Source organism: Solanum tuberosum, unplaced genomic scaffold, assembly GCF_000226075.1.
Source record: "Solanum tuberosum cultivar DM 1-3 516 R44 unplaced genomic scaffold, SolTub_3.0 scf00835, whole genome shotgun sequence".
Taxonomy (NCBI): Eukaryota; Viridiplantae; Streptophyta; class Magnoliopsida; order Solanales; family Solanaceae; genus Solanum; species Solanum tuberosum.
Window position 1 is genome coordinate 11741 of NW_006239748.1, and position 61663 is coordinate 73403.

Below are 61663 nucleotides of genomic sequence, written 5' to 3' on the forward strand. Positions count from 1 at the left end.
TGTGACTGCCTGAGAGAGTGGACTGGTGGGGGTGGAATAAGTGGTGCTGCTGGTGTGGGAGGTGTAGGAATGATTGTAGGCATTTGAACTGGGAGAGAATTATCCGCTAAAACATCATTAAAGTCCATGACAGGGAATATGGGATCTGTACTAGCAGTCATATGTTTGAAGGAAGAAATGGATTCATGAAATATGACATCCCTGCTAAATAGAACTCTTTTGGAATGCAAATCATAAAGTTTATACCTTTTCTTAGTGGCAGAATAACCCAAGAATACAGCAGGTATAGCTCTGGCTGCAAATATATCCTTCCCATCAACATTAACTGCATAGGCTAGGCAACCAAAGACTCTAAGATGATCTAAGGAAGGAGATGTGTTAAAAAACATCTCAGAAGGAGATTTGTTTCCTAGGACAGAGGATGGGATTCTATTGATGATATGTACAGCTGTAAGAACACAATCACCCCAAAAAGATATAGGAATGGCAGCCTCAAACCTCAAGGCCCTAGCTATCTCCAGTATGTATCTATGTCTCCTCTCCACCACACCATTTTGTTGTGGTGTGTAAACACATGTGGTTTGATGAATGATCCCCTGAGCATTAAGGAACTCATGGACAGTGGAGTTAATGAATTCTGACCCATTATCAGAATTAAGAACTTTAACTTTAGCATCAAATTGAGTATGAATCATAGAAACAAAACACTTGAACAGATAACAAGTTTCTTCTTTAGAATTCATAAGAAACAACCAAGTCAATCTTGAGAAATCATCAACAATAGTCAGGAAATATCTCTTTCCATCAATGGTTGGTACCCTATAAGGTCCCCATACATCAGCGTGTAAAAGTTCAAAAACAGCATGTGAATGAGTATTGCTATGAGGGAAAGGTAGTTTGGTTTGCCTAGCTAAAGGACACACAGGGCACAAACTACATGATTTATCTACTGTGCAATGTAAAAATTTATCCATCTTCAATATAGCTCCAATGGGCATATGTCCAAGTCTTCTATGCCAGGTACTAAGTGTTGCAGTATCCTTGACAGCAGACAAAACATTAGGAGGAGCAGGAGGAGAATGAGAGTTTGACTGAGCTAAATCACTTAGAAGATATAAACCACCTGATTCTCTACCAATCCCCAATACCTTGCCACTAAAAAGGGCCTGAAACACACAGTAATCAGGATAAAAAGATACCAAACATTGTAATTCTTTAGTTAGTTTAGAGATGGACAACAAGTTGAACTTGAACTGGGGAATGTAGAGAACATCTGGAGTTTGTGTGAGGTCAATATTTTTACACTACCTTTGTGTGTAATGGTGGATTGCTCACCATTAGGTAGGCAAACTAGACTAGTTTTGGGCAATAGTTGAGGCTCAGTCAAGATATCTAATGCTGAAACCATGTGGTTAGTAGCTCCTGTATCTACAACCCACTGAACTTGCTCTAAATGAGAGAGGAAGGACAGAGGAGTACCTGAGCTAGATACAGTGTTAGAAGGACTAGGAGGAATGACAGTAGTTGTATTAGCCATGGCAGCAGTATTGAGCTCCATGGATCCTTTTTGAATCATCTGCTGAATTTGGAAATACTGCTCAGGTGAAAAGAGAGGTGCTGCAGTATCCTGTGTGGGCTGCTGAGATGATTCCTCAATCACAGAATTAACTGCAGGCTTTGGATAAAATTGATGTGGCACTTGTGGTTTGTGAGCTTGATAAGTCCTGTCAGGTTGATAATCTCTCTTTTCAGACTGATAACCTCTGGAAGATTGAAGGTTTCTATCATTAGAATGAGCAAGCAATCTTCTACAAACTGCTCTAGTATGTCCAGGTTTTTTGCAATAGTCACAAAACATGTCAGATTTTCTGGATCTGTTATTGGATGCAGACCTGTTACTCATCAGAGCAGTGGTTTCAGTGATTTCCAAAGATGGCATGACATTAGTAAGAGACCGTTGGCTCTCTTCTTGCACGACTAAAGCATAGATCTGATTCAGACTAGGTAGAGGTTGCATCATAAAAATCTGACTCTTTACCCTAGAGTATGAATCATTCAAGCCTGTGAGAAATTGAAAAACTCTGTGTTTTTGAATATGCTCTGTAAATGTTTTCGAGGTTTCACAGTTGCATGTTGGTGGAGGAATCAAGGAATCAAACTCATCCCACAGATCGCAGAGCCTTGAAAAGTAAACTAAAACTGTAGAACTACCTTGAGCAAGGAATGCAATTTCCTTGTGTAAATGAAAAGACCTCACACTGTTTTCTTTGTTGAATTTCTCCTTTAGATTTTCCCAAACTCTCCGAGCATCTGATGCGTATGCAACTCCAGTCATCAACTCCTTCGAAACCACATTCATGATCCAAGATAGAACAATTGCATTACACCGTTCCCATCGATTGAGTAATGCTCCAGTATATGAAGCTTTTACACAGCTTCCATCAACGAACCCTAACTTGTTTTTACCAAGGAGAGCAATCTTCATGTATCTGCTCCACAAAGCGTAATTTTCAGTCCCAGTCAGTTGGAGTGCAATCAGAGTGATACCTGGAGTATCTGTAGGTTGCAGAAACAATGGATCATTGTGATCAATAGCCAAATCGACTCGAACTGGAGTTGTATCAGCTTGAGTTTGAGGCATCTTCGATCGTTGTACTCAAAACGAAAAGAAGAGCAGAAGAAGGAAGAGAGAAAAAAAAATTATGCGGAAGAATAGATCAGTTGCTCTGATACCATGTAAAATCAGCTACCATGGATTACACCATGGATTTAGAGCTGAGTTATTGAAACAGTTTGTATAGTTTCAGTGAAGGGAGAAGAAAGCATTACATTCATCATTGTTATCTACATCAATGAAGTACAAGCTACTTATATACAAGTGCCAAAAATAAACTGCTAAATGTATATTCTAACTAACTCTAATCAACATGCTTTTAACACTGTTCACTAAGTAACAATAAGTTAGTTACAATTATCTAACTAACTTCCACGTCACTAGACTCAATAGTATTTCCCCAAAACACTAGCTTTTGATTCACAAATGTTTTGTGCCATCTTGTGTCCATAACACCTAGGACAAGAAAGTCAATATACTTCTAATGTCGAATCACGGTCAATTCGGATAATCAGTTCATTATTGTGTGCAATATAATTTCATAAGTGAGGTTTATGAAAGGTTGGTTGTGTGTGGACCTTATCTTTACCTTTGTGAGATTTGTATTTTGTAGACCCTTGACTCAAAAAAAGTGCAATCAAAACAGGACAGAAAGAAAAATAGGATAATATATAGGAAAATCAGTCCATTACAGTGGCAAAAAAAAGACAAGATGACTATGAATGTTAAAGGGACGTTAATGTTAGGATCGAAAATAAGCAGGTGTATTGCAGAAGCTAGCAAAACAAACCTCGAAAGACCACGAGTAAGAAGACAAACGAGAAATATACCAAAAGACACAAAGATTTAACGTGGTTCGGTCAATCGACCTACGTCCACAAAAGAGATGAGCAATCCACTATATAAATATGAGAGTGCAAAATATAGAGAGAAACAACCTCAACCAATTAACTCGGAATACAAGTAGGTTCACAATTCTCTCCCATAACCAAAACTCTCAAAACCCTAGGACTACATTGTGAATGCTGAATAAGTTAGAATGAACAAATCTCTATTTATAGAGTCCTAAACCTTTTCCTACCAGAAAAGGACTAGCCAATCCTAAACCTTTTCCTAAAAGGAAAATCCATTTATGGTAAGAAACTCAGGGAAAATAAAACTCAACAATTAAGACTCAGCTAAGGTATGAAAAGACTCCTGGTAACAGGAATATCTGCGAGAACTCTTACCCATATTTTATCATTTCTTTGAAATTGTCCTCTCATGACACGATGACATTATAGCACGACGTACTGCTTCAATGACTCGATATGAAAGAGGATCGACTCTACCAGTCGAAATCTCTCGATAGCTGAAAAAATTTGATAAAAGGTGTGAAAATCTATTTCACAAAGAAGAGAAGATCATTTAGGTGCCAATTATTCTCTGTCTTAACTTTTTTTTTTGACATAAAGGTTTTTAGTTGAGGATTAAAATAGAAAATATAATGTCATGACTTTTTTTGTTTGTTAAATATTTCAAAAGTCAACTTGAGATGTATTTTATATATATACTATTAACAAAAATACAAAGCAAATACCTGCCCTTCTTTGTTTGGAAAAATAACTATGTCAAATAATTTGTGAATTCTTATACTAGTAAATTATTAAATGAGTAATATAAGAAATCAGTTTACACTTACATAACTGGAAATATAGTTAAGTTAATAATTAATATACCAAAATTTCAACATCTTCTATCCAAGGACATAGTATATATATTAAGGATCCTAGAAAAAGTTTTGTAAATTTAATTGACCAATTTTCAAAATGGCAAAACTCATACCTCTATTTGACGTTTTAGATTGGTTACCATAAAGATTTTCCATCTTTTCTTTATGATTTGGGGATTATTTTCTTGTTTCTTAATCAGTACTTTATATTTTTATTAATGTTCGGACTAATTTGAAAGACTTTCTCTTTAGACGGATATCTCAGTAATACAAAATGAGAATTCGCTCATTATAAGACTATTCGCGCCTATAAGGTGGAAATACTTCCTAATGATCACCCCCTTCTCGTTCAAATCTAAAACTTTGATTAATTAAGAATAAAGAAATCCTGATTTCTATTCATTTCACCATAATCCGTTGATATAACATTTTTAGCTAATTGGTTGAAAAAAGAATTACCCGCTTAGCCATAACATATACTAGTAGTTATTGCTGATGTATACTCAATCTATAACAAGTAGTACATAATAAATGCATACTTAAAATGTACATTGACTGTACATTAAATATATTGGTTTAAATTGATTTTTTTAAAAAAAGATTTAATAAATTATTTATTGTTATGGTTTTTGTTGGGCTGTTGTATAGTGTAAATGTAGATTTTTACGTGAATAGTCGTTAAAATATTAATAGATATTAGATCTAATTAGCCTGTAATTTTAAAAATATAATTATAAATTTAGTGCTATTTTCTTAAAAAACCAAACATTTCAAGTTAAAATTTTAGATACGCCACTCTTAATAGTTCCCTCTAACTATTATTGAAAACCCAAATGGTTACCTTTCTATACTTTACATTTTAGAATTGAATAATCATATTCATAATTATATCTGATTAAATACGTTAAATCTTCTACTAGTTAAAGAGAGTGTGTGTGTGTGTTATATCTAATTACTACTAAGATATAATTATGAAACTTGTTTTCTCTAATTGAGGATTAGGGCGGAAGATAGGCGATCATCGTAGATTGTGATTTGTGAAACTAGTTTTCTTTAATCTAACTAAAGAAGTTGTTTTCTTAATTTTTAAAGAAGGATAAAAATGAAAGCACATGATTAGTATCATTTTGTAATATTTAATCTAATCTTTCAAGAATAGAATTATTTTTTGTTTATTATTTATTAAACTTGTTGAGACATAATATAATTAAAGTCGTTAAAAATGTTAGTTTTTTTTCTTAATAAAATTAAAGTGTTGCAAATGACTTTTCTGAACAATAGTATTTTCCATATTTACCAATCAAGTCTCTATTCACGTGGGCCTTATTACAGCTCATGCAGGAGTACATAGGACAATTAAATTATGTGGAAACGAAGCATGACAGCGTTACTGAAGTATTGTGATAATCTTATCTAAAAATATATTTTTTATTTAAGAGAAAATTATGTATTATAACAAATTATTAATTCAAAATAAATGGCATAGTTACAGTTTCATTTAGTTTTAATTCGTAGAAAATACATTGTCATTTTCGTCTCTCTCCCCTGAATCTCGCTCGCCACTCTCAATTCTCTCTCTCGCCACTCTCAATTCTCTCTCTCGCCTCACTCACTTTTATACAAACACAAATGTATAGATTGTGTTTGTGTTTGTATAAAGTGAGAGAGATATAAAGTGAGAGAGACTGTATATACAAATACATATCTCTCCGTCCTATACACTTATAATTATACTAATACAAATCTTTCCCTGCCCAGTTTATTTTTGCCTTTCTCTCTCTCTCGCTTTATACAACACAATTATACAAATACAATGTACAATTTATGTTTGTATAAACTGAGAGAGAGATTTGATATACAAATTCAAATGTTTTAACTCGATTCAATTGTATACAAATTCAAATTTTATGCAGATATACAAACACAACCATTGATACATATACATAGTAGTTACATATATACAATTATCTAACCGATATACATATATAGTTCACCTCTCTCCACTCTCTGCCCTCTCTCACTCGCCTCTCTCCTAATCTCGCTCTCCAAATATGATCTCTATGTTTGCTATTCCTAAAATTTATTCTTTATTTAACTATATGTTTCATCGCAATTAGTCTCTTACATGTGAAAAAATATTTTTATCTTTTGGCTAGTTTGTGAATTTGAAATTCAGGACTCGATCGGCCTGCTATGATATCACGTGGAAATGTATGACTATTTTATTTAAAAGTTTAAATCGTTAAGAATACAACATATTTTTATTCTGCTAGTAACCTCATAAATGTTCGAAAATTTGGAGAAATGAAAGCTTATGCAAAGGTTTTGCTAGCAGGAAATAGTGAGCGTACAGAACCGGATCTTGTGAAAAACATAAATCCTGAGTGGAACAAGTTGTTTAGATTCATCGTGCCATAAATACTAGTCAATCGATTGTCGACCGCGTGTATTGATTTTTCATATTGACTCGATCAACATATCATCGACCGCGTGGATTGATTTTTCATATTGACTGGATCAACATATCATCACTAATTCCGTTTTCTATAAGGTAACTCCGCCCCTGCTTGTGGCCCTTGGGATTTGTAAATAAGGGTCTATAAATTGATGACTTAGGTCAAGCATTTTTTTCATAAAAAGAATAGTTTTTCGAAACTCATTATAATAATATGGAGGCAAGGTACTTTTATTTTACCGTCCATTCTGCAAGAGACCTTATAGATGTTAGACACTCTGGGGAAATGAAAGTTTACGCCAAGGTTTCAATAGCAGGAAAGAGCAAGTACACTAAAGTTGATCTTGTGAACAAGACGAATCCTGAGTGGAATACTAGGTTTTGCTTCTTCGTCCCCGAGGAAAATAGATATACATGCTGTTATTGAGTTGTTTTGCAAAAGGAGTTCTTCATATGACAAGTATGTTGGCCAGTTAAACCTCACTCTAAGACCTTTTTATCAAGGAGAGTGTAATTTTTCAGTGCATAGGAATGATTCAAATCGAAATGAAAGTTTTGGGACTTTGAAGTTTTCACATGAATTAGGAGATAAAATACTTGTAGTTCAAGACGAATCATCATCATCACCTTAATTGATATACTCAAGTTTGTATTGGAATGGAAGTAGCGAAAATAATGACTACATGAGCGTTCAAGAATTGACTTTTTCATCATCAAATGGATTTTATTATTATGTCTTATCTATATGTTTCACTTGAGTCGAGGATCTATCGGAAACAATCTCTCTATACCTTCACAAAATAAAGATAAGGTTACAAACTCTTCCATACTATAGTACTTGTGGGATTACACTGGATGTTTTTGAAGCACAAAATTTGTTGTTACACCAATATAATTAACTCTTTCCAAGTATTAGACGACCTAAGTCTTACTCTCTTCTCCTGCAAGTACTATTTTCTTTGGATTTTCATTTTAGCATTTGATATTCATAAGAAATTTGGATTAATTTGGCTTTGTGTTGCGTATTGGAGATGGAATAGATAAAGTTATTCTATGAACTGAGATATCCAATGAGATTTGCTATCTTTATATATATATATATGGGATAACATATTTCATCATTTTAGTATAAATGGTGGGAATTAACTAATACCTTTAACCAATCGTATGCTATTTTACATTTTATTTCAAGATTATTATCTCTTACCCTACCAAACAATCTCTTAAGAGTACTATTTTCTTTGGATTTCTCGTTCAGTGTCTGATATTTGCATTAGAGTGCAAATTCATGTTGCATAAGTCTAATTTAAAAGAGAAGCACTTCCTAATAGGATATTTTCATACTCAAAACTTAAACTTAAAACCTCTAATTAAAAATATTTGAAATCATATATTCATCTCACCACAATCCTGATTGATCGTTTTACTAAATCTTTTGAAGAATTATGTTTAGATTCAAATTCAATTAACACACACTTGCTTTAGTCAAGTCTCTATTCATGTGGACCTTACAACACACATTGAGTCAGAAGAGGACTCGTACTAGACTTTACAATATGCTTTTAAATATAATTGACTTCTTTTTTTCATAATATTGTCTATCGTACTAGTTAATGCATATTTTTTCAACACTTGCTTGCCAACTTGTCGATCTTCGTCCGCGTGAATTAATTTTTCATATTGACTCGATCAATATATTATCATTAATTCTACTTTCTCTAAGCTAGCTCTGCCCCTGCTTGTAATCCTCATCTTGGGATTTGTAAAAAAAGAAAAGAAATATAAATAATTCGGTTAAATAATTGATACTATTATAATTTTATTTGATTGACAAAAAATGTAATTTTCACATAAGGAAAAAAACAACAAAAATGCGTTAGAGTGTGGGGAGAACACAATTGTGATTTAAAATGCGATTTGTGGAACTTGTTTTTCTATTTTCACCAGGAAAGTAATTTTCATCAAAGCTTTTTTTAACTCCGCTTAAACTTAATCAAACAACAATAACATACTCATTGTAATCTCATAAATGAAGTCTGAAGAGGGTTGTGTGTACATTATCATGCTTCTACTGGTTTGGATCGGTTATTGGTTTGGTTTTGGTTTTGACCAATAACCGATCCAATCCAAACCAAACCAACTTAATCGGTTTTAAAATTATCAAAACCAAACCAAACCAAATATAATATACATTTATCGTTTTGGTTGTTTTCGGTTTTGGTTTGGTTTGGTTTGGTTATTCGGTTATTAACCATACATAAAAATAAAATAAACAATTCATCCAAAACGTGAAAAAAGTGACAACAATCCATTCAAAAAAAATAGTTAGAATGACTGGCATTACAGAACTTTCGATCATTGAATTTACTGAATAAAACTTCAAAATTCACTATTTTGGTACAGAAGGAAGAGACAAAGACATTTTTAGTCCCACAAAGAATTTTCATAGACACTCATATACATGAAACCAATAAGAAAAATGTTCTCATCTTGGACATTTTTTCTTTCATAAGTCAATTATAAAAATAAATTTTGATAAAACATATATAAAATCTTTAAAAATTGTTTATTAATATAATATATTATGTATGTATAATAATAAAATTTATGTATATAACTTGTTGGTTTGTTCGGTTATTTCTTCGATTTTTTTCAAACAAAAACCATAACCAAACCAAATACTATCGGTTCTTAACAATCTAAAACCAAACCAAACCAAACCAAAACCCAAATTAAATCGGTTCATTTATTCGGTTTGGTTTGGTTTTTCAGTTTGGATCGGTTTTTATCCAAACCATGAACACCCCTAGCGCTAATCATGTGATCAAGTCTCTTTACAAGGTCTCATAGTTTATTAAATCATCAAGACTTGAATATAACACGTTTTCGATAAATCATCAATTCAAGTAAAACATAAAAAAATCTATATATATGTAAAATAAAAATAGTAGTGAATAGTTCATTTAAAAATGTTCACTTTTGTACAACAAAGAGTATCAAAATAACAAACAAGACAAAAAAAAATTATAGTATAAATAAAATTAACTTTTTTTTAAATATAGTTAATTCACTTTTGACTTCTCTGCAGCAACTTCTCTTGCCTTTTGTTCAAAAAGGGTTCCATCATAAACATCTCTTACTGCTTCTTTAGTCAATATACCATCCTTGTTTTTTCCCACATCAAATAGGATCCTCCAATCTGTTATAGCATTAAGCCTACACCAAAAAATATAATAATAAATAAATTATAACAACAACAATAAATTCACTAAAATTACGCAAACTTTATCACTATCTCATAGAGATAGAGAAGCTCTTTCCAAAAAACTTTCGTCTCGTGAAAAATAATAATAATATTTAATCATGAATTATTTTTTTCCTTTAAAAGGAAATTAAGTGACATAATTCATTCAAATATTTAAACTGCAGTATGTTCCAATCGAACAATTGAACACATGATAAAATTATCACCTTGCAACACATCAAATTTTGAAAAAGCTTATGCACATATTTTCAAAGCACTCATTATATATAGATAAATTAATCACAGAAAATTTATACCTTTCTCTTTAATATAATCTACACACATGATCAACCTCAAATAGAATAGTCGTACGGTTTTACCGCTTATTATTGAGTTTAATGTATACAATTAAGGAAGGTGACATATTTTAAGTGATTAAAATATCTATTATTTAACGGACGCTTGAAAACACGTGTATGTTACTTTTCTTAAATTTAGACCGAAAGAGTCTAATAAGAACACTAGTTTATCATGTATTCAGATACAACTAAAATAAATCTTAACACAAATATCTAAATAAAATTTATAGCCAAGTTTAAAACTTAAAACACAAAAATGAAAAGAAGTATAAATATTACCATCCAAAGTAGTCCTTAGGTTCTCTATTTTTCTTGAGCAATTCATTCACTTCTTCTGATGTTAAAGACTCTGAATTTTTATGTGCATATTTCTTGAAAATCTCCTCAAATTTCTCTGGCACAAACCTTCACAAGTGGAAAAACATTCAAATTTTGTTTGGTACGAAAGAAAAATATTTTTCAAATTTATTTTTTTAAAATAAAGTAAGATAAAAAAAATTGAAACAGATAAATATATTATGTAAGCCAATTTTTACCTTCCTTCAGAATCGTAGGCATCAGAATCACTGCCATGTTTGCCAAATTTTATATTTTTAATCACAATTGGAAATAGTGGAGATGGCCATTTTCCCTAAGAACAAACCAAATAAATGAGTATTTAGCCAAAAATAATTCCAAAAAAAAAACTTACTCTTTAATTTTCGTATATAATCAAACTAAGATATATAAAATAAAATAAAATGAACGAAATATTTATTTATATGTATATGATGAACAGTCATATTGAGACCGAGACGCGATCCAAACTCCTATAACAAAAAAATGACAATGAATAATTTTTTGTATAATTTAAATTTACGTGATATATAAAGCGATAAAAATATTCTCTCTACTAAAACATTTTCTATTTTCAAAGTTTAAGCTCAAAACTACTAATAACGATATTATTCATCCTATCATAATCATTAGTCATAATAAAAAAGAAACAACTAGCATGATTTAGGTTAGGTCTACACCTTTGCTTTGACAATAATTAATCAACTAATTTGTTGACATTTTAACTCTTTTAATAATTTAGAAGACAAAACACTCTTAAAATATCTCATCGCATACTTATCTTCCCAAATATTAAAAAAAAATATTTAAAAATTATTTTAATTTAAAAACATCCAAAATTAAGTTAATTTAAACCAACTCTAAAGAGAAGAGAGAGTGACAAAATACTATTTTTTCTATTTCATTTTACGTGATCTCTATTGATCTGACGCGCTTCTTAAAGAGATTTTAATTTAAAATGTATTTTGCCGAATTAACCTTATTAATAACACTTCTAAACACTAAATTTAATTATTATTATTATTTTATGTAATTATTTAATATTATAAATATTATAAAAATCTCTTAATTTCATAAATTATAATTATTTTTTGCATGGAGGCCAATTAATATGAAATAAAGAGTACTATTCAATTAATTAATGTGACATGTCTAGTGGCCAGTAGGCATTAATAGTTTCTGCTATATAATAATATACTACCGACAAGAAATTAAAACATTATTCGTCGTCATTACAAATATTTTATTTTTATTAACAAAAGACAAAGTTTGAAAAAAAAACAAAATTAATTTATTCTCTTTTAACGGTGTAAGTTTAAATAACCACATAATATACCTAAATTCTCGATCCAAATCTCTCTGATTAACGATATAAATAAATAAAATAAAAATTTATATAACTAAATAAATAAACATATATAATTCGAAATTCAACTTACTGGTCGAGTCTTGCCACTTGTAACAATATGGATGAGAACAGCAGCTAAAAGTGAACGAAAAACATTACGTCCCAATTTTCTAAAACCTATAAATGATAAACCAAAAATAAGAAGAATATTAAATAATTTAAGTAGCATAAAATTAGATGAAAATATCAAATTTAACACAAATAATTAAATTTAAGAAAAATGCAAACCTTGATATGTTTCCCAAGGATATATAATTCCATCTTTGTTAATATCAAAAAACATTACATGCTTTTGTAAAGGAGTCAATTCATCATTATTTCCAATTCCTGCATCCAAATAATATATTTATTAATTTTCTCAATACATATAACTCCTTTTTTTGTATGTTTTATTTGTGTTGATGAACATATATAAGTATAAATTTCAAGAAATGAGAAATTAAAATACTTCAGATTAAGGCGTAAATATCTCACTTTCTTAGAACACACAAGCACGAAGTCATGATGATTTTGTTTATGATTCAACTGAACTAAATAACTTTAATTTAAAGATATTTTACATATATTAAAGATCTACTTAATATGTCTAAATAATTTATCCAAATTCCATAAATTAAACTTATTAAAATCCTAACCTTGGTGAATAATTCAGTGAAGTAAATTATTAGCTAGATAAAACATGGGACAATAATAGAAATTATGACCACTTTCTCACTAAAAAAAATAATTAGTTACGAAATTTATTATTAATCTATAACTAAATAAATCATAGCAAATAAAATGCTAATCTCCAATAATATGTGTGAAATTAGCTACAAAAGAAAAAAAAAGAATTAGCTATGACTCCTCTATTGCTAAATAATTCATAACTAATAAGATCTTTTTTCATATTATTATATCGTCAAATAAGATCTCTATTATTTAACAACATAAGTTGTCTGGAGCTAAAAAAATTTTTAATTAACGATGTGTATGAAAGAGAGAGAAGAATAGAGAGAGAAAACATGAGTACCAGTTGAAGAAGCCATTGAATCAAACTGATTTCTTTTTTGCCTTTGTGGATTAATAAGAATTAGAAAAAATGAAAGAGATATCTTATTAATAAGAAGAAAGAAGAAAAAAGAGAAAGAAGAGAGATTTCAATAATATTTGATTGAACTTTGGAGGGAGTATATATAGTGGAATATATAATAAAAAAATATGGACTTCTTTTTGTTCACGTTTGATTTGATATATTTTTTATGAAATACTTTCTTCAATGGTGAAAGTTAATTTTAACTAATTTTTAAAGTTAAATTAGATAAGATAAATTTAATATTTTAAAAATTATATAAAAAATACTGTATTTTTTATCATTCATTTTTTTAATGAGCTGATTTGATAGAAAGTGAGATGAGAAATTATATTTGATAACACAAATTTCTATTGTTTTCCGGTACGAATATCAAATGCCAAACAAAGATTTAAAAAAAAAGTCGGCAATAGAGAGATTTTTCATCCTAATTTTCGTCCACCAAACAAGGAAAAATATTAAGACTTTTATGTACTATTTCTCTTACTTTCCAAATTTAGAAATTAAAACAAGGAAAAAAATTATATAATACTTTCCTTCATTTCTTTTTATTTCTTGTTAAACTATATGATTTTGATGAATATTTTTTTATTTTTTTATTATATTAATATAAAAATTTTATAATTTATGTTATTTTTTATATAATTTTTTAAATATAATTTAATTTAATATGATTTAAAAATTAATCAAATTATTTTTTTATAAAATAAAATATAACAAATAAAAAAGAACGAGAAATACTTATTTGAGGCCAAAATTATTAAGTAATCAATGAACTCATCTCTCTAACCTATCATGTCGGGTAGTGTGAAAATTAAATGTGTGGTTGTTGTAGAGTCAACAAAAGATATTACAAGTTATTAAAATAATAAAATGCCCATCCCCTTTTTGGTAAAAAAACAAAAATGTTAGTAGTTATGTGAACATAAATATTATGGCAATTGGTATCGACAGATGTGGCAACGAAATCTCAATCAAAAGTCTTAGATTTGAACTTTAAATATGGAGGAGCATTTTTTCCGAATGAGACCCGATGCATAGGGATGGCATTTGGTATTTGATTCAGATTTCTCAAATTTCAAATTTGATAATATGGTAATTGATAGTTAAAAGTAAATATCAAATATTAAATTTTTAAATTTCAATTTGATAATTTGGGAAATGGTAAATTAAACTTCGATTTGGTACTACATTCAATAATACCGTATTAAAGTTATTGTCAATTGTATTACAAAGTTAATATTATTTCTCTATTCATTTCTATTTTTTATGTGGACGCACTATATAATAGAAGATCAACAAATAAGAAAACATCAAGAAAAACAAATGGATATAACTAAAAGACATGTATTTAGATTATTCATGCTTATTTTTTAACTTTCTCTTTGGACTTGTACTAATGAGTAATAGATATGTTGATATATGACTTTCATTAAGTAAATAATTTGGTTTTTGGGAATACCAAATACCAAATGGTACTAAAGTCTCGTACCAAACCCAAATCCGAATACCATAATTCTAAAATCTTACTCCTGAATACCATATCAAATATCGAATTACCAAATACCAAATATCAAATAACCAAAATTTTTGGTTCGATAATTCAGTTCTTGGTATTTTATGCCCAACCTTACCTATGCATCATAAATTCAAAATAATCGAGCTTTACTGTGTGTATCGGACACTAATATATTACTCCCTCTGTCCCAATTTATGTGATTTACTTTTCGTTTTAGTCAGTCCAAAAAAAATGACACATTTCCATATTAAGTAACAATTTAACTATAAAATGTCTATTTTACCCTTAATGAAATAATTTACAGTCACACAAATTTTTATCGTTCATTTTGGACCACAAATTTTAAATTTTTTTTTTTTCTTAAACTTTATGTCGAGTTAAATTATATCACATAAAATGTGACGGAGGGTATATGACAATTGGCACACAACGCAACATTACAATTATTGGGGATTTGTGAAATCTTATCAATTGGACCAAAAAAGTCAAAAATCTTGAAAGATGTGGCAAGAAATCATCACCCATCATTTTAAGGCACGTTCATTTTTGGTACGTGTACTTCAAGTTAATTATCATAAAATAAAAATAAAATAAAACAATATACCATAATATTCTAGAAAATGATAAATATAAAATAGACTAGTGATGTCGAAATTAATATCTTAGTATTATTTAATTTATTATATTAAAAATAACATGCATTATATAATATTTAGAAAGTTATTTGTTTACAAAAATAGCTTGAAGTATAATTAGTACAAAATGAATTTGAGGGACCTTGGAAATATATTTTTTTATCATTTTTACTATCTTGTTCTCAAAATAACTAATCCAAATACTATGAATCTACCTTTTAACAAAAATAATTTATTATTATAATAACTATTAATCATAATATAATTTATTCCAAATTAATAACCAAATAAGAAACAAGTTTTTGTTTATCTATAAGCATTATGGGTGGCATAAAAGTTTTAGTGATGCGTAACGATTCTTCTAATTTCAAAAATGTAATGAGTTAAAATATAAAGACATAAAAATTGAATCGATTAAATTTATATTTTAAATTCATTTTTTATAATTGCATAGTCATCTTCTTAAAATCAAGAATTTACCGCAGATTGCCAATTGTTGCTTCTATTGTTTTATTAGACTTTCCTATTGCAAAATTATTGGGTGCACCCTACATAAAATTTCTTAATAAAACTAATTCTTTATTTTTTTTCTTTTATAATTATTGACACTGGTGATAATAATTGTTTATATAGTTATAACTTTATTATTACAATAAAATTTTATAGTATCACATCACCATGGACAAGGAATATGTGTATCACATTATTATTATTTGGATAGGAAAAATATGTATAGTCATATTATTATTTGGACAAGAAAAATGTTATTAGATGTGTGTCACATGATACTTTTATAATTAGAGCGTAACATAAGGTGGTCCAATTGATGCATTATTACATTCATGATATTTATATATGTTCTTTTATCAGTGATGTTGAGGGGCCTTAAAACAAATTAAAAAATCGAAAAAAAATGATTCATTATCCTTTTAAAAAGATGTATTTTTTTTAAATTTTAATTATATATACACACAAAGCTAGCTATGTTGTTATTTTTTAATTATACACCGTTACACACAAATATATATTTCAAAATGACCTCCGAGGTTGTCTTTTTCAAAAAAAAATTATTATTATCATTATATTTATTTATTTATTTTTAATTAAGTTTCCTGCACGGGTTCCATTTCAACTCTTTTAAAGTTCATAATTTGTTAGGTTCATTAGAGTTGCGTTAACGTAATTGTGATTTAGCCACGTAGTTTTGAAGAAAAAAAAAATCATTTTTTCAAATTATTGACCGCATTAGTTTTTATTCTCAATTTATATGACAATTTCGAATTTGAGATTTAAATAAGTTATTTTTATACTATAATTTTTATAAAATTTTCAAATATCATAAATTGTACTACTTAATTTTCAAATATATAAATTTTATTTCAAGAACTTAAAAATTTTATGCCTAAATTCATAAACAAACTAAATTGTTTATCATATACTACTATTTGCTCATAATTTTAAACGTATTAACACGTTATTGACTTAAAAGTATTAACACGCTGTTCACGTAGAAGATTCTTACAAATTAAAATCAATCAATCGTACACCATCACAATGCTAGCTACTTCAATAGTCAGTTACGGAATTAGGATTTTTCACTATAAAGATTTGAATTATGAAAAAATAATTACACAAATTTAGTCGAGAGATGTTCAACCTCTATATTTGCAACGAATATTAAATATATGAAAAATAAATTAACCACAAAAAAATATGAAGAAACATAAATATTTTATTAACAAATCAATATGGATACAAACATGTTCCTCCCTTGATTCTTTTCTCTTAAAAATTCTCTGTGATTCAAGGGCATTAGTGGCATATTTCTCGATCTAGGATGATTTGGACTTGATCTCCATAATTCGAGGGCCATTAGTAGTGTATTTTCTCAAACTTGGATGATTTGAACTTGATCTCCATATTTCGAGGACCATTAATTAGTGGCGTATTTCTCGAACTAGGATGATTTGGACTTGATCTCCATAATTCGAGGGCCATTAGTAGTGTATTTTCTCAAACTTGGATGATTTGAACTTGATCTCCATATTTCGAGGACCATTAATTAGTGGCGTATTTCTCGAACTAGGATGATTTGGATTTGATCTTTATATGAATATTTCATGAACTTGTGGAATATGAGATGCCTATATATATATGCACATGAGCTAGGGTTTAGGATTCAGTAGCCTCCAAGAACCCTAATTGAAATGGAACTCGTCTGGTAGAGTACTCCTACAAGTTTACAATGCCTACAAGTGCCCCTGCTTCAAGTGTTGTTGGAGTGTAGACTTGATGAAACTCAAAGACGAGACTTGAAATACTAATCATTCTTCCACCTTTGCAATTTCAGATTTGCATAATTGATTTGTACGGAGAGAAGAGATCATGAAAAGCAGACTTGGTCCCACTGGGCGTGCCATAGTTTATTTGCAGCGAATTTTAAATATATGAAAAATAAATTAACCACAAATAAAATATGAAGAAACAAGAATATTTTATTGATAAATCAATATGAATACAATTTTATTCCTCCCTGATTCTTCTCTATTAAGAATTCTCTGTGATTTGAGGGCCGTTAGTGACTTATTTCAGTCTAGAATAATTTGGACTTGATCTCCATAATTCGAGGATTGTTAGTGACGTATTTTTCGATTTAGGATGATTTGGACTTTGTCTCCATAATTTGAGAATCATTAGTGACATATTTCTCGAACTTGAATGATTTAGACTTTATTAATTTTTAGCTTTCATACCAATATTACCTAACATTTGAAAGTCAAATCACTATTATAGCTAATCTTTTGTCGACGCATCACATGCAAAGCCATGATCTATTAATTTGTTATTTATGTAAAGATTATTTGACAACTCATACAGATTCGTCCAAGCACTTGTCCTTTTTGTCCCCTTGTTTGCACAATATATCAACAACCTTAAGGTGCGGTGCGGTATTTTATCTAGATATTCAAATTATAATAAATTTCAATTAAATATGTAATAATATATCATATTTTCCGTTCAAATTTTGGGAAAGCTTATGTATGTACGTAAGTTGTCTAACAACATAAGTTGTACGTCGCTAATTTTTAACAACATATTTTCATCAACGGACTAAATAATTGCTTACTTCTTTAGAGCATTAAAATTAGGTAGAGAAGTTTCTCTCTTACTTGCTTCTTACATTTTATTTATTTAAAGGACTAAATAATTGTTTATTTTTTACATTTCATTTATTTATTTATTAATTTATTTATTTCAATACTCTATTTTTTGGTTTTAAATTGGGGTAAGGTGGAATACGAATTACAATCTGGCGAATAGAACCTCACTAACAAAGTAAGAGTTCACCCAATCAACTAAGTTTCTAAGAATCACCTTATTTCAATACTCACACACATTCTACAAACCTAAATCAAAAGCCTTGAGTTTATGCCTTAAAAATAGAAAGAAATTATATATATAGAACAATTCCTCATTTTAATGGACTTTACACCGTGTGAATTCAAATATTTAAGAATTATATTACCGTCAAACACCGAATAATAGAACAAGCTCAACATAAAATTAAAATTTAAACATGAAATCATACAAAACCAAAAGTCTAATGGAAAGTGAAATTGCTAATTATCGATTAATACACGAATAAATTCAACACTTTTCCTTTTAATTTTTTAACAAAGAAACAAATACCACAACTGTATATATACAAAGTCATAGTTACAAGTAGAAAAAAGAAAACTGCTGCACCTTTTTTATGAACTTGATTTACCCCTGCAACAAAAAGTTAGTAGTAATAAGATCAATAATGTTAAATACAATTTTTTTTTAAAAAAAATTAGCTCGATATACAAAGCATAACCAAAAAAAAAAAAAAAAGCAGTCAGGTGCACAAAGTAGCCTATAATGTACCTCTCCCCCCTCTCAACAAAATATAAAAGTACAAGTGTTAGTAGCTAATTCCACCCTCGAACATATAACCTTTGCCCGAACCCCAAGGGGAACGTAATTTAACATCCTATATTGTCCTAAATATCAATGCATGATCGATTGATCTACGTATCTAAAAACCAACTCGTAACATATAGGTTACATGAAGACATCCTAGTGATCATATGAAAATAATTTTACCGTTGCTGCAAGATTCTCCTCGTTAACAAATAAGATAGGTAATTAGGTATACCTATGTTTCTTGGATTGCTTTTCCTTGGCCATTTGTTCAAAAAGGCTACCATCATACACACTCCTTATTGTCTCTTTAGGTAACATGCCATTTTCATCTTTGCAAAGTAGATAAAGTATCTTCCACTCTGATTTAGCTGCAATGCTGCATAATTCATCAAATTATTTCTATTACTTTCTTTATAAAAAAAAATAATGAAAAAAGAAGAAGTAAACATTGCATATATTAAAGAGAAGCATTCATTGTTTAAGTTTATGTTTCACGCTTTTCAGGACCTCGATCCAAGCCCTTAGTCTCAAAGACTTCAACATGCATGGATGGATAAATGACGTACATACGTTAGCTATTAAGTATTTCGTATATAGCAGGACTATGACCCGCAACGATGGTGAGAGAGAGAGAGAGAGTGTACTTACTGTCCAGCAAAGTCCTTGGGTTGCTTGTTTGCTTTGAGTAGTTCATCTAATTCCTCGCCGGTTAAGGCATTGTCGTTTGTTCGTCCATGCTTGTTGAATAACTCCTCGAATTTTTCAGGAACGAACCTTCAAAATACGTAGCAAGATTTAATTTATATACATCGATGATACAAGTTATTTTTATATAGACAATGTTTTAACTATAACAAGTGGTCTATCTTATTTTTCAAGTAACTTATAGTTCCACTCACCATTGATAGTAACACATAGTTATCCTTTTAAGTGATCACTACTAAAAACTCATGTATATATATATACTATCAGTGTATAGAAGTTAAACTCATTATTACATCCCTCATCCACTATACTAATGTCATGATATTGCAGGAATCTAACACCCCAACACACCCAGAGTGTGGACAACATAATATAAGACCAGGACCAAAACAAAGGATAAATCAAGAATCGAGATAAGTCATGTAACTCTGATATACGATGAGATGAAACGAACCTTCACTTAACGTAACCTAAAAAAATTAGCTCGAAGTAAAAATTATAAAGACTCCATATAAGGAGACTAAATATCTTATACCTTGTTTTTCATGTAACTTGTTCCACTTATTACGTGTAGTTATTTGTTATGCAACGCGATTACATAAAATTCTTTACACTATCAATGTATAAAAGGTATAAATTTAGTATATTACCTTCCTTCAGTATCATAGATATCACTATCACTACTATGTTTGGCAAATTTGATGTTCTTCACCTCAATTGGAAATAGTGGAGATGGCCACTTCCCCTGTACATAAAACATATATGCACATTAATCTTATAGCATTTTTTTTGGCTAAAAGTTAAAATCTTACAGCATAAACTTGCACATTAATCTTATAGCACCTCTCTTTTTGGTTAAAAGTTAAAATCTTATAGCATATACTTGCACATTAATCTTATAGCACTTTTCTTTTTTTGATTAGAAGTTAAAGTCTTATAGCATAAACTTGCACATCAAACTCATCTTAATGGCCCAATTTGTTGGTAAAAAATAGAGGTCTAGTCCATGAAAGACCTTTTTGGGGGAGGTGTAATTCTAATTGAAATATTGGGTAACTTTCAAATTTTTTCGTGTGAAAAAAATACTATTTTTTCTTTTCTCACTAATTCAATAAAATATGTACGAAAATAGTCACTAGACATTTTTCAGTAGAAAATTCCAACCAAAAATTAGTAATATTTTAGTAGTGTGTAATCTTGTACTCCCTACATCTGATCATTCTATATGATGCACTTTTCTTTTTAGTCTGTATCTAGAAAACGATACATTGCTACTAAACAAATGCATGTATTAATTATTAAATTAAATTCTAAAATTTTAACTGAAGTCATAAATTAATTAATTTTCCTAAAAATAAAATAATATTAGAGAGAGAAAAGAGGGAAATTACAGGTCGAGTTTTGCCACTTAGCCCAATATTAATGAAAATGGAAGCAACTGTTGAGAGGAGAACGCCACTTCCAATTTTTCGAAAACCTGATAAAAATACAAAAAAAAAGAAGAGAGAGGTTAAATGATAGTTAAAAAAACTCAAAATGATAATAATTTTAGTTAAGTGGAAAAAGTATATATGAAAACACATGATATATATTTATTAACTTGATATAAATAATCGATGCAGATTAAAATTGTATCGTTAAATTATAAAAAAAGGTGAGAATGTGTATTATTATAATCCACAAGAATTTGGTTACAATTGCACATGAAAAAAGTGTGACAAAATTTAAATAAGCACTAAATTAATAAAAGAAAATATTTTTTTTTTTGAAACATGTTCTCTCAAATATTTTATAACATTTGTCTATAATAATAAAATAAAAATAATCTGATATTTTTTTTAAATTAATATATTTCCAAATATATAAATTGTCATAAAAACATTGTCACATAAATTAAAATATAGAAATATCATGTATTGTAGTTTCGCTCTTCTAGCTCCGCCCCTTTAGGGGTTACTCAACCTAATTATAAAAAAAATAACTCGATGAATTTAGTAGATCGTTTTAAGAGGTAGGTGAGGGACTAGATTACCTTTATAAGTTTCCCATGGGTAAATGACACCATCTTTGTTAATATCAAAAAACATAACATGTTTTTCCAAAGGTGTTGGCTCCTCTTTCTTCTCAATTCCTGCATATTCAATTCCCAAGAACAATAAAATTACTCACACAAACAATAAATATAATTAAATTATAAACAAAAATAATAATTAAAATTGCATACCCTCTTCATCAATATTATTGGAGGAAGAAGCCATGTGATAGGAAATCTTGTTAACACAAGATGATCAATAAATAGAGAATAAATTGAATTCCAAATTTACCTTTTTTAGAAAATATATAAATAAAGAAAAAATTGAAGATTTAAAGCATTAGATGTGGATTTAGAGAATATAATAAATTGGGGTTTTGCCTTTTAACTTCTTTTCTTTTTTAATTCTTTGTGTTCTATTAGATTCCCAAGACAAATGTCTATAATATATAGTTGTGAACATGTAAAGTGTGTGTAGGTGGCAACCTCAAAGGAATTGTGAAGTTTGCTGAGTGTTCTCAGACAAAAGCACTATCCTCCCCCCACCCCTACACCTACCCCACTCCATTTATTTTTTTGAGGTTTTGGATAAAGATATCGAACTGAGTTGAGTTGAGCTGAGCCGAGCCAAATCAATTTAATTAGGTGGGCATGAGCTTTGGTCGACCCGAGTTTGATCTGTCTTTGGTTGAGTCAATTAAGATATAATTTGGACTATTTAAGCTTAAATTAAAAAGAAAAAAGTATAGGTTAGAACACAAGTTCATAAGATATGATTTTTTTTAAAACTCTATGATAATAGCTTAGTTCAAGAGATAAATTTACAAAATCGATTGGATTAAAATAGCTTAAAAAAACAATTAAAATAATATTTGTGTACAATATCTTTTTTTTTTAGCATATAAAAATGTAAAGGAAGATCAAAACCATATCCACAAGCAATGGTTCCCACCCCATAAAGACATCTAATGATTAGGGAGATATTAGTTCCTTTCTTCACTATTTGAACTTCATTTTTTATTTATATATAAATATAAATATTTGATTAGTTAAACTATTTTTTTAAAAAACATGATTTTAACGTAATTTCAAATTAATATATAATAATGAGTTCATATATAATTTTTTTTAGATATTTAATATATATGGGAAAAAAGTTATTGTGTTTCGTGAGCTGATAAGTTATGTTCTGAATTCGTCATCGTCTCACTCCTCTAAATTTTACCTTTCTATTTATTTTTATTTTTATTTTTCTTGTGTGGCTTAAAAGGCATTATTGTAGTTTACAAGAAGTAGAAGCAACGAGGGGATATAATAATAGCGTGGAAGTTAAAGCATGGTTCTCTTAAAGGAAAAAAAAATAAAAAATAAAATGTTTGCTTCAAGAGTAAATTAAGTATAACGGAAAAATATAATTTTTTTTTCTTTTTGGCTTTAGCTTTACTCTTTTTATTTATTTATATATATAACGTGCAAGATTTATGAGGTCAACTAGAATGATTATCGTATAAATATCTATAAATTTTAAGTTAACATCTACTAATCTTGATAATAACATGATCGATATAACCTAATACAAGTGGTAAAGATCGATGATCTTGATGTAATGACTTTTTGATGTAACAGACAAACAATGTGGCATGAAATGGAGTTTAATTCATCGTGATAGGAGTTCACCAAATCTAAAAAAAGATTGGGGTTCTGCATAGGGTATCTATTATGATTTCTTTAGAGTATATTAGCCTAATAGCCATTGATAAACTTAGATAGCTATTAGTAGAGGTGAAGCTAGTATGAGAAATACAAAATTCAATAATTTTGATTAAAGCCAATAAGCCATGTATATTAATTTAAGAATTCATTAAATATGTATACATAATAGACTTTAAAACTCATAAACTCTAACTCGTGAATTTACCTTAGCCTATTAGATAACTTATATGCCTTGTTTCTCACTACAACTTTGCCCATGAATAAGCCTTCAAATCATGATCAATACCATTGAGAAATTCACTATATACACATACTATAAGCTTGTTTCTCACGCATATGCGCAGTGACGAAATCAAAATTTTCATTATAGAGAGTCGAAATATAAAAAAGTAAATATACTTGAAAACTACGAGGATTCAACATATTATAGTATATATACATAAAAACTCCAACTTGGGTAGTTACATATTAGCCCCTTATTTCTCACACAACTCCAAGACAACATTTGCAACTAGCTAGATATTAGTGTCGAAACTAGGATTTTCACTAAATGGGTTCAAAATATGAAGAAGTAAATTCACGAAGGAGGCAAAAGGGATTTAACATCTATTATATATCAATAAGAAAAATATCTTTAACCATATACAAATGATATAATTTTCTTCCCTCGACCCTCTCTGGCTCCACCTCAAGATACTAAAGACAACATTTGCAACTATCTGAGCAATAGGGTTATATACCAAACTGTTTTTGACGGGCTATTTTGCTGACAAACGTCTTAACCGAGTTGCTCATGTTGAAGATTAGCAAAGTGGGAAAAGGAAGAGAAAGAGGGGTAGCATCTTATTCTCTTCGTGAAAACTTTCGGATCATAGAAGTATTCAGAATGGACTAAACATTCATTTTGTTGGCAGAAACGATTCATTCCATTCAGGGCTTAGGAAACTCAAGAATTTGACTTGACAATCAATGATAGATATATGCAAAAGGTCCATTTTTTATAAAACCATTACTTACTCTTTTTTTCAAGAAAACGTAGTGTTCAGACCAATTTACATGCACATCGACTAATCCAGTTAGTTCCTACTACATCCCACTATACAAGTACTAAGTAATCCCCTCTCCCTTCCAAATGTACAAAAACTTTCAACAACTTTTTAATGTACAATATGTTCACCTTAATTGAGTTTTCCGATAACAAATATTTCAACTTGCATACACCTAATTGGCTTTGAAATACAATTTGTTTTATTAGTGCCTTAAAAGGAGCACTCTTTAGGACCGATGTTTGTTACGGGGATAAGGGATTATAATCTTGGAACTAAATTCAAGATTGGTTTATTCAACGTTTGGTAGGATTTTGATTCCGGGATTTGCCCAATGAACAAAACACCTATTATTAAAGGCATAATACATAAACATGATCCTTAACTTGATTTCAGGTGATAATTATGCACTTCAACTTTGGGAGTGCATAAATAGACATTTAAACTTGTATAACATTGAACAAGTAGACACACGTGTCCTACGTGGTATAATACATGTAGGAAACCACGTAGGACACAAAATTTTCATGTAAGGTGCCATGTAGGACGAATGTGTTTATTTGTTCAATTTTATACAAGTTTAAGTGTCTACTTGTACACACCCAAAGTTAAAGATCATAGTTGTCAGCTGAAGCCAAATTAAGGGTCATGTTTATGTATTATGTCATTATCAAATGTATATCTACTAATAGTTATTCCAGAAATGAAGGATAAAATTGCATACAATAGATCCTTGGAGAATGTATATATCAGCTGAAGTCAAGTTAAATGACATATTTATATATTATTTCGAACATCTAAAACCAAAATCATAGTTATGTAACTAAGCCAAACGATCAATAAACATAAACAATAAACAAAAATTCACAAACATTAGCCATAAATGATACAGTTATGAAAGCCCATTGATCATCCAACATTTATGAACATCATTGGACTTTTTTTTTTCTCTATAGATTTATTTACAAAATCCTAAAGAAAATAAATTATTTTATCTTATTTTATATTTTTTCTAGCTAAGAGAACTTTCAAGATCTGATGAATTTAGCCTATTAACTAATTTCTCAAGTGCTTCTTTCATCCACCATTGTTGACAAGCTTCACTTGCTTCCTCTACTGTCATCTACACAAACAAAATAAAATAAAATTTTAGTTTAGTTTCACTTTAAAAAAAAAAAAAATTAACTATGAAATTCATCGATAATATGTTGTTAAGTAGCTTGTAGTTTCTATTTGTATGTCAAATTCAAAATTTTCACTAATAGGGTAAGAAGACTTGATATCTACTTAATATTTTTCTAAAAAGTAATTTAAACCTTAAATATACAATATAATTTTCTGTGCTGAATAGAATTAAATCCTTGCTCCCACTTGACTACGCTCATGATCCCTACCTCACACAAGATATGAATAATTAGGTGTGTGTACGCTTCACCTTTTTCAAATTCCACAAATAGAATCTTGCTGAATATGTTATTGTCAGTGTTTTTTGCTACTTAAAAATTAAATCTTCAATTTTTTTAGGATGTGCAAAGTATTATAAAGTACTTACCCATGCTCTTTTTCTTAGATTTTGCTCAGGCCAAAGTGAGAGTTGTTCAGTAACAAGCAATGGAAACATGTAACCTTCATGATAGATGCCTTGGCTCTTGCTCTTAAATCTCCATTTTCCTAATTCACACTGAAAAAAACACAAAAAAATTATTAAAATTTCTCCAACAAAAAAGTAATTATATACATTTAATAACTAATTTACATGTCATACTTTTCTTTAGAAAAAGATTTGACTCTAAACCTTCTCTTATTCGAATTATGTATGCAGCTCACTAGAGGCTAGAAAAAAATAAAAAGAAAATGTCTACGAATGAGATATCCAACAACAACAACAAGAAATATTCTACTTTTGTTTGGAAAAAGATTGATTCTATTAGAAATTTTTAGATATATAAATATTTATGATTTATTTTGGATCACTAATTCAGTGAAATATCGATCTTTCTTAACTTCTATGTCCACTCAAAACACAACACTACAATAAATCATAACAATAACATGACCTGTATAATTTTATAGATAGAATCTGATTAGAATAGAGTGTACGTAAACTTTATTCTTATTTGGAGTCAATAAGAACTAGTATTTTATTTTTAAAAATTTGTGTCCAGTCAAATTATGTGCTAACTAATTAAATATTACAACTTGTATAAAAATAAAAATATTATTTATAAAATTAAATTACCTGAACAATGCCAAGAACACCAGCTTCTTCAAGGGATTCACGAGAAGCTGCTTCTTCTACTGATTCATCAGTTTCCCATCCTCCCTACAAATATAATTTTACGTTTTCTCCGTTTTAATTTATATAATAATATTTTTTTTAGTCTGTTCTAAAAAGAATTTAACGAAAAATATTAAATTTATATATGTACCTTGGGAAACATCATTGCATGACCTTTTTGTGAACTAACTACAAGAACCTCAAATTCACCATTTCTTGTAAATCTATATGGAATACATCTGCAAAAAATAATTATTAAAAAATAAAAGTAGGACATAATTTTATTTTATTTTTAAATAAAAAAATTACACCTACCCAACAACAAGACGATGACCTTTATTGTACCTCTGCATTTGCCTTCCTGTACGAGATACCATACAAACCATTTTTTTTTTTCTTAAAAAAATCCTTCAAAAAGGGATAAAATAGGCAAATATTTTGTGTTTTAGAAGAAAATAGACAATGGAAAAAGATGATAATAGAAATAGAAGAGAGAAGAATTTTTGAAATTGGATTTTGTCTAAGGCCTTTAAATAGAAAAAATCCACCAACTACTTCAAATCCCCCACCCCCTCACCCACCCAAAAAAAATATTAGAGACTTCGTCTATGAAGTAAATCATCGCACTTTTGGTCCAATCAATTAGAGAATTAATTTAGGAGTGATTCATTCTTTTCAAATACACCTAGTATATCTGTCTCAAAATATTTATTATAATTTTTTTAAAAAAAATTATATGAATTTTTATCAAATATTATAATTTTATAATATTTTTGTACTAGTTTTATAAATATTTAAATTTAAATTAATTTATTATTAAGAATCAGTTAAATCAACTCAGTAGAAACTAGGGTGCGCATCGGTTGGTTTGGTTCGGTTTATCGGTTTGTAAATACGTCAAACCGATAACCAAACCAATAACATATTTCTTATCGGTTTTTGGTTAATCACTTTATGGTACTTAACGGTTCAGTTTTTGATTTAAACCAATAAGAAAATACTCATATATATTATATACACGATAAGAAAATTTTCATATAAACCATATGATTTTTTCCAGCATTTGGCATGAAAGTAATAATCATAAAAGTAACAATCATTTTTCTTGCAAGTTTAGACACTAGACACATTCAAAGGAAAAAGTGTGAAAGTAACAATCGTTTTAACCAGTAACCATTAACAATAAGACTAGTAAATTTAGTATAGTCTTATTGGGTTATCTGTTTAACCATTAACAAAAATTATAAAACCGAAAACCAAATCAATAACCCAATAAAAAAATTTTTAGACAAAAACCGTTTAAAAACCATTAGCCCAATAACCCAATATTAATAAATCAATAGTGTTTTTTCGGTTCGGTTTATTGGTTAAATCGATTTTTGCACACCCCTACTAGAAGCAAAATATGACAAATATATTGATTAGTCAAATTAAATTTCGAGAAGTGAAAGTGGTATGTAAGACCAAAAAAAGTAAGTTTAAATAATTGATAAGCAACCTACCATAACAAGCTACATTATATATATATAATATAAAATTTAGAATTATAATTTAGTTATTTTAGTATAGTCTATTTTTGGATGTTTGTGTGTGATATGATAGCTAACGAAAAGCGCGGATGCGTGTAAGAGGCCACACACTTCCAACATGTTCATTTATGGAACTTTCTTTCTTCTTTCTTATTTTTTATTTATTAAACTTACGTATTAAGATGCTAATGTGAGGCAAGACATTTTACTTAATATTGAGATGAGGAATAAGTTATGAGACGTGGGACGCAAACAAAATAAATTTTCTATTTTATTTTTTCAATGTATACTCTAATTAGAATATGTTGGACTGATAATATTTTTATGATATTATTTGGAGTACTTTTTATTCTCATACTTTCATAGATAAATTTATTTTTTTATTTTTCTTTTTAATGAAATTTGAGCGTCAACCTGCTAATTAAAGAATTTGACACATGATTTTGATGAAAATTGCTAAGCTATCCCAGAATATGGAGCATTATATAGGTGTACTTAGATATATAATCGATCATTGGGGAGTACATTTCATATATGAATCTCAAAATATTTTGTAAGGTATCTATCTGATCAAGTCTCAAAAAATCCTTTTAAAATAGAGCAATTGATATTTTTAGAATATTGTTCAATATTAAAAAGACGGTATAGCTAGAAACAAATATCAATTCATCATCTTAACATTTTAAAATGACAATTTCAAATAATTTCTTTTAAACTAAAATGATAGTTAAAAGAGGGCGGAGAGTAACTTTTCTGTTGTTTAAGGATCATTTCGTATACATAAAAAAATTATTACGATTACAATTTTTTGACTCCAACTGAGATTAAATGATTCTAAATTTAAAGAGATAATATGAAAATACTCAAATTTTATATTTAATTGACGATATAAATTTATTATAAGATATTATTGAACCTTGTTTATCCTGCTGGATCTTACTAGGCTGGGAGTTTTGACTTTGTCTCATACATATTCCAAATAACATGAATAAAATAGTAAATGGGAAAAGGGGAAGAAAATTTTACTAGTAATTGCCTACTTGTAGAGAGAAAATATTTTTTTTTAATGATGCATTAAGTTTCTTGTCTCTTTCTTTTTACTTTTTTTTTCTTTTTTAACATGTTTTTCTTCTTTTTTTCTCTCCTGATATTTGTAATCATGTTTACATTAGATTGAGAAAAATAATTTACTATGAATCAATACTCCCTTCATGTTTAATTTAACACATTTCTTTAAGTAAAAAACATTCCTATGTTCATTGAGATATCATCATTTGCTCTGTTATATTCAATGAATGAGATAGTAGTAGATTCAATCATTATTATAAAAGCTATTGGATATTAATGATATCGAATTACTCCTCTTCACGAGGGCAATTAAAGTGCATCGAAATAACGTCTTAAAATTGAATATAGTTCGCGAAGCATCTGACTTAGCAGTAATCTCCAATTTTCGTCATCTAGAGACTTTAATAACTATAACACGCTAGAAATGGAGAGTTGAGGTGGTTTTATAATTTTATTAATTCACTACTAATTAATACGTATAAGTAAAAGTAAATTAAATATAAAAAAATAAATTATCTCTTATTAATCAAATATTTTCAAATGATTTCCCCACATAAAGTCTATTTGTATCTTAGGGATCATATTTTAATATAATTAAGTATATAATAATATATTGATGACGATTTTAATTAACAAGATGATGCACACAACTTGGTGTATCTATATAAATGTTTATATTAATACTTATTATGTTTCTAACTTATATGTAGTAGCTATTTCTTTATTTTCTATTCGTAATTGTCAACAGCCATATTTGTAATGACTATAAATTTTAATACAAACAACAACCAATTTTTCTCCGGTTAAATTAATTATAAGTTTATAACTAATAAATTCATCAATATTGTATTCACAAGTAATATTTGGTGTATTTTTATAAGTAAAGTTTGAAAAGAAAAGTATATGTAAATTTATTTTTATCTCATAAAAATAGAGATATAATTTTAAAAAAATTCTCAATCAAGTAACACATAACAAAGCAATAAAAAAAGTGAATACAATCGTAAATAAAATATAATAATTAATTAAATCATCGCAATAAATGTTTAAAATGTAATCTACTATTTTAACCTTTTGACTTCAACTCATCTTCCTCAAGTCCTAAAATGCATTAATAAATTAAGTCTTAGTCATTGACCATATCATTCTTTTTATATTTTTTTTTATTCTAACTAAATCATTTGACACAATTATTTTCATGTAAATGAAATTATAGAAAGTCAACCTCCACCGTCCATTTTTATAAAAAGAATATTTTTACTTTCTCCGTTTATTTTTACTTATTAATAAATGTCTATTTTTAGAAAATCAACCTCAACTGTTCATTTTTACAATAAGAAAATATTTATTTTTACTTGTCAATAAATATCTATTTCTATTGAAATTCCTCCACTACCTATTTTTACAATATAAAAAACTATTTACTTTTTTTTCTGTTTTTACTTGTCAATAAATGTCTATTGTATTGAAACTATAAAAAGTCAACCTTCACCGTTCATTTGTACAATAAGAAAACATTTACTCTCTTCATCCGCTTTTACTTATCAATAGATGTCTATTCTATTGAAATTCTGTACTTTATACTATTTGGTTCTTTAGTAAACAACTTCAATATATTACTTTATAATCTATTTCAAATGGTCATACAACATAAATGTGTCGTTTACAACCTAAATTGAGAAAGTTGAATTCTAAAAAATTCTATGCAGCAAGGAAATAGAGAATTGCGTTAGATTATGATCAGTTAAAACATTTCGTGTTTGAGGAATATATAAAATGTTGATATCTTTAAAAAAGTTCATCGATCTTCATATATATTCGCAAGTGGTATCTATTTTCCACAATGTTATTATCTTCGTTTTGTAATATTTGCACCATAAGCTTTGCATCTAACAAAATACTAATCATTGATCAATCAATTCGTAAAGATCGATTTAAAGTCTTTCAAATCTCTATTGCTTCAACTTAAGTATACTATGTTTGTAATTGGCTTTGTCGATGAATTTTGTGATACATTTTATTATTGGTTTCGATAAATAGAAATACTTAAAATTTTGATTTCTAACTTCACAACAATAAAAAAACAATTATTGTAATGTTATATTCTAAATATTGAAAGTATTTATTAAAAAATTATTTTTTAACTCCACAACAATGAAAACAATCATGAAAGAAACTTTATTTCTATCTACAATAACAATTATCGTAATGTTATATTCTAAATTACATTAATTAACTTTTTTTGATACTACACTCTTAATATCATGCCGTAAAGAACACAAAATAACCAATATACTTTTTTTTCAGGTTGTTTTTTTCTTAATTTATTTATTTTAAAGTTTTTTTCTTCCTCTATATTTCTCAACAAAGTCTTTTTCCATTGACATTTTCTTTTGTTGTTCTTCTTTATTTTTTAACTACTCATTTTTCTTTAGTTTGAATTTTAATATTCATTAGAATTTGAATGTTAAACGTTTTCCTTGTCAAATTTTCTCTGTTAAAATAGTTTATCATATTTTATATTAAGAAAATATAGAAATGAAAATTTTATATTTTTTAATCTTTCGATGAATACATTATCAAATTATTAATTTCTTGATAGTCAGACATTGTTCATTCTTTTAGTCACGAAATTTGATATTTTCTTCAAATCAATTAAAAAATATTGATACGTCATTTTAAAGACTCTTTAGTGGTCATATTATGTAACATAATATTAAAAATATGTTTACGCAATAATCTTTTAAAGTATTTCTAGGAACAAAATATTAACTATTCAAACACATTTTATTTTAATTAATTCAAAATTTTCTTTCTAAAATATGTCAAAACAAGCTTAGCATTTATTATTGTTTGTAAGAAGTTAACTAATAGAAACTCTTCATTTTAACAAAATTACAATAATATCCTTATGGGCCCATAACAAAAGTTAAGACATGTATGGATTCTTCTAGATTTTTATTTTGACCATTAATTATACAACTATTATTTTGTCCTTAAATGATGTTAAAATTACTAAAATGCCATTGGCCGTCCTTCTCATGGCTCTTCTATATAATAGAAATAGAAATAGAAATAAGTAAAAATTTATTCCTCCTTCGCTCATTTTTACTTATCAATAAATGATTTAATATTTTAAATCTTATTATCATTATTTTCATTATTATTTATTTTTAATGAGTAAAATAACATATAATAATTAAGAATAATATATATTTTTATATAGGGAAAAAGGACAAATATACCTCCGAACTATCGAAAATGGTATACAAATACCCTTCGTTATACTATTGAGACACTAGAGCCCCTACCGTCCAAAAAGTGGTGCATCTATGCCCTTCTCTCTAACGGAAAGACACGTGTCGTCATCCTATGCATCTACCCTTATTATTCACCAATTTCTAAACCCACAACCCGAATTAAAAAGACCTACCCAAATAACTCCCTAACCCACCCATTAAAAAGATCATCTCCTAAAAAAAGAACGGGAAAAAAACCCTTTTAACACTGGAGTCCCAACCAATTACCACCACACTCCTCCGTCAACTCCGCCGACAACCACCCTCTCCTCCTTTTTAGATCAATTTCACACTTGTTGCTGCATGTAAACTTTCAATGTCGCCGACTTAATAATTTCCTTCAAGATTCAATAGAAACAAGTCAATGGAAGGATCCATTTCTAAGTAAAAATAAGTTTGGACCTGGATCCATATGATGAGTATTTTAAAAATTGAAATAATGAATTAGTTTGATAAATAAATATTTTACTGTTCAAAATTTTGAAGAAAAAGAAACTCTGCACAATATGCAGAAAAGGGTTAAAATGTCTTTTTTTGGTGTGAATTTGTACCGTTTTACAACATCGGAGTATGATAGTCACCGTTAACGGTGGAGCGAGAAGCAGAGGGAAGAACTTGATGTTAAGGTGATTCCGGTGGATACATTTAAAAGTTGTTCTTCTCCACCTGAACCTTTATTGTCGAAAAAACCTCCGATGAGCTCATGGAAGGCACCTCAGGCGAATTAGAAAAAGAGAAGATCCTTTCAGACAAGGTTGAAATGCAGAGTAATGAAGTTGAACACAACAAAAAACAAGAGCCTCAACCACCGTCACCTCATATGGCGCCGTCGCTACCAACGGAGCTATCACCTCCGGTGGAACAGCCTCAGAAGCTTCAACGGAAAGAGTGGCACGAAGGAATAGCCACCTCCGCCTCCTATGACGCCGTTCAAAATGCGGGAGATGAATTTTGTTCCCTCCGATGATTTCGTCAAGATAAGGACCGCACAGCTCGCCGGACCTTGAAGATGTTGACGTTGACAATGTGGGTTAGGGGTTATTTGGGTGGGTCTTTTTAATTCGGGTTGTGGGTTTAGAATTTGGTGAATAATAAGGGTAGATGCATAGGATGACGACACGTGTCCTTCCGTTAAAGAGAAGGGCATAAATGCTCCACTTTTTGAACGGCAGGGGCTCTAGTGTCTCAATAGTATAACGGAGGGTATTTGTATACTATTTTTGATAGTTCGGGGTATATATGTCCTTTTTCCCTTTTATATATTTATTTTAAGAAGTGTATCAAGTTAAATATATATTGAAGGAGTATATATTATTGGACTTTTTAATACAAAATCCAGATTGCCATAATAATATTTAAGACTAGAACTAATATTTAACTTCTGATGAACAATCTATTTTTCTTAAAATGATCTCTTTTTCTTCGAGATAATGACAAAAATGATCCCTTATGTTTAAGTGTACATTCAAAAATTATCTTTTAACTTATGTTTTAAACGATTTGATATATCCTTTAAATTAGTCAAAATGAGTATTTTTTTTATTTTCATCAAATACTTAACAAACTCTTGCTATGGTACTTTTGCAACTCTCTGTGTACAATAATTTAGCGTCTACTTCGATTTTTGCGTTGCAATTTCTTGAATTTCCTTGAAATTCTTATTAAAGCATACTTTTGGGACTGTTTTTAAAATTTTTTTTCTTTCTAGCTAGAATAGGGACAATTAGTACTATTAATTAATTATACAATTAACAATCAACAGAATCTTTTTGTGTTTCCTCACGAAAATAATGTGATGGACTTTAATAATTGGACTAGATCCATCCTCCAACCGAGTGATCTACATTTTGGTTAGATTTTTCCTAGTAATTAGGAATAATACAACATTAATATAATGCACATGCTATATATATATATATATAGACACTAATATAATATACTAGGTTTTCCCCTAGGTAAACAACATGATTTAGTGACTTAGTCATAGGATGTGATCTAAGGACTAATAGTTCGATTGGTTGTTGACATGAGTTATGCAGGTATTATTAAAGAGTTATTTAGTTATAAGCTGCGATTTGAGGACTGAGGGATCGTCGTTTGATTGCTTGTAAGAGTTATGTAAGTAATAATTATGTAGAATTTTATGTTTATATAAAATTGGCTCATAACACCAAGAAATTTCCCAAAAAAGCATTTGTCTCATCTTTTTCTTTTTTCTTCTTCTCATAGTAATATAATTAGTGAAAAAAACATAGTAGTAATAATTAGTCGACTGCACGTGCACTGGAAAATTAGGAAAAGTTGTGCACACCATAGATTTTTACAAAAAGATTCTTATTTTTCTCTAGTACAATATTGAATATTAACTAAAGTACATATTTTTACAAGTATTGATGACGAGGAAGCAACCATCATAGAATGTGATAGGATCGGTATTTCATATTTGGAATTTCCTTATCGTTAGCGAGATGTCTCGAGTTTGAGCTTTGAAAATAGAGAATTCTTTGATAATAAGTGTAGGACCTCAACTTTAATTTATATAACATTTTTTCTGACTGAGAACGAAATTTAAGAAAATAAAAAAGATATTTTAGTCATGTGTTCTTAATTAAAATAAGTGATCATGCATATTTATGTGGTATGAGAAATTTAAAGATTAATTATTTTTATGTAAAGAAGTAGGATATTCTTTCCTAAACAAATTAAAAAGAAAAGTTTGTCACCTATAAATTAAAACACGTACTAAGGTTTACTATTAGTGAGGAGGAAACAATATCTATCAAAATCTCTCAATCCTTATCAAATGTTTCAAGTTCGAGCTATAGAAATATAAAACTTCTTGGTAAGAAGCGGCTTACTCGTGTAAGTGAGCCTACCCGACATGAATAGAAAATTAATTAGGCTAATGAATTTCAAGACCAGATGATTATTCAAAAGATGAGGAAGAAAAGAATACATGGCCTATAACCAAGTTGTCCCAAGGTCGTGTTTGGCAATGGAAATTAAATTGGAAGAGTCTTGGAATTCAAAACAAAAAAAGGATAGCAATTAGTAGCAACTCGAAATTGAATAGATCAAATTGATTAATTTGCAGCCTTTGTGAATGCATTATTTGATCATAACATATAAAACGAATATGAACGATATGAGGTGTGGTGGAGTAGTAATTAGTATTTCTCTATTCTTAATTAGATATGTATCTCGACTTTGAATAATAAAATAAATGAATTGTTTTGGACAGGGAGCACATAGAACTTGTAATGATTTAAGAATGAAATATCTACCTAAAGAGATAATATATTTCCTCAAAATAATAGATAATCGTCAATGTCCAATTTGAAGCATGATCATGTGAATTTGAAGTAGTCGAATCTTAAAACTATTATCAAGCAGTCGAACCTGCTTTGTCTTGTCATGTATGTTGGACATCCATGACTAGAATACTAGTCATGAATGACTATAGTGTATATATATATAGTTATTCAAATATATACTTATATTACTATGAACATGGATCTTTGTTGCATTATCCAAATTAAAGTTGATATGTCCTTATTTTTCTTCGCACGTAACTTTTCAGTTGAAGTATTCTATACGTTTCAATTTATGTGATCCTATATTTTTGCAATACTTTAGAAAATAATGAATTCTTTTAATTATTTTATCCTTAATGAAAAAGTTTTATAATTACATAAATATTATGACATCACAAAATTTTAAAATTTATAACCACAACTTTTTTAAAAATAATCCATTTTTAAATCAAATATAATCACATAAATTGAAATGATAGAATAAAAAGAAGTACTCCACTACCATAACTTTCAAAGAAACTACTTGAGTAGGAGCAGTGTAGCAAGATTGACTAACAGAATAAGTTAAATAATAATTTCAACTTTCAAGTGGAGGTTTTAGGTATGAGTTTAAGTTATACGCATCAATATATATATATAGAGAGAGAGATATTTTTGAACTTGATAGTTAAGTTTATCTATAACAATAAATAACTTAAAATAGTAAATCATAATAAGAAAATATAAAAATAACTTATTGTATAAGAGGGTAAATTGCAATAATAATGTAATATAATACAAAAATTATTTATATTATCGATATATATAACTTATTGATAGGACTGATTAATTTTACCTAACTACTAACTAATGGCTCACTAAAAATGTTTTTTATTAATAAGATGAAGTAATTTGTCCCTATCATTTACTAAATCTATTCATTTATTTGGACTCTTATATATTGTGATAATAGTCTTCCTAGAGTTTGCATTATTGAATCTTTTTAACAATTATTTCCCAATTGTAATGATCATAATTAATGTACACTTTTTATTTATATACCTTTCAAGTCTGTTAATTATTATAATAATAAATACCTCAAGTCTTTATATTCCCTGTCATTTTTGAACTATTCCATTGTTATAATAGTCTTTGGAGTTTCCATTATTGAATTGAGTCAACATCAACAAGTTGTTCCTTTCGTTCAAATGCATTTATGTTTTATTAGTTTTCCCTTAGTTTATTGAATTGAATATATATATATATATATATATATATATATTAATGTGGACCATGCTTGTTATATTTACATTCTGGTTGTTTTTATTAAGATTAAAATATGAACTGAAATATATATTTGAATATGAAGATGTTATATTAAGTTCTAAATACGAAATAATTAAAATTGATTATTTTCTCAAACATTTGTATATGTAAAAATTAATAAATATACAACTCAAAGAAAATATTTATTAATTTAATACTTTATCAATAAAATATTTTAAAAATTATATGGTCATTGATAGTGATGATATTTGTAGGTAGGGTGATATTGTTGAGTAGTAGTGTTAAAAATGATGGCAACTAATAGTTTTGGTTGATGATTGTGATAGCTAAATGGGGATGATGATCACTAACGGTACTATTTGACAATATATATAAATGATTGTTGTGGTAATGAGGTTAGTGGTGATGATTGTAAATGTGATAGTTAGCGATGCTAATGACTGATTGTAGTTGTTGGTGGTGGTAATGGTTATGACTGAGAATGGTAGTTGGTTATGACTGAGAATGGTGGTTGCAGATAGTGATTGGTGAATATATACTGATAGTTGATAATTGTAAGTGACATTGACGATATATAATTGACTATAACAATATTATTGACGATAGTTCGCAAATTTCTCCTATTAATAATAAGCGACTACATTGACTTGCTTAGGGTCAATGAATGAAGTAGTTGTGAAATACCATTTTGCATACATACATATAATTTGTAGAACAATTAAAAATTTAAGCGATTGACTTTTGAACGGCTATTTAGATTAATTTTTTTGAATTGAGATAATTTCAAAATAAAACCAACAACAAATACTCCTGAATTGGAAGAAACTAGGTGCACTTATACAAATGTAATTTTAGACAAATACTCTTGAATTTTAATCATACATAATAAGACTAAAAGAAATTGATGATGACATTGTTATTACAAGAGTGATGAGTAGTATTTCTAGAAGAAGGGCAAAAGATAGGAATATATATGGTTAGTGTGACATTCAAAATTGTTGCTAATTATTAACTTACACCTAAAAAATGTTTTTTCTTTTATAATTTATTGCTAAATAAGATTAATAATTATATAGCTATATAATTTATTCATCACTAATTTCTATTTTTTGCTAGCAAAAAAAAAAAAAAGGTGACATCTAGTGGATGAGATTAATATATTAGGGGTCCATGTTAGATGAGTGACATTTTATCATTAATTCATTACAAAATAAGATTGACAGCGAAATTTACTGTTTAGCTATAAAATTAGTCCGCCGCTAATTTCTATTTTCGTGATAGCGAGAAAGCACAAAAGGGGTGACATTAAGTAGATGATACTAACATGTGGGGGCTACATTAGATGAGATTGGCATGTTATCGATAAGAGAGAAGTATTGAAAACACACTTAAACTTGACGTGAATTTAGTTTTGTCTTCAAACTGTTGACAACTTTAAAAACACCCTTCAACTTGACTAACTGAACTTAAATAAACCCCAATCTTGCCACATGAGTGAAATACACTCCTAAATTCTCTCCAAGTTTTGGGGTGCTTTCAACATTTTTCTCGATTTTTTATTAAGAGTTTCACGCTCCTACAAGAATTTGAGACCACTTTCTATGTCATGTGGCAGATTGAGGGTGTATTTAAGTTCAGTTAGTCAAATAGATTAGTTTTTTAAGGTTATTAATAGTTCAGGACCAAAACTAACCATTCACGTTAAGTTTAGAGGTGTTTTTCAATACTTTTCACTATCAATAACTCGTTGCTAAATAGAACTAAATATAAATTTTATTGTTTAACAACAAAATTAGTCCGTCGCTAATTTCTATTTTTGTGTGATAGCAAATAAGCACAAAAAAAAAGTGACATCAAGTAGATGAGATTAACATATTAAGGGCCACGTTAGATGCCAATAGAAAAACCACCTAACTATGGGCTATATGTTAATTTTCGTGCGTTGCGCCGAAAATATAGCAAAAATGTCTACGTCTACCCATGACTATTTGTCTACTTCAACATAACAAAAAGACAAAGCACACTCAAATAATTTTTTCGAGAGGTTACGAGTTCAAGTAGTTATATCAGATATCGTTATTTATGCCATAATAAATTGCTTTCATTATAAGTTTCATGTATGCGCACGAGCTAAATGACATAGCTGGGTGCGTAAGAGTACTTTCACACCATAATCATCTCCTTCTTACAGTTAGATTTTACGGATTGATGTTCTGCTTCATCGATCTAAGTGAGAAAAATCATAAATTTGTCGGTCAATAGAAAGATCATAAAAAAAATAAAATTTCTCATGTACAAGTTATGAATGCGAGAGCTAGCTATCCCAAACCCGACGTGTGAAAACGAGATATCTCATACACCATTTAAAAAAAATATATAATAGATTTAATTATAATATTCTCATTTTATTCTTAATGATACACATAAAGTAAAATTATATGATTTAAATATACTTAACTTAAAATCACACGATTCAAAAATTCATTTTTATGCTTATCATATTTATTTGAACTCAACATTATTGTGATCATGACTTACCAAGAGGGTAATTATAAAAGAGTTCAAAATTCTGACTTTTTTTTGTTATGTATATATTTTATTTTAATTTTTTTGTTGTTTTGTAAAGTAGGGAAAGAACCTAAACAACAAATAGATAAATCATACATCAGTGCATGCGTAATGCTAATAAATTAAACACTCCTTGCTTCTTTTAAGCATTATAAATGTGTAATCTTAATATTGAACGTTTATAATCTTTTAAAACTAATTAACATTTAAGATTATATAATCCCAACAAAAAATAAACATGATTTGATTATATAAAGATTTTGTTCGAACAACTAATAATCTCCCTCTTGAATTAAGTTCAATCAACGTAATCAAGCGCGATATCCATGGGCCTCTCCCTCAGCTCGAACTAAGTTCAACGTGCCATATTTATACTCTCCCTCAAATCGATGAGTTCCATGCCATCCCTCCACCATCTTTATACTCGTCTCGTTAAATTATTGGTGCTAATACCGGTAGTAGTGGAGGCCGAATTCGGTAATTTTAGTCCAAATCATGTATTATTTGTCTTGAGAAATTCATTAACATGTACATATAAATTGTTTATTTAGAATGCAGTACTTAAAATGAATAGAATCTCAAATTTACTAATCAGAAGTTTTAAACCCTGATTCCAACTCTAAATACCCGTTGTTGGGCTAAACCAACTTAAAGATATTGTTAACATGGTGTGATAATATCGACAATAAACTAAGTCTACACGATTTTCCCAAAAAAGGCTCACATCGTTAAAGTATATTACTTTATGTGTAGCTTTTCATTCCTCTTACCTACCAATATTCTATTAGAAATAAGCAAACTAGAGATTTAGACAAAATGCAAAACTAATTTCTAGTTTCTACCATTTGAAGTTTGAAAGATAACCCTTTTAAATAAGGATAAACCTAAGATTATGCTTAATTAAGCTATGATTTCAAATCTAAGGAATATTATGGGTAAACAACCCATGATTGCGTTAGAGTAGATTGTCTATATCACACCCATCTCGAAATGCAGGATACTTCTACACCGAGCGACTTTTTTTTTGTAGGGGAGAGGGGGCAGGTTTAGAACAGCAAGAAGTTTTTTCAGCTATATACTATGAATAATACTTTGCGCGCTGCACTATATTTATACGAAACTAAACACAAATTAAAGTGAGAATACATATCACGTAAAACATGTTGAAGTGATGAACGAAAAATAGTTGAATCAAAATTGCATTAGAGTAGGTTGTCTACATCATACTCTCCATAAACCCCAAAATTTCTGAAATTGTGAAGGTGTTGAATATGACCTTCGGAAAATGCAAAAAAAAAAGGGGGCAAAAGAAGTTTTAATCTATCTTAAGATGATGTCCGCAAGCCTCGGTGAATAGAGTTATCCGGTAGTTCTACTTATGGGAGGTAGCAGGTACCCCGTAGAATTACTTGAGATGTAAGCTAGCTCGGGCACCACAGTAATAATTAAAAAAGGATGGTGTCCACAAGTACATTAACTACTTGGCAAGGAGTGACTTTACCTTCTTGCTAAGATCCCTCATGACATCCACAATGAGGGACTTCTTTTGTATTATGAACTGGAGAGCCAACTCAGTAGTAGGTGAAACATTCTGCTTCAGCAACGACTCGTCCTCCATGATTTTTGTTGGGAAATGTCCGAGAGCAATTACACACAAAGCCACAACGGTGCGAAGAGCTAATACTTCAGTCGATATTCCCAGAGGGGCTTCGACTGTCAATGATTTGAGCGTCTCCAAGTCGTGCTGCTTCACTGCTTCTTCATCGTTTGATAGGACAGCTCTCAAGGCTGCTAATAATCTGCCCTCCACTAGCTCTCCACCTCCTAGTGTCACCTTTAAGATAGTCCAGCAAAGAAAATCAGTTCAACTAATGAAAGTAATCGTATAGATAGATTAAAGAACGAGCTCATCAATATGGTTCGGTAGATTTTTTCTTTTTTTTTTGCATAGCAAGTATATTTGTATAGTTCTCCTGTCTCTTGTACTTTGATTATCACACTATTTTGTTGTAGTATTGTTCCTTCTATTTTTCCAGAATGCTTTATTGTGCTATCCTAAGTTGAGCGGACTCTTCACTTTCGATGCTGCACCCGTGTCGGATTCCCCAAAAATACACTAGTTTTGGAGAATCCGATATGCACCCGTTGATATTTTGAAGAGTCCGAGCAACATAGGTGCTATTTATATGATTTGAAATGGTTTTTTCACTTCTACTATTTTTTTTCCAATCCAATCTGCTTTGATATGTTTTTGCTTGAGCCGAGGGTCTATCCAAAACGAACTCTCTACTGCACACACTCTATACTCCCCTTGTGGGATTACATTGGGTATTATGTTGTTTGAAGTATATTTATTTAGTTTCACCGAGACAATACAGTGCTTCAAAAACAATGGTAAAACTTCACAGAGTAGGATGAAAATAGAAGGGAAGGAAAAGCTCAAACCTTCAGATTAGAGTTTGGTCCGTCTAGATTTAAATGCGATAAAATTTGCTGCTGCCATGGGGATGGCGAGGAGAAGCTTGGGGATGAAACCCCTGCAGCCATACTGGCAGCATCAAGAAGAGCAGCATCATATTTAAGTTCGATGCAGTCATAGGGGTTTGATGGAATGACGAATCCATAGTCCAAAAGAAAAAGATCACTACTTAAACAGCCATAGTTGAGTAGCAATGGATCATTTTGCTTTATCTCCTTTCCTGCAACCACCTGTTAAGAAAAACAAGAACAAAAGAAGAGGCAAAGACAACAACATCAACAAAATACGAGATATACAAGAACATTGAACAGAACACCGGCAGTGAAATACCTTTACAAGCATATTTCTATCGGAGTTTGCTTCTTCCTGTACAATTTCAGCATTTGGATCAAAGCTGTGGTTGCACATATCAATAAGTGGAAGCATCATAGGAACATTACTGCGGGTGCCATCAGGACGTTTACCGCCATACAACCGGAATGCTCGAGATGAAACAGCTGACATAGCCCATCCTAGAGCAGATGAATCCACATCTTGGCAACTAAAAGGATGATCATCAGGTTTAAGATTCTCGAGTTCATGCTTCAGAATTTTCCCAAATTCCAGTAGAAACCGGCATCTTTTGTTCACCTGGCAAATGAAAATGTTTTCGAGTTTCCACATCAGGGAAGCATATCGAACTTACATCTTAATTCAAAACAATATTAGTCTCTGCCCATGCTCGAAAGCATGATAGCTGTAACAATCTGGAAAGTTCCAGTTTAATAAGAGCGTACTAGTCTGAAAGGAAGTTTTGGCTAGTATCACTAGAAGTACATGAAAGAGAATCCCAAGCCCTGGAGAAAATCAGCAGGAGAGGAAGTGCTAGAACTACGACTGTTGGTAAGAAACCTTCTAAAATGTTATTCATTTCTATTGAGTCAAACATATTCAGCATATCCCTGCAATACCTGATAAAGAAGAGGGGCATACTGCAAGTTCTTTATATCCTCTCCAGGAAAGAAAATCGGCACTGAGTAAGTCTCTGGGAGATTGCTGATGTATGGCCACCAGAACGAACCTTTCCTTGCTCTCTCTTGCAGAAGCTTCAAACCCAATTTCATAGCCCACAGCTCCTCTGCCAAATGCTCCAAGTTTCCAGTTTACTCCTTTTATTAAATACTCAAAAGCCTAATTTATAAAAATTTAGTTACCAATCTATACTGAGACAGAACCACTTTTCCTAAAAGAGATCAGAAAGGAATTTCAATGTTATAGCATTTAGCCACCTAATTCGAGAAAGAGACTAATTTTATTGAAAAGTGACAGAAACAGAACAACAAGAGTAAATGGTAAAGAGTGATTCAGAAAAATAGATAGGCAAGCAACCGTAGTACAAACTGCTGGAAACCAGAAAACAGAACATAATGTTTTCTATCCATCCTTTTGCTCTGATAAGATTAGAACGTCTAAGAAAATTATAAGAATATGCCAACTGTATAAGGTATTATACATGTTAGCACACAATCAAATATCATACAATCACCAATTACGGTCAAATTTATCTGAATTGCATGCGACAGTAAGCATATTCATTTTTCTAATACTAGCTACACTGATCAGTAGACCGATCATGGAAGGTTAAGGCAAGGGACAACATCCTCCATGGGACATGGTATCTTGCATTAACATGCCAAAAAAAGAACATATGTTGGACTTTATTTTTTCACTATCATGATTGTCATTGTTTTCTAGTGTATATTTCATCATAATCCTCTTCTGGCTCAGATGAACTATCTGCCTACGATTGTAACATTTCACTCCCCTAATAATTTAGTACATGAAGCAAAAACAGTATTTCTCCTGTTTCTTAACTAGCTCGAGCTTCCACAGAGCATCTATATATTAGTATATTTTACAAATAAGCCTCCCTAGTCCCCACTACAATATACAGTACTTCATTTACTCCACCAAATGTCATCGCTAAAGTTAGCAGACTAGATATTCAAAAATCCCCACATCCGATACTCAACTCATTCAGATGTACAATGCACAACACAAACCAACCATAGTTAATCCACTAATCAAAGAATCTACAACGGAACCTTTCCATTTTTTCTCTTGTAGAGAAAGGCAAGCCTTTGACTTCACCCTATGTGAGCTTCACAAGGCATAGTCCGTCCCTAGCCTGGATAAAGGATAATAGTTGGGGTATGTAGACTTTCAGACAGCTAAATAATAGTCTAATCATTATGAAACTTCCTACAAGATTGGACTGGACAGTGGGGAATGGATACAAAGGACTATATAGTGAACCTCAACAAGTTTTTTGTTAATGTGATTGATAAAAATGAACACTTTTTCAATAATGGTGGTGTCCGGGCCAGCTTGCACGAGTTTCTCGACTAGTTCAACTGGATACCTGCTACCTCCAACCCGCCCAGCTACCGGGTAACTCCACCACCAAGCCTTAGGTAGATAGAAAAAAACACCACCTAACTTTTTTATACCTCTGCTGGAATTTGAACCCGAGACCTCATGGTTCTCCCAACTTCATTAACCACTAGTTCACACCCTTAGAAGTACTACATGCTTTCAGTAAACTAAGAGTTGTAGTGGTTCACATTTTCACATTCAGCTTGAACATTTTAAGAACAATCTGATTATCATTATAATCTACGGAAACTCAGCCTAAACAAAGAAAAATGGATACAAAAGATTATATAGAGTCGACCTTAGCTAGTATCCAAGTAGAGAGTTATGGTGGTTCATATTATCACATTCAGCTTGAACATTTTAAGAACAATCTATTATCATTAAAACCTGTGGAAATCAGCCCAAACAAAGAAAATGGATACAAAAGATTATATAAGGTCAACTTCAACTAATATCCAAATCGAGTTGTGGTGGCTAACACTAATACTATCTAAGCCAGCTTGCACGCACCTCAACTAATTTCTTTTCCCACCGATGGAAAGAAATCCTCTGCTAAGACCTCACGGTTCTCAACCTACCTCATCGACCCCTAAGCTACACACCAATGGTGCATTTCATACTTCACATTCAGCTTGAATAAATTAAAGAACAATCTAATTATCATTAAAACCTATGGAAACTGAACTTGAACAAAGCGAAATCGAGATAATGAAAAAGAGGCATAAAAAAGAAAGAAAACCCCTTACCAGGAACATGCTGAGCTAATTTAATCAAAGCAGAATGGGAATTTTCTGATTCTGAAGAAGACCCATCAAATTTGAGGGGAATATGTTGAGGTAAGGCAATAAGATCAGACCCTTTTGGGATATCTTCAGAAGCAACTAATCCAAGGCCAAAGGAATCACCTTGTGCTATTTTAATGGATTTGTGAACAAACCCACCTTCAATTTTCACCCATTTGATGAGGTCCGGTGGTTGTGCCACTAGCCGTGATGGGTAAACAGCGGCGGCGGCGGCGGCGGTGGCGCAAGTGAGAGGACGGACGTGTGTTAAGGAGTTAGCCATTAGCATCATTTTGCTCGACATTTTTGCTGATTTGAGTGTAAAGTGTGATAACAGGAACTCAAAGGGGAGATAGTGTTTCTCTGGACTCGTAAATCCGAACTATGGACGGTCTTAAAAATAATGTTCAATCTTTAATATGAGTGAAATATATTTCTACATTCTCGTTAAGTTTAGAAGTGTTTTTAATACTTTTCTCAAATTTTTAGTAGATCCTCATGCTTTACAAGAGTTTGAGACTATTTACTATGTCATATGACAATTGAGGGTAGATCTAAGTTTAGTTATTCATGTAAAAGATTGTTTTTAATTCTATTAGTAGTTTGCGGACACAACTAATAATTTACGTCAAGTTTAGAGGTGTTCTTAATTCATAGTCTTTCCTTGCAATGAACCGAAAGGTGAGAGGCAGGGCTGGGTCTCAAGGTTCAATTTAAAGTCACTAATCCGTCCAACTTTTAGGTGTAGGGAAAGAAAAAGGCTAGCGAGCCTCTTTCCAAGCGGTACAATACAAAGGGCGAACCTCGAATAGGTTACTTTGAGTGGCCTTCATGGCGAATGTTTCGGTGTTAACGAGTTCAAAAAATAAGGTCAAGGATGAACTATAGACAAAGACAAAGGAAGGAGGAGATGGAAAAAAAATATGAGAGTAGAAAATATTTGTTCTTGAGATATTCCATTAAAAAAAAAAGAAGTAAAGGTTTATGATGAACAATTGAACATAATATTTGAATATGAGATTTGAGATAAGTTTTCTACGAGCACTAGGTAGGTCGATCAATCGTCACAAACACAAATTAAATACTGGAGTATTTTCAATTATCAAAATCGAACTTTAAAAATATCGAATCGCACACTTAACGATACATTAAACCACTAACATAATTTCTAACAAAACCAAATCAAATCTCTATAATTCTTTTCTTTTTCCGATCATCATAACTTTAAATTCCTCAAAATCAATCATCCCGTCGCCGTCACAATCAACGCCGCCGATCATTTTCCGGCACTCATCCAGCGAACATTCTTCCCCAGTACTCTTCATCACTTTTTGCAACTCTTCAGCAGAGATCGATCCATTTTTATCCACATCAAATACAGAGAAAGCATCCTTCAAATTCTCCGTAACTTCATCGGAATCAATGTTCTTCGTGTTAAGCTCGATGAATTCACTCAAATCGATGAATCCATCTCCGTCTCCATCGACTTCGTTAATCATTTCAATCGATTCTTCCTCCGTTACAGCGGTTCCTAAACTGGCCATGATGAAACCCAGTTCCGAAAACGAGATTTTTCCGTCGCCGTTGATGTCGAATTTGTTGAATACCTGTTGTAGCTCCTCTTCTATCATGATCGGAGAGTTCACCGGCGGGGAATTCGCCGGCGTTGGGTCATTTTTTTTCTTTCGATTGAAAAGAGATTTAATTAATCCCATTTACTAATTGTGAATTAATTGTCGAAAAATAGTAAATTAGGGAAGATTTATGAGGATTATAAAGAGATTAATTTGAAAAATTATTTTGGATTTTTGTTTAAAACGGAGAGAGGCTGCGTGAGTGCACGATGAGAATCATGCCGTCCGTACCTACCGGCCATGTTCTGGACATGTGAAGACGAGATGTATGTATGTGTCAGTATAAAAGTGTGAGAGATAGGGATCGATTTATAAAAGATCAAAACGTGTAACGTGACACTACTTCATCGAAAAAAATATATAATATATGTCGTGTGTTCTTCAGTATTTTATATTGGCTTTTATATTTTTGTTGTTTCCATTTTTTTGAACTATTTTATGATGTTTTTACTTGCATTGAGATCAATCTATCAAAAACAACTTTCTAACTTTTAAGGTAGATGTAGGGATAAATCTGTGTACACATTATTCTGAATTTTCTCCAAACTCCATTTGTTAGATTACATGCATTTTGTATGATATTGTGTTAGAATAATTTTTCACTTTATTTCAAAATTTGTGTTTGGTTATAGAAAAACTTAAATCGAAATTGAAGTTGGATTCTAAATTTGAAAAAGCGTTTCAAATCTTTTCTCCATCTTTATAAATTTCAAATAATTAAAGTGTTCTTCTCTCTTTTTCAAAAAGTATAACTAAACACAATTTCTTCCCCGATTACCTCCGATTTAAATTCTAAATAAGATAAAAACTAAACTATTTGAATCTATGACCAAAATGTCTACTAAGCTAAACATCTCAATAATATCACTGAAATTTAGATACACAATATAATAAATGGTGTACATAATGACTTATTGGGTACAACCTACAAAATATGGATCATAACAAAATAAAAGAGTAAAAAATAATTATTAGATGGAGGTTAATTAAGAACATTAACTTTAAAAAATTGAATTTTCTTTGTAGAGCACATAAAGTGAACAACTACCAAAAAAAGTAGAAAAAAAAATCCAAAACATTAGACACAAATAGAAAGCTTGGCCTACAAAATGTGCCATATAATTTCTCCATGGATCTGAATTATATAATATAAAAAAATAATATGTTCAGTTCTTGTGTTATTGCATTATTTCTATTTTAGCTCATGTGATAGTCAGACTAAGCACATTTGACTTTCATTTAAGCAATGTATGTATTTTTGAACCTTTGACTAACGAAATTCAAACACATATTGCTTAATCGAATATCAAATATGCTTTAATCGAATATCATAAAGACTAAAAGTATTATCTTCACTATAATATATCTATATATAGATAGATTCGTCCATAGAAATTCATTTACGCTTCAAAGCGACAAATAATTGACATGATTTTCCACCATTAGCTTTCATCCATGTTGAAATCTCTTCACTTTTAAAAAGAGTTCTTGCACAAACTTCTTCTGCTATTTTACTCCCAAAATGATTGATGAGAAGTCCTTCTAAAACAGCTCTTAGGTTTATTATAAAAGTTTTTGCATCAATCTCATCAACAAGCTTTGATTTAGGATATGCCAATTCCATTTTCTCTATGCTAAAACATCCATTTTTCTCCACCACTTTAGTCATGTCTTGAGGAGAGGGAAAATACATTGGCAAATTGAATGAGTCTACAAGAGATTCATCTAACTTTCCCTATGTCAAAAAGAAAGAAACTTCACTTACAAATGTGGTGTGCACACAGTCTTATCCCTATAGATAAATTCTGGATTCAAGTAAAATATAGATATGACTTACCTTAGTTACCAAATTCATACGACTGAAATCGAAAAATTTCTCAACTCAAGTAAAATATAGATATTAGTTACCTTATTTATCAAATTCATAAGACTAGAACCGAAAAACTTTCGATTCAAGTAAAATATAGATATTACTTAACTTATTTATCAAATTCATAAGACTAGAGCCGAAAAAACTATCGACTCAAGTAAAATATACATTTTACTAACCTCTCAACTCAAGTAAAATATAGATACTTCCTCCGTCTCATTTTATGTGAGGTATTTTGACTCGGCACGAAGTTTAAGAAAGGAAAGAAGACTTTTAAAATTCGTGGTTTAAAATGAATGATAGAAATTTGTGTGAATATAAATCATTTCATTAAGGGTAATATTTTAAAGTTAAATTGTTACTTAGTATAGAAATGTGTCATTCTTTTTGGGACTAACTAAAAAAAAAAGTAAGTCATATAAATTGAGACAAATGCAGTATTACTTACCTCATTTACCAATTTCATAAGACTGGAACCGAAAAAACTCTCGACTCAAGTAAAATATAGATACTACTTGCCTCATTTATCAAATTCATAAGACTGAAACTGAAAAAAACTCTCAAGTAAAATATAGATATTACATACCTCATTTACCAAATCCATAAGACTGGAACCGAAAAATTCCACGAGACGTGTATAACTTGAAAATGGTGAAATAAACACCATCATTCCTCCCGGGACAATCTCCTCAGCTCTTGCATTAAAGAATATTTCCATGTCCTTTTCAAATTGAGCAATATAAGCATTCACTACATCAATATTTGATGTACCATAGTGAATCAATCCCTTATTCCATGTTGGAGATTTCTCATCTAACAATTCTTTTGGAATCTTAGATAACCAATGTATAGCACAAGAAGAATGTGCAAAATGTATCGATCGCGATGGAAATAATCTACCATGAAAAGATCCTGGAACTCCAGATGCATAGTAGGATCGATCAATAGGTAGTGATCGAAAAAGAGTGTTGAAATCGTTTTCGACATGATCACTAAAAAATACTTGGAATTCAAGAATAATATTGTGGTATTTTTCCTTTACAACATCTACAACATGTTGCATTGCATGGAAAGTATTTGGTCCAATTGAACATCCCAACTCTATAATACGAAATGTGTGTGAAGAAGATAACATGACTTCAACATCAAGTTTTCCAATAATTGCATCTCTCACCATATCCTTTGAAGCATCTATAAGTTCTTTCTACATATATATAATCATAACATTAGTAAATTTTGTTAATAAATGTATTTTTTAATTTAAATTGAAGAAATTAAATTAAATTAAATTAATACCTGCCGTTGGGAGTTATTGTAGTAGCTATAAGCACTATTACCATCATTCATGGGGAAAGATGTTGTCATTTTGGCTAATATTCTTCTTCTTCACCTTAGACGGATTCAGAATTTAAAATTTACGAATTTTAAATGTACATTGTAAATGAATTTTGTAAGATAATTACATAATTTGAATCGAAGAAACTGAATTCTGATAAATTTGTTACTTCTACTCTAGTGTAATTATATTAATTTTATCACTACATATAATGTTATGTTCCTTTAGCATCCTTATTTATCTATGTTATTATTTGACCATGTATATTCGAGTAGGTACTCAATGCACGAGTCCCAATAAGATCCGCTTTTACAGAGCCGACTTAAAGGGGAAACCATTAAAGCAATTGTTTTAGGCCTGAAAATTCTAAGGACTCAAATTTTTTATATATTGTTTACATACAATATTATAAATTATTAATAAAAGATACTAAATTTTATGATGTTGTTTTTTGCAAAGGAATAAAAGTTATTCAGATGAATCATCCTAATTTTATTTTATAAATATGCAATTTATGAAAAATAAATAATTTGGTGACGACTCTTATAATTGAAACAACAAAGTCTCTTGTATTATAGTTCATATGTATAACTAATATGTGAACCAGACGAATCAACAAATCCGATTCATCAGTTTATTTCAAATGCCTTCCATAAGTAATCAACAAATTATATGTGCATTGCATTACATTTTATGACAGTACCATTATATAAAGTTTGTTAGACATGGATAAGATGAAATTTTTACGCCAAGTGGCAAAATATTATTGGCCCTTTTTTAAAGAAATTCAATAAAAATACCAAAATAAAGATAAATTAAATCCTAAAAATACAACACTTTAATGGTTTTCATTTTTTCAAACTAAACCTACTAAAAATGAAGTGAAAATCAAAATGATAAAGATTAATCCCAAACATAAGATTTAATGCTAAAATAATATAGTAGGAAGGATAAAAAAAATTACGAGTCTTGTACATTAGATATATCACATCACTCCATAGAATCGAGTTATTTAATATATAGTACATTCCTCTATAGAAATTCATTTACGCTTTAAAGCGATAAATAATTGGCATGCTTTCTTGTAATTTATTTTCATCCATGCTGAAATCTCATCACTTTTAAGAATAGTCCTTGTAAAAGCTTCTTTTGCTATTTTACTCCCAAAATGATTGATGAAAAGTCCTTCTAAAACAGCCCTTAGGTTTATCATTAAAGTCTTTGCATCAGCCTCATCCACAAGCTTTGATTTGGGATATGTTAGCTCTATTTTTTCTATGCTAAAACAACCATTTTTCTCCACCACTTTAGTCATGTCTTCAATTGAGGGAAAATACACTGGCCCATTAAATGAGTTAACTAAAGACTCATCTAACTTACCCTGTGGAAAAAGAAGAAGAAAGAAACCTCAAATATTATAAATGTATGGCTATATCTAACTAGTTCTTCTGTTTCGATTTGTTTGTTTGATTGTTATTTGATTTGAAGTTTAAAAAAGTATAGAAGACTTTTGAATCTTATGATCTTAAACTAAAAATACGCTGACTGTATCAAAAAGGAAAGTTGAAATTAAAAGGTTAACCAGACAAACAAATTGAAATGAATGAAGTACTAAGTAATTTAATTACCTACCTCGTTCACCAAATCCATAAGACTAGAACCGAAAAATTTAAGAGACGTTCACTAAATTGTGGTGAAATTAGAACCATCATTCCACCAGGAACAATTTCCTCAGCTCTTGCATTGAAGAACATTTCCATGTCCTTTTCAAATTGAGCAACATAAGCATTCATTACTTCAATATTTGAAGCACCTATATAATGAATCAAACCCTTGTTCCATGATGGAGATTTCTCATCTAACAACTCTTTTGGAGTCTTAGATAACCAATGTATAGAAGTAGAACAATGAGCAAAATGTATTGATCGCGATGGAAATAATCTATCATGAAAAGATCCTGGAACTCCAAATGCATAGTAGGATCGATCAATAGGTAGTGATTGAAAGAGGGTGTTGAAATCATTGTTTACATGATCATTGAAAAATACTTGGAATTCAAGAATGTTATCATGGTACTTGTCCTTTACAACTTGTACAACATGTTGCATTGAGTTGAATGTGTTTGGTCCAATTGAACATCCCAAGTCTATAATATAAAATTTGTTTGAAGAAGATAACATGTTTTTGATGTCAAGATGTTCAATAATAACTTCTTTCATCATCTCCTTTGCACCATCTAACACTTCTCTCTGCATTTGATCAATTATAACAGTAAAGACACCTTGATAGATATGTACGTATGTAGATTATATATGCTGTTATAACGATAAAGTTTAGTGATTTTATTATTACATATGGAAAAGTTCAGTTACTTTGATTAGTATGACGATAAAAATAAATTTCTCATGTTCTTGTTATTTTACCGTGGATATCAAATAATTGATATATTATGTGCATTCAGGATCAAACACTTACCATCATGTCAAAAACGTAAGCCCAAATTTATTTTTTAACTAAGTGTCATATCTTTGGACTTAGAATATGACTCTGATCCAGGCCACTCAACCGCTCGTGAACGTTGTCATAGGTAAAATAATGTTGTGTTACCCAACATGGTGGTTGATGAATTCTTAATTTAGAGTTTAACATTTATGCAGAAATAATTTTTTGTACATGAAAATGTGGTTATATATATTCTCTTATTATATAAGAGACAGTTTGTGCTGAAGCAGGCACGTCTCCGTCGACGTATCTGCTTCAGAGTATTTTTTTTTTAAAATATAAAAAATTTATTTCTTTTGTTCTACTTTAATTTAATTAGTGTATAATTTTACAGTTTGTGCTCACTACAAAAAACGCGCTCATTAGCCACGCCCAAAACCGTGGTTAAAGGGCATGAGAACCGTGGCTAAAAACTTTGGCCACGGTTGGTAACATTTATGAAAAGTTGTGACTTTTATGAAATGTTGCGACCTTAATGATGAGTTGCGACTTTTATGAAAAGTTGTGACTTTTATGAAAAGTTGTGATTTTATGAAAGGTTGTGACCTTTCCGAAGGGTTGAAACTTTTCCAAATAGTTGTAACATTTCCGATAAGGCACAATAAACATTTGTTCACACTACCATTTGTTGTCTATAAATAAAGGGATTTCCTCTCAATTTAAAACAACGAAAATTCTGAATCTCTTCTTCTTCTTCTTCTTCACAATTAAATATTTGTGTATTTTGCTCCTGTTGAGTGGCTCACTAACACCATTGCTTTTGTTAAAAGATCTTGGTATGTATTTTTACAGACATTAATTTATGCTTATGTTATTAAGGATAAATCATAAGATGTAATAATTTTCATTTTCCTTTACATTGTTAATGTTTGTTACTACGTAATCTTGTATGTAAGATAATATAGTGTTTTAGTTTTAAGTTACTACGTAATCTTGTATGTAAAATAACATAGTGTTTTAGTTTTAATGACCGATAGATTTTAAGTATTATTTTATAAATTTTGTGATATGAAAATAAATAATTTGATGGCGGCTTAAATAATTGAGACAACAAACTAGTCTCTTGTGGGGTCTTTTAGTATTTTTATTATATTTCTTATAAAGAGCAAATTAAGCATTTTTCCTTTAAAATAGATTTGAATTATTCAAAGGTATGAAATTATCTGATGTCTATTTTAAAATGTGCGAAGCGCGAGTAATTTTACTAGTATGCAATATATAAAAATAAATAATTTGATGGCGGCTTAAATAATTGAGACAACAAACTAGTCTCTTGTGGGGTCTTTTAGTTATTTTTATTATTATTTTCTTATAAAGAGCAAATTAAGCATTTTTTACTTTAAAATAGATTTGAATTATTCAAAGGTATAAAATTATCTGATGTCTATTTTAAAATGTTGGAAGCGCGAGTAATTTTACTAGTATGCAATTTATGAAAATAATAATTTGATGGCGGCTTAAATAATTGAGACAACAAACTAGTCTCTTGTGGGGTCTTTTAGTTATTTTTATTATTATTTTCTTATAAAGAGCAAATTAAGCATTTTTCACTTTAAAATAGATTTGAATTACTCAAATGTACGAAATTATTTGATGTCTACTTTAAAATAGCAATTTTTGTTAGTTAGAACTTAGAAGTCATGATAAAGGAAAAATACTTTCAATATAAAATCATAAGTAATCAACTTTGAAGATAAAAGTACCTTTCATCTAATTTTTTTTTATAAATCATAAGTTATAAATTCATCCGATCAAACTCAATGCATTACATAACATCCCATAATGTATCCAATATTTATTCTCTAATAATCCATACATTATTATTCATCACATAATAATCTATTCAGTAATATTTTTCATATCGTATAAACAATCTTGAATCATAAATCATACGTATAACTAGTATGTGAACCAAATAAAGCCAATCAGTATGTTTCAAATATATCCATGATAGCAAAATAAATATCTAAAGAAAGTCCAAGTCATGTTACAATTTTATGGCTAGTGCAAATTGAATAGGTTTTGTATTGTAATATAAAAATGAAAACAATATCTCAAATAATTTATTCTACAAATTTTGTCCACACAAATCCAAATTATTGTTTGATTGAAATGATCCTTGGACATATATTAAGAGGCAGAGTTAGGTGGGGGTTCATGGGTTCGGACGAATCCACTAGCTTTTTTGTAGACCCTATATTGTATTAGAAAATTAAATAAATATATGTATATAAACATGTGAACCCCCAAACAAAATCGATTTAGAACCCCCAAACTCCTAACCTTGGTTTCGCCTCTAGACTGATATTATATATAACCAATCAATATCAACCAACAACATAATTTTTCTTTTAACTATATAAATATCAAGCAACAATGTAAAAATATCGTCTAAAAGATATTTATAGATAAGCGTTTGATATTAAGCTATAATTATACTTAATTGTATTCTAATTATCTTAACATTTTGCTAAATTTATTTATCACGAAATTATAACACTCATTAATTATGACGATTTGTATATTCATTTGTGTAGGAAATGGCTGGATGTTAAACGGGAAAATAAATTTGCGGAATAGATGTTGTTATAAGTTGAAAAAAATGTTACAAAGAGGTAAAACATAACATAGAATATTGCTTTCGATAAAGCTTGATTTTTATAGTGAAATGTTATAATAGAGGTGTTTGTTATTATGTTATTGAGAAGATCTAACTATATTTGTGTATATAGTTTACTTTTATCAAGATTTCAATAAATTAGCGGAGGTGGCACTACATCAAAAATAATATTTAGTGGCAATTAATTAATGGTAATAACGATAAAGGCTTTATCAGTCTTTGTTAATATATATATTTATTTAAAAACTATTTTTATTGTAGTGTGGTCCATTTTTTGAACTAATTATTTAGACGTTTGAAATTTGACTATCTTATTTTGATTAAAATATCCTTTTTCGTGTAATTAATTAACAAAAATATTTCTACATATTTTAAATATTAGTATGATATAACTTAGGCATTTTTTAAAAGTTGAAGTCACAAATTTTCTTTTATATGATAAATAAATTATGATCATCAATTTATCATAAAATATTAAAATCACACTTAAAAATACCAAATAAAAGTGACATTAAATATTTTTTATACTGTTAAATTATCATTATATTTTGTTTTCAAGATATATATATATAAATATACATGTAGATACTCTTTTTGAGCTGCCAAAATTTTCAAACTGTCGGCCATATAAAGTTAAAACTCTATATAAGCAAGTTTACGTTGAAAAACAAAAAATGTGCATCAAGTCGCCAAATTTTCTTTTAATATATCAACCAACAGTTTAATTTGGCTTCAATTAATATTTATATATTTTTATTTTTATTTGTACATAAATAAATATATGTGTTCTATGTGATATTTTTGTTAGGTATTTGTCTTGAGTTTTTTTTACCACAAATAAATTTTCCTTTTCCTTTTCGTATTTGGCTAGTCTTTTTCTCGTAGAAAAATGTTTAGGACTCTATAAATAGAGGTTCGTTCAGTCTAACTTAATCAACATTCACAATGTTGTCCTAGAGGTTTTGAGAGATTTGGTTAGGGAGGAGAATTTGTGGGACATAAGTGATGCATTATTACTTCTACTTGTGTGAATCTCCTTATATTCCAAGTGAATTGGTTGACGTTATTTGTATCTATATTTTGTACTCTCATAATTATATAGTGAATTGTTCATCTCATCTTGTGAATATAAATCGATTGACCAAACCACGTTAAATCTTTGTGTCTTAGGTTACATCTCTTGTTTGTCTTCTTCAGATAAATAATCTTTGTGTCTAATGTTACATCTCTTTCCTTTTTATGAAATTGTGTGGACAATAACTTTAATTGGCTATTCATGAATTATTTGTTTTCTTGTCTTTTACAACTTGTTTGGCACCTATCCTAAATCTGATATGATGACTAGGACTTTTGATTTATCTTTAGTTTTTTTTTCTTTTTCTCGTTTGGCGTCTAAAATTTATATTGAAGTTCTGATTAAATTTAAATTATGCATTGCAGGGTCTATTTAGGGGTGACACTTCCAACAAAAAAATTTCATAACCAATATCGAAACCTTATAATTTTGATTAAGAATAAAACAATCTCACCACTACACACCACAACTCATGTAAAAGTTTATCTTTAGTTATTTTATTGACATTATGTGAACTATGGAGTATTTCCATAAATAGGTCGCTAGGATTTTGTTTGTCCTAAATAGATTCGTTTGGTTCATTTACTAGTTATACATATAAGTTATAAGATAAGATTACTATACGATAAACAAATTATTATGTGACGAATAATAATACAAGTGATATTAATTATATTAAGACTGAGATTCTAGAATAACTTAATGTAGACATTAACCACCAACTACTTAAATGTCTTTAGTTAAATCAAAATTCGTTTTTCTTATACAAACTCTATATTTTTGAAGTATCTTCTTCTTTTGTTATTAATATTCTCGAAAGAGATGCTTATAAAACTGCTTCATATAGGTCAATTCCCCCTTATATGGATAAATCTTAATTTATAAATAATTATGCTTTGAAAATGAAATATATCCATCATTTTGAAAGGAATAATTAGGATCCTAAATATTTCGATTAATTAATTTGGAGTAAAGTTTCAAAAATATATTTTAACAAATCCTTGTATGACAAAGCATGGGCCATGGATTTAAAGAATGCAAAATCCGTATAAATAAGATTACATTATGAGTGAAGAGAACACGTATTTGACCAAAAATGACAACATCTTTTCCCATGAATGCTGGTGATGGTGTTTACAGCTACTCCAAAAACTCCCATTTGCAGGTATTGATCTCTAGTATATACTATACATAAGCACATATTCTTGTAAAAAAATCAAGTCCATATGTGAGGGGCGTGTTAAGAATATATTTAAATAGTAAAAGTGTGTTATCCAACTTATATCAAGCACATATTTTTGTACAAAAAATTCTTTTGTGAGTGAATGTTAAACTCTAAACTAAGAATTCATTAAGCACAATGTTGGATTATGCCAATTTAATTCCTGTATGTGGCAAGGTCCACGAGGGGGTTGGGTGGCCTATAATATTGGAGTCATGATCAAACATGGATCTTGCTTAGCTTGATGGACTTAGTTAAGAAATAAAGTTATGCCTTTGATATTAGCTATATTTTTTGACATGCGTGATTGTAAATGTTTAATCCTAATAAGTAGCATAGTCAAGATCATTGTTCGATTCCCAAGAGCATCATGATGCATGAGGCAGGTGTTGGGAGGAGGATTGTTGGGTAACACCAACATCTGGCCTATGACAAGGCCCGCGAGTGGGTTGGGATGGCCCCGGATGGAGTTATGATAGAATGTGATGTTTACTTGGTGTTAGTTAATAAATAAAGTTGTGTCCATGTTATTAGCTAAAAATTTTGGCATGCTAGTAAACATTTGATCCTAAGAAGCCATACAACAATTATTTGTATAGTTAGTGAACTTATCCACTGTAAAAGTAAAACACAATTTTATATCACACTAAATAATTGATTTTAGTTTACCCACTATTATAGTAAAATAAGTAACTTTACATGTTATAACACAAACATCCATAAATATATTTTGTCGTCACATTAAAGTAACTGAACTTTTCTATCAACGTGACTATGCAGAAGGAAATGATAGATGGTGCAAAGGAGATGGTGAGAGATGCAATTATTCGAAAGCTTAACATCAAGATTATATTATCTTCAAACACATTACGTATTGCAGAGTTGGGATGTTCTGTTGGACCAAATACTTTTAGTGCAATGCAATATATTGTAGAAGCTTTAAAGGATAAGTATTTATTATACCAAGACCAAGTCATAAATTTTACTAATAATATTCCTGAATTTCAAATATTTTTCAACGATCATGTCACTAATGATTTCAATATCCTCTTTCGATCACTACCCTTTGATCGATCCTACTATGCATATGGAATTCCAGGATCTTTTTATGGTAGGTTATTTCCATCGCGATCTATACAATTTGTACATTCTTCTTCTGGTATAAATTGGTTATCCAAGATTCCAAAAGAATTGGTAGATGAGAAATCCCCAGCATGGAATAAGGGATTGATTCACTATGTTGGTGCATCAAATGTTGAAGTAGTGAATGCTTATTTTGCTCAATTTGAAAAGGACATGGAAGTATTCTTTAATGTAAGAGCTGAGGAGATTGTTCAAGGAGGAATGATGGTGCTTATCACAGCATTTTCGGGTTATATACGTCTCATGAGATTTTTTGGTTCTAGTCTTATGGATTTGGTGAACGAGGTAATCTCTATTTCATTTTATATGACAATGTTTTTCCTTTTGGTTTTCTTTGATCATGTGTATTGTGATAATCACTTTAGTTGGTATTTACGATATTAAATATGAAAAACACTTTTTTCAAATAGATTAAATTAAAAAGAAAATATATTCACATAAATTGAAACAACGCCGAGCATACATTTGTAATTGATGTTTCTTTTCTTTTGCCATAGGGAAAGCTAGATGAATCTCTAGTTGACTCTTTCAATTTGCCATTGTATTATCCCTCTCCTCAAGAAATGACTAAAGTAGTGGAGAAAAATGGACTTTTTAGTATTGAGAGAATGGAGTTGATAAATATCAAATCAAATCTTGTGGATGAGGCTGATGCAAAAACTTTAATGACAAGTCTAAGAAGTTCTATAGAAGGAGTTATAATCAGTCATTTTGGAAGTAAAATAGCAGAAGAAGCTTGTGCAAGAACAATTCTCAAAAGTGAAGAAATTTCAGAATGGATGAAAGTTAATAATGAGAAACCAAGCATATTGTTTGTTGCTTTGAAGCGTAAATGAATTTCTATATAATTTAGGTCCATGGAGAGATGATGTAACACATCTCGCAGACCAATACTATGTTTTGCCTAATATTTTTGGATTTTCTTCATTTGTTTCACTTTTCTAAGAATGTATTCTTGTGATTTTGAAACAAAAAGAGGCCAAGTACTATATGCTTTTACTAATCTTATCAACTTTTAAGACAAAAAAATACCTTCTACATAAAAAGTCTTAACTTATAAATGATAAGTAATAAATTCATCTAAACAGACTCTTAAGTAATCAATTAATTATATGCATTATATAACATTCCATGTACTCATCGTGTAATAATCTATTCATTACTATTATTCATCATATAAAGAATCTTGCATCATAATTCATACGTATAACTAGTATTTGAATCAAACGATGCGACATCAAATTTATCAGTTTGTTTCAAATGTGTTCATGATAGCTAAAGAAATATCTAAAGATAACCATAAAGTCCAAGTCATGTTACAGTTTATGACAAATGCATATTTATTATTTAGGTTATAAATAGACCTATATTTACTGAATTAATAGGAAATCTTAAAGCTATTTTTATTTAATTTTGAAAATATCACATGACTTAAAAATTACCCCATATTTACTGAATTAAAAGAAAATCGATCTGTCTATATTTGATTCAAAAGAGACAATAGCACACCATGCTAATAATATCTTTGAGTCTTTCAACCCAACGAAAAAGCAAAATAGGGCTGACAGCCGGCTTTATTGATTATCAATATATGGAATTGTGTGGATAATTATAACTTTGAATTATTGAAGATATATTTATTTTCTTCTTATAATACAATTTGTTTGCACTTATCCCTATTTCAATTATTACATGAATTTGAATTTTGAAAGGTCCATATATACTATGATTGGACATTTCCTAATTTTAGACAATTAGATGTGACATGCATATTGTGTGGAGCATTTCCATTTACCGACTTATTTGGTTCACATACTAGCAAGGCCGGCTCTTACCTATAAAATTTTAGGCATCGGCCTTAGGCCCCCAATTTTTGGGGGCCTCAAATTTTTATAAATAAAAAATTATGTATCTTAACCCCATTCAAATAGAAAGAAATTAAGGAAACATTATTTTGGATTTTTTACATTTTCTTCGATAACACTCACATTATTTATCCTTTGTAACTCTTTTTGCACTCTATTTCTTCAAATCTTTGATAGTTAGAGTAATACACTCTCAAAAATATGAATCAATAGTCGAAAAGTGTTGAACAAAGTGCATTACAAATTCTTTTTTTTAATTTATTTGTTAATTTTCATATTAAAGTAGGTATACCAAGTTATCAACTTTTTGAATCAAATTCTATGATTCTAACTCTTATCTTTAAAGTTTATCAACTTATTACTTATAAAATTGTGTTAATAATTCATATAATAATTGTCTCAATAAAAGGATGTTTTTCAATGTTGAATTGATAAAATCTTACTTAAAACTAATAATTAAAAAAAAGTGTTTGAAAAATCATTTATAAAAGATATTAAGTAGTAATTTATATCTAGAAAATTAGCAAAATAAATAGATATAGATAAAAGTTATATAGATTTTAGGCCTCTAATAAAAATTTCGCTTTAGGCCACAAATTAT

The 61663-nt window shown here is 29.6% G+C and overlaps 8 protein-coding genes across 8 annotated transcripts; 1 reads left to right on the plus strand and 7 right to left on the minus strand.

Annotated features, from left to right (window-relative positions):
- Window positions 1–9714: 9714 nt before the first annotated feature.
- On the minus strand, window positions 9715–13249 carry LOC102602267 (probable peroxygenase 5). Its single transcript, XM_006367545.2, has 6 exons — window positions 13140–13249; window positions 12356–12454; window positions 12159–12244; window positions 10920–11014; window positions 10663–10788; window positions 9715–9996 (listed from the first exon to the last, which is right to left on the minus strand). The coding sequence occupies exons 1-6, from the start codon at window positions 13153–13155 to the stop codon at window positions 9843–9845; spliced, it is 576 nt and encodes a 191-aa protein (XP_006367607.1). The 5' UTR covers window positions 13156–13249; the 3' UTR covers window positions 9715–9842.
- A 5771-nt stretch (window positions 13250–19020) lies between these two features.
- On the minus strand, window positions 19021–22470 carry LOC102602601 (probable peroxygenase 5). Its single transcript, XM_006367546.2, has 7 exons — window positions 22231–22470; window positions 22039–22137; window positions 21398–21483; window positions 20657–20751; window positions 19950–20075; window positions 19534–19677; window positions 19021–19124 (listed from the first exon to the last, which is right to left on the minus strand). The coding sequence occupies exons 1-7, from the start codon at window positions 22262–22264 to the stop codon at window positions 19106–19108; spliced, it is 603 nt and encodes a 200-aa protein (XP_006367608.1). The 5' UTR covers window positions 22265–22470; the 3' UTR covers window positions 19021–19105.
- A 3176-nt stretch (window positions 22471–25646) lies between these two features.
- Window positions 25647–27562, minus strand: LOC102602940 (nudix hydrolase 18, mitochondrial-like). The gene is made up of 5 exons (XM_006367547.2): window positions 27391–27562; window positions 27227–27314; window positions 27037–27120; window positions 26350–26478; window positions 25647–25920 (listed from the first exon to the last, which is right to left on the minus strand). The coding sequence occupies exons 1-5, from the start codon at window positions 27459–27461 to the stop codon at window positions 25810–25812; spliced, it is 483 nt and encodes a 160-aa protein (XP_006367609.1). The 5' UTR covers window positions 27462–27562; the 3' UTR covers window positions 25647–25809.
- Window positions 27563–41288: 13726 nt separating this feature from the next.
- Window positions 41289–46171, minus strand: LOC102603279 (histone-lysine N-methyltransferase setd3). Its single transcript, XM_006367548.2, has 5 exons — window positions 45760–46171; window positions 43549–43715; window positions 42929–43228; window positions 42565–42828; window positions 41289–41953 (listed from the first exon to the last, which is right to left on the minus strand). Exons 1-5 carry the CDS (start codon window positions 46097–46099, stop codon window positions 41597–41599), a joined length of 1428 nt encoding a protein of 475 aa, XP_006367610.1. The 5' UTR covers window positions 46100–46171; the 3' UTR covers window positions 41289–41596.
- Window positions 46172–46872: 701 nt separating this feature from the next.
- LOC102603618 (probable calcium-binding protein CML25) lies at window positions 46873–47728 on the minus strand. Its single transcript, XM_006367549.2, has one exon. The coding sequence runs from the start codon at window positions 47508–47510 to the stop codon at window positions 46986–46988; it is 525 nt and encodes a 174-aa protein (XP_006367611.1). The 5' UTR covers window positions 47511–47728; the 3' UTR covers window positions 46873–46985.
- Window positions 47729–48825: 1097 nt separating this feature from the next.
- Window positions 48826–50681, minus strand: LOC102603954 (probable S-adenosylmethionine-dependent methyltransferase At5g38100). Its single transcript, XM_006367550.2, has 3 exons — window positions 50596–50681; window positions 49886–50503; window positions 48826–49164 (listed from the first exon to the last, which is right to left on the minus strand). Exons 1-3 carry the CDS (start codon window positions 50662–50664, stop codon window positions 48826–48828), a joined length of 1026 nt encoding a protein of 341 aa, XP_006367612.2. The 5' UTR covers window positions 50665–50681.
- A 996-nt stretch (window positions 50682–51677) lies between these two features.
- Window positions 51678–53026, minus strand: LOC107059107 (probable S-adenosylmethionine-dependent methyltransferase At5g38780). The gene is made up of 2 exons (XM_015305530.1): window positions 52297–53026; window positions 51678–52016 (listed from the first exon to the last, which is right to left on the minus strand). The coding sequence occupies exons 1-2, from the start codon at window positions 52888–52890 to the stop codon at window positions 51678–51680; spliced, it is 933 nt and encodes a 310-aa protein (XP_015161016.1). The 5' UTR covers window positions 52891–53026.
- A 4902-nt stretch (window positions 53027–57928) lies between these two features.
- Window positions 57929–60274, plus strand: LOC102604292 (probable S-adenosylmethionine-dependent methyltransferase At5g38100). Its single transcript, XM_006367551.2, has 3 exons — window positions 57929–57997; window positions 58835–59482; window positions 59695–60274. Exons 1-3 carry the CDS (start codon window positions 57929–57931, stop codon window positions 60031–60033), a joined length of 1056 nt encoding a protein of 351 aa, XP_006367613.1. The 3' UTR covers window positions 60034–60274.
- The last annotated feature ends 1389 nt before the right edge of the window (window positions 60275–61663 follow it).

What these genes read in the sequence shown, in the direction of transcription:
- LOC102602267 (XM_006367545.2), bottom strand. An exon ending in TCCTTGGGAAACATATCAAG is followed by an intron (nt 12,245 to 12,355) that starts GTTTGCATTTTT and finishes TATCATTTATAG; the next exon opens with GTTTTAGAAAATTGGGACGT. An exon ending in GCCTACGATTCTGAAGGAAG is followed by an intron (nt 10,789 to 10,919) that starts GTAAAAATTGGC and finishes CCACTTGTGAAG; the next exon opens with GTTTGTGCCAGAGAAATTTG.
- LOC102602601 (XM_006367546.2), bottom strand. Translation starts at nt 22,264, where the DNA reads ATGGCTTCTTCCTCCAATAATATTGATGAAGAGG. An exon ending in ATCTATGATACTGAAGGAAG is followed by an intron (nt 20,076 to 20,656) that starts GTAATATACTAA and finishes CGTATTTTGAAG; the next exon opens with GTTCGTTCCTGAAAAATTCG. An exon ending in CCCAAGGACTTTGCTGGACA is followed by an intron (nt 19,678 to 19,949) that starts GTAAGTACACTC and finishes TGAATTATGCAG; the next exon opens with CATTGCAGCTAAATCAGAGT.
- LOC102602940 (XM_006367547.2), bottom strand. Translation starts at nt 27,461, where the DNA reads ATGGTTTGTATGGTATCTCGTACAGGAAGGCAAATGCAGAGGTACAAT. An exon ending in GGTCATCGTCTTGTTGTTGG is followed by an intron (nt 27,315 to 27,390) that starts GTAGGTGTAATT and finishes TATTTTTTGCAG; the next exon opens with ATGTATTCCATATAGATTTA. An exon ending in GTGTTCTTGGCATTGTTCAG is followed by an intron (nt 26,479 to 27,036) that starts GTAATTTAATTT and finishes TGTTTTTTTCAG; the next exon opens with TGTGAATTAGGAAAATGGAG.
- LOC102603279 (XM_006367548.2), bottom strand. Translation starts at nt 46,099, where the DNA reads ATGTCGAGCAAAATGATGCTAATGGCTAACTCCTTAACACACGTCCGT. An exon ending in ATGCCCCTCTTCTTTATCAG is followed by an intron (nt 43,229 to 43,548) that starts GTATTGCAGGGA and finishes TTCATTTGCCAG; the next exon opens with GTGAACAAAAGATGCCGGTT. An exon ending in GACCAAACTCTAATCTGAAG is followed by an intron (nt 41,954 to 42,564) that starts GTTTGAGCTTTT and finishes ACTATCTTAAAG; the next exon opens with GTGACACTAGGAGGTGGAGA.
- LOC102603618 (XM_006367549.2), bottom strand. Translation starts at nt 47,510, where the DNA reads ATGGGATTAATTAAATCTCTTTTCAATCGAAAGAAAAAAAATGACCCA.
- LOC102603954 (XM_006367550.2), bottom strand. Translation starts at nt 50,664, where the DNA reads ATGACAACATCTTTCCCCATGAATGATGGTAATAGTGCTTATAGCTAC. An exon ending in ACAATAACTCCCAACGGCAG is followed by an intron (nt 50,504 to 50,595) that starts GTATTAATTTAA and finishes ATATATATGTAG; the next exon opens with AAAGAACTTATAGATGCTTC. An exon ending in TTATGGATTTGGTAAATGAG is followed by an intron (nt 49,165 to 49,885) that starts GTATGTAATATC and finishes TTTTTGACATAG; the next exon opens with GGAAAGTTAGATGAATCTCT.
- LOC107059107 (XM_015305530.1), bottom strand. Translation starts at nt 52,890, where the DNA reads ATGCAGAGAGAAGTGTTAGATGGTGCAAAGGAGATGATGAAAGAAGTT. An exon ending in AACGTCTCTTAAATTTTTCG is followed by an intron (nt 52,017 to 52,296) that starts GTTCTAGTCTTA and finishes CTTTTTCCACAG; the next exon opens with GGTAAGTTAGATGAGTCTTT.
- LOC102604292 (XM_006367551.2), top strand. Translation starts at nt 57,929, where the DNA reads ATGACAACATCTTTTCCCATGAATGCTGGTGATGGTGTTTACAGCTAC. An exon ending in CCAAAAACTCCCATTTGCAG is followed by an intron (nt 57,998 to 58,834) that starts GTATTGATCTCT and finishes GTGACTATGCAG; the next exon opens with AAGGAAATGATAGATGGTGC. An exon ending in TTATGGATTTGGTGAACGAG is followed by an intron (nt 59,483 to 59,694) that starts GTAATCTCTATT and finishes CTTTTGCCATAG; the next exon opens with GGAAAGCTAGATGAATCTCT.